Genomic DNA, 72089 nt, shown 5'->3' on the forward strand with positions numbered 1-72089 from the left:
TCTTTCTTTTCCTCTATGCTCTTCCACAAACACCCCCCCCCCAACCTTCTGTGGTGATGCCAATCTTTGAGCCAACATCCCTTTTAGGTCCTGCTTTGATCCTTCTTTGAGCCCCCCAATTCAAATCACCTAAGGGGTCTGGTATTCCCAAGTAGCCCTGAACTTCCAGTCTTGGCAGCCTTCCCCTCTAAGGCAACCCCTCTCTGGTTTCTGTGATGTCATTTTCATAAAGCAAGTTAGATGCACCTTAAATTCAAAGTGCATTTCTTGCGTTTGAAACTTTCTCCAGGGTCCCAAGCAACTGAATAATAATAATAATAATTTTGATATTTGTTGAGCACTTAAAATGTGCCAGACATTGTTCTAAACATTAGGGTAGACACAAGATAATGGGGCCTCACAGTCCCAGATGGAGCTCTCAGTCGTAGATCTCACAGTTTTAATCAATAGATCTTGATAGGCTCTATTTTCTTTTATGGTATTTGCTAAATCCTCACTCTTGCCAGGTACTGTACTAAGCCCTGGGGTAAATACAAGATATTTAAGATGGACACAATACCTGTTCCACACAGAGCTTGCAGTCTTAGTCCCCATTTTACAGATGAGGTTACTGAGACGCAGAGAAGTTAAGTGATTTTCCAAGGTCACACACAACAGACAAGTGGCGGAGCTGGAATTAGAACTCAGGTCCCTTTGAAGCAGTCCCATGCTCTATGCACTAGGACACACTGCTTCGATTCCCCAGCTATGCTTCCCCCAGCCTTTGGAGTCCAAGCTTGGAAGAGTCTCTGATGTGAGAGCTTACAGCCATCCAAACAGGGGCAAGGAGCAGAAGGATCCCTTTCATAGGTGACAGTCCCACTGAGAAAGAACCACGATGGACAGTATTCAGCTCTTCTTTTGCTTCACCCAATCCTCTAGCCAGCGGCCAAGGGACAGCTTACAACAGACCTCTGCTCATACTGGCTTCCATTTTGAAACCCCCAAATAGCCCTGGGAAAACCAAACAATGGTCTTAATGGAGTCGGGGAGTGAATTTGAGAGGTATATTTCAGCATTAATTTCCTCCAACACTTAGTACAGTGTGTTAGTAAGTGCTTAACCAATACCATCGTTATTTAGGCATAATGAAAAGCAACATGGCCTAGTGGATAAAGCAAGGGTCTGAGACTCACAAGAACCTGGGTTCTAATCCCAGCTCTACCACTTGTATGCTCTGTGACCTTGGGCAAGCCACTTAACTTCTCTGGGCCTCAGTTCCCTCATCTGTAAATGGGGATTAAGACTGCAAGCTCTATGTGGGACAGGAACTGCGTCCAACCCAACTACCGTGTATCTATCCCAGAGCTTAGGACACTGCCTGGCACATAGTGAGCACCTAACAAATTCCACAGTTATTATTATTATAATCCAAAATTAGGGAGTCCAAAACTGCCTTTCACGCAACTTTGGCAAAGAGCGGAGGACAGGACACTCAGAAAATTTTCCAATAGATGTTTTCATTTCACTGCTGAGCTAGAGTTTGGCTGTTGGTGGTTTGATCACCCTGAAACCGTAGTATAACATGTACCCATTTGAGATAATGCTCTTCCGGGCATTGCCTAATGACGTGATATTTATATCCATCGATATCCCCTTAACTCCAGCTAGTTTTTTCCTGTGAACAGAGTTCATGGAAGATAAGATCCTTAGCAAAACCTTAGGTTCTACCCTTCAGCTATTGTGTACCCATAATTCACACTCCAGTGATTAGGAGCTTCAGAGACAGGAGTGCTGCGTGAATATAAATTTGCAGGTAATATCACAAAAATGAAAAATATAATGCACTGCTACATTCATCATGGAACTCATAAGAGTGGTGCCTGCAATTTGAACATCCTTTTTCAGGACAAATGATATATTTCATTTATTTCGTATGATTTCCCTGTATTATTTCAATATTATTAATACTTCACAAATATATTAAAAAAGCAATAAACTGGCAATTATGATAACACACAGGACGTTCCCCCCTACCCCCAATGTGCAATTATTCATTACATTTCAATTATTCATTTCACTTCAAATGTCTTTCCCGAAACCTTTTCCCCCAAACTTTCTGGAAGATCCGACTTAGCTCTCTGCTCTGAAGGTCCTTGAGTTCTGCTCACGATACACTACAGAAACGGGAACAGGTAATCCCAGCTCCACCACTTGTCATTGAGTGACCTTGGGCAAGTATTTAACTTCTCTGTGACTCAGTTTCCTCATCTGTAAAAATAGGGATTAAATCCCGTGGCTCATTGGAAAGAGCACGGGCTTAGGAGTCAGCTCTGCTGCTGGTCAACTGTGTGACTTTGAGCAAATCAATTAACTTCTCTGTGCCTCAGTTACCTCATCTGTAAAATTGGGATTAAGACTGAGAGTCCATGTGGGACAACCTGATCACCTTGTATCCCCACCAGCACTTAGCACATAGTAAGTGCTTCATAAATACCATTATTATTATTATTATTGTTATTATCATTATTCTACTTAGACTGTGAATCTCATGTGGGTCAGGGACCGTATCCAAGCATGGAACAGAGGCTACAGCACAGGCCTGGGAGTTAGGTTCTAATCCCGGCTCTGCCATTTGTCTTCTGGGTGGCCTTGGGCAAGTCACTTCACTTCTCTGTGCCTCAGTTATCTCATCTGTACAATGGGGGTCAAGACTGTGAGCCCCATGCAGGGCAGGGACTATGTCCAACCTGATTTCCTTGTCTCCACCTCAGTGCTTAGTACAGTAACGGGCACATAGTAAGCATATAACAAATACCAGAATTGTTACTATTATTATAACCTTCTATCTACTCCAGTGTTTACAGTAGTGGTTGGCACATAGTGAGTACTTAGCAAATACCATCATCATTTTTACTATTGTTGTTATTATTACAAATGAGGTAACTGAGGCACAGAGAAGTAAAGTGTAAGCTTGTTTTGGACAGGGAACTTGTCTACTAATTGTTATTTTGAACTCTCCCAAGGTCTTAGTACAATTCTCTGCACACAAGTGCACAATAAATATGATTTATTGATTGATTAGGTGACTTGCCCAAGGTTACACAGCAGACAAATGATGTAGCCAGGGTTAGAACCCAGGTCTTCGGATTGCCAGGCCTGTGCTCTTTCCACTAGGCCGCATTGGTTCAGCAAGCAACCCTATATGATTTGCATGAGAGTTGAATAAGGGACGATAGAAGGGAGAAGCAGAATTATTGCATTTCTTTAGGGCCCACTGTCTGATTTTATTTAGGCCCAGGGCTGCTGATAGTGTGCAAAGTAACTTTAAAGGAAATCCACCCTTACCTGTGGCATTCCCTGAATGCTTCTAGAGTTTAGTACAGTCCTTTGCACACAATTACGCTCATTAAATACTACTGAATGAATGAATGCTTCATGCAGAGTTCACAAGCCACAGTTCAGGAGATCAGAGAGAAGGCAGGTTGCACCTGGAGAGAACTTTCCAATATCCCATGAGCTTTCCAGAAATGGAATCCTCCACTCACGGTCCAGTGAGAAGTGAATAAGGTGTGAGAGTCAGAACACCTCAAAAATGACTCTCTCCTCTCCCAGAGGTTGAGATGACAGTAGAAAGTGGTAAGGATTACATTGCTTTTCAGAATCACATTTATGAAACTTTTATAGTGGTCATTATGGGGCCAGTTTATATTTAGTACTTGGGCATTTTCTCTTCAAAGACTGCCATTTGCATAGATTAATTGTCTGAAATTTTGTGCTCTCATCATAATTAGAGGCAATGAAACTGGGATATCTCTTTTCAATCAGCAAAAAGCAATGTGATGTAGCACTTTGCCCTTTAAAATATGCAAAGTAAATATTTTACATTTGCTGACTAATGACTAGCCCTCTCTGGGAGGCTATTGAGTTTGTAATAAAAGTTGAAGAAATCAAAATTGCTGCATATCGGGACCTTCAGATGAGTTGAGATTGTTTCCTTGGGTGGAACTGTTCAGATTAGTCACACCTGAAGGAGACAGAGGCCAGAGAGTAATAATAATGATAAGAAGAATAATAATGATGATGGCATTTGTTAAGCACCTACTATGTGCCAAGCACTGTTCTAAGTGCTGGGAGAGATGTGAGGTTATCAGATCGTCCCAGCTGGGGCTCAAAGTCTTAATCTCCATTTTAGGGATGAGGTGACTGAGGCACAGAGAAAAAAAGTAGCTTGTCCAAAGTCACACAGCCGACAAGTGGCAGATCCGCAATTAGATCCCTCGACCTCTAACTCCCAAGCCCGTGCTCTTTCCACTAAGTCACATAGCTTCTCACTAGGAATAGGAGAAACCCTGAACCGATTAAGGTTGCCTTGGCCCAGGAAGTTTTAGGGAAAAGTCAGACACTGACAGTACTATGAGTTGAATCCATATGCATTGCCTGTGAGGACCTGAAAGACCATTTAAGCTTCAGGGGTCACCAGTTGAATTCTCTTCTCTCTGTAACCACAGAGAGGTGATTCAGTCACATTAACACTCAACACTGACCATGGCAAGAATCGAGAATTGGGAAAGGTGACAGACCAGTGTGGCCTTCCCAGCCCAGGGGTGGTCCTGGGGCCAATCAATCAGTCAAACAATCAATCATATTTATTGCGTGCTTACTTTGGGCAGAGTACTGTACTAAGGTTGTGGGAGAGCGTTTAGTACAGCAGAGTTGTTCCCTGCCCACAAGGAGGTTGCAATCTGGAGGGCTGCAGGGAAAGGATTTTCTCCGTGTAGTTGATCAACTTTGTGTTTTGAGTCCTGGTCCAAAGATGCTGTTGATGCCCCTGCCTCTCCCTGACCCCTTAAAGTCTAAGGCAGTGACTCCTCTAGGACTGCTAGGTCCTGAATGCTTTCCTGGGTCCAAATGAATAATAATTATTAACACCTGTAGCAATTGTTAAGCTCTCTATGTTGTGGGCAAGGGACCCCTCTACCAACTCTATTATATTGTACTCTCAGTGTGAGCAGGGAATGTGTCTGTTGTATTGTTATACTGTACTCTCCCATATGCTTAGTACAGTGCCCTGCACTCAGTAAGGACTCAATAAATACCACTGAAATATCGACTGACTGATTACCGAACACTATGCTAAGTAGGTACAAAACAGTTCTCATCCGTCATGGGGCTCCGAGTCCAAGTTGGAATAAACTGCTGGAATGTGCTTCTTAAAGACAGAACTGTAATTTTCCTCTGCATAGGGATTCTGAGGATCGTCAAAACTTTGCCACAAGCTGAAACTCTTTATTTCCCCAGATATGTCTCTTATTTTTACCAATATCCAACGGACTGCAGTTAGAAAGGGGTAAGTTATGTGTTGTGGGTTTAGGCATTAATGAATATGAGAAACTAAATTATTGAATTTTGCAATGCAAATTATATTTTGAGCACAAATTCTTCATTTCTGAATGTTAAGGACTCATAAAGAATGTCAATGGTTTATGAATTAGGCCATTAGCATGCAATTTGCGATTCAAACAGCACAACAGCCCCGTGTAATAAGTGACTATATAAAAAAGAGGGCTGATGTCTACATTTCCACAATATTTTGCTTGATGCATCAGGAATTTCTGAAGAAGGCTGAAACAGGGACTCATTTGTCTTCCTGCCCTTTTTAAAAACAGAGGTTCGGCTTTGAATTTTCAAGTTCTCCCGTGGGCCAAGCATGTTCTCAGCCTCAAAGCTGGCCATCTTGCTAGCCCCAACTTCTCATCTCCTCTTCGCTAACATCCTTCCTTCTCCCTGAAATGCCCTCCCTTCTTCATTAGTAGTATAATTCTCATAATAATTATGGTATTTATTTGTGCCAGGCACAGTACCTACTTTGTGCCAGGCACAGTACTAAGCTCTGGGGTGATACAAGATAATCAGGTTGGACATAGTCCCTGCCCCACATAGGGTTCACAGTCTCAATCCCTATTTTACAGATGAAATAACAGAGGCACAGAGAAGTGAAGTGACTTGCCCAAAGCCAAACAGTGGTCAAGTGGCAGAATTGGAATTAAAACCCACGACCTTCTGACTCCCAGGCCGGTGCTCTGTCCACTCTGCCATGCTGCTTCCAGTCGTAATAAGGATGGTAATGATAATAATAAAACTAATTATGGCATTTAAGTGCTTACTATATGCCAAGGAGTGTTCTAAGTGCTGGGGTAGATACAAGGTAATCAGGTTGTCCCACATGGGGCTCACAGTCTTAATCACCATTTTATAGATGTGGTAACTGAGGCACAAGTTGCCCAAAGTCACAAAGGATACAAGTGGCAGAGAGGTTACCACTGATGGTGAAATTTACCACTGCATGTACACATGACGGAAAATGTCAACGTGGTCTGCAATTCTAGCTGCACTGGTCACACAAAAAGGCTGTCCCTCGCTGAGTTGTCATGTTTGCTTTTTCGAAGAACCTACTGCTATTTTTTCTTTCACCTCTTGATCCTCAAAAAGAGCCACTCTTTTCTTGTTTTTTTCTTGGTCGCAGATCACCATGTTGGTCTACCCTCAGCAACCAACACTCAGTCTTCAGATGGAATGCAATGTTGTCAGAGACTTTTATTTTTCCATGTCCTTAAAATATGCTTCTGCTTTCTGTTTCCCAATTTCTGCTTTCCATACAGCAACTGTTTGTGTACCTTCCGGTTATCCTATCCAGAGTAGCTGCATGGAATACGTAACTTTGATGTTAGAAGTCTAACTTCATTCTGTACTGCATCCCGCAATCTTTGCTCTGCCACTTGTCTGCTTTGTGACCTTGAGTAAGTCACTTAACTTCCCTGGGTCTCGGTTACCTCATCTGTCCTATGGAATTTGAGTCTGTGAGCCCCATGTGGGCCACGGACTGTGTCCAACCCAATTTGCTTGTATCCACCCTCGAGTTTAGTACTATGCCTGGCACACTGTAAGTGCTTAACAAATACCTTAATTATTATTATTATTCCAGAACATCATTGTTTGGGTCCCTAGCTTGCCGGAAGCAATACTGATGATCCTCCTTAAGGAAACAGAGAGGTTCCAAGAAGCTAATCCTTCTTTATGAACAGCGATCCCCATGTTTGGCTAATTCCCCATGACTGATCACTTTAGAGATGGCTATACAAAGCAATTATTCCCTTTTCCAACTCTATTAAGGTTTGATTTCAGCATTGCTAGGGAAGATGGAGTGGAGCAAGGGGAGGAGACAACGTGGGGTAGGGTCCTATCCCACTGTTCCATATTGAAGACATATTTCCTCCAAGAGGCCTTCCCTGACTAAGCCCTCTTTTCCTTTTCTTCAACCTCCTTCTGCAACGCATTGACTCCATCCCCTTATTCATCCCCTCTCCTAGCCCCACAGCAATTATGTACATATCCCAGCTCTGCCACTTGTCAGCTGTGTGACTGTGGGCAAGTCACTTAACTTCTCTGTGCCTCAGTTCCCTCATCTGTAAAATGGGGATGAAGACTGTGAGCCTCATAAGGGACAACCTGATCACCCTGTATCTCCCCCAGTGCTTAGAACAGTGCTCTGCACATAGTAACTGTTTAACAAATACAAATACCAACATTATTATATCTGTAATGTATTTATATTAATGCCTGTCTCCCGCCCTTGCATGCAAGCTCCTGGTGAGCGCGGAACGGGTCTGTTATATTGTTATACTGTACTCTCCCATGCACTTCGTACAGTTCTCTACACACAGTAAGCACTCAATTAATATGATTGCAATATAATAAATGTGATTCTCAATAAATATGAGAAGCAGTGTGGCTCAGTGGAAAGAGTATGGGCTTGGGAGTCAGAGGTCATGGGTTTGAATCTTGCCTCTGCCACTTAGCTGTGTGACTATGGGCAAGTCACTTAACCTCTCTGTGCCTCAGTTACCTCATCTGTAAAATGGGGATTAAGACTGTGAGCCTCACGAGGGACAATCTGATTACCCTGTATCTACCCCAGCGCTTAGAACAGTGCTGTGCACATAGTAAGCGCTTAACAAATACCAACATTATTATGATTGACTGACTGACTGACTGTACTTCAGGGCCACCCTCACCTTAACTTCCTGGAGACCATCCATTTACCCCCAGTTTTTCAGGAGCTGGGAGCCTGGGTCCTGAGGGAAGGTGACACAACTCAAACACCCTGCCTAATCAAAAGGCTCTGATCCTTGTGCAGATTTTACAGATGAGCAAACTGAGGCCCAGAGAGGTTAAGTGACTTGCTTAAGGTGGCCCAATGGACAAATGGTGGAACACTGATTAGAACTCAGGTCTTCTGACTCCCAGGCCTCTGCTCTTTCAATTAGGCCACAACGGCTCCCTCTGCATAGAGAGATGTTTCTGAGTTTGTGTTGTAGGGATGGCAGCCCAGTGGTGACAGCATATGTCAGGGCTGTCCCTATCTTTCAATCAGTGGTATTCATTGAGCACTCAATGTGTCTCTCCACCTCGTAGTAGACAGATAATTGCTCTCCCCCATTTCAAAACCTTATTGAAGGCACACCTCCTCCAAGAAGCCTTCCCTAAGCACTCCTCTCCTGTTTTCCTTCTCCCTTCTGCGCTGCTCTGACTTGCTCCTTCATTTGTCCTCCCTCCCATCCTCACAGCACGTACGTATCTGAACATATCTATAATTTACTTATGTATTTATTTTATTAATCTATTTATGTTAATGTCTGTCTTCCCCCTGCCCCCTACAAGATTCTGAGCTCATTGTGAGCAGAAATGTATCTGTTGGTTGTTATATTGTACTCTCCCAAGCACTTAGTACAGTGCTTTGCACTACAGTAAGTGCTCAATAAATATGATTGATTGAATGAATGAATGAAAGCAGAACACTATACTAAGTGCTTGGGAAAGTACAATACAGTAGAGTTGGTAGACACTTATTCTGCCCCCAGTGACCTTACCATTTAATCAGAGAATCAGATATAAAATTACAAATAGGGGAAACATTCAAGAGCTGGACTCTCACCCTCACTCAGTCCAGCTCTTCGACAACACCCGAGAGTTTCCAGTCAGGTTGGAAAAGACTCCCAAAATGGTGGTTTTCTGGCATGTTCTCTCTTTGAAGGTTATCCTCTCCCTGTCTCCTTCATCCTTAAAGTCCTTGCTCTTCTTTGGGCCTCAACTCTGAATGAAAGTGGCCCTCGGCTGAGTGAAATTTTCAGTCCCAACAGGAGCTGTGATTTCATGTGATTGCCCATTCTTCCAACTGTTTTGGAATCCATAACAGTGGCCCTGCAAGACTGTACATAAACGGTTACATGTGTGTTTGTGTGTTTTATGGTTCTTGCTAAGCGCTTACTATGTTCCAGGCATTGTACTAAGCACTAGGGCAGATACAACTTAATCAAGTTGGAAACAGTCCATGAACCACATGGGACTCACAGTCTTAATCCCCATTTTCCAGGTGAGGGAATTGAGGCACAGAGAATTGAAATGATTTTTCCCAAGGCCACAGAACAGACGTGGTAGAGCCTGGATTAGAAATCACATCCTTCTGGTTTCCAGGCCTGTGCTCTATCACTATTCATTCATTCATTCATTCAATAGTATTTATTGAGCGCTTACTATGTGCAGAGCACTGTACTAAGCGCTTGGGATGAACAAGTCGGCAACAGATAGAGACAGTCCCTGCCGTTTGACGGGCTTACAGTCTAATCGGGGGAGACGGACAGACAAGAACAATGGCACTAAACAGCGTCAAGGGGAAGAACATCTCGTAAAAACAATGGCAACTAAATAGAATCAAGGCGATGTACAATTCATTAACAAAATAAATAGGGTAACGAAAATATATACAGTTGAGCGGACGAGTACAGTGCTGTGGGGATGGGAAGGGAGAGGTGGAGGAGCAGAGGGAAAAGGGGAAAATGAGGCTTTAGCTGAGGAGAGGTAAAGGGGGGATGGCAGAGGGAGTAGAGGGGGAAGAGGAGCTCAGTCTGGGAAGGCCTCTTGGAGGAGGTGATTTTTAAGTAAGGTTTTGAAGAGGGAAAGAGAATCAGTTTGGCGGAGGTGAGGAGGGAGGGCGTTCCAGGACCGCGGGAGGACGTGACCCAGGGGTCGACGGCGGGATAGGCGAGACCGAGGGACGGCGAGGAGGTGGGCGGCAGAGGAGCGGAGCGTGCGGGGTGGGCGGTAGAAAGAGAGAAGGGAGGAGAGGTAGGAAGGGGCAAGGTGATGGAGAGCCTTGAAGCCTAGAGTGAGGAGTTTTTGTTTGGAGCGGAGGTCGATAGGCAACCACTGGAGTTGTTTAAGAAGGGGAGTGACATGCCCAGATCGTTTCTGCGGGAAGATGAGCCGGGCAGCGGAGTGAAGAATAGACCGGAGCGGGGCGAGAGAGGAGGAAGGGAGGTCAGAGAGAAGGCTGACACAGTAGTCTAGCCGGGATATAACGAGAGCCCGTAATAGTAAGGTAGCCGTTTGGGTGGAGAGGAAAGGGCGGATCTTGGCGATATTGTAGAGGTGAAACCGGCAGGTCTTGGTAACGGATAGGATGTGTGGGGTGAACGAGAGGGACGAGTCAAGGATGACACCGAGATTGCGGGCCTGCGGGACGGGAAGGATGGTCGTGCCATCCACGGTAATAGAGAAGTCTGGGAGAGGACCGGGTTTGGGAGGGAAGATGAGGAGCTCAGTCTTGCTCATGTTGAGTTTTAGGTGGCGGGCCGACATCCAGGTGGAGACGTCCCGGAGGCAGGAGGAGATGCGAGCCTGAAGGGAGGGGGAGAGGACAGGGGCGGAGATGTAGATCTGCGTGTCATCTGCGTAGAGATGGTAGTCAAAGCCGTGAGAGCGGATGAGTTCACCGAGGGAGTGAGTGTAAATGGAGAACAGAAGAGGGCCAAGAACTGGCCATACTGCTTCTCATGAGTTGCTTCTTCACCTCTTAGATCTAGGACTGGAGGCAGCCAAACTTTCCTCTCCTTATTCAGTCCCTTTGTTTTAATGAGGACTTTATATTTCCCATTAGCCTTGTGAAAGAATGAACCATGATCTGTGTGTGTAGGGATGTGAACAACTCTCACTGAAGTTGGGCATAGCAAAGACTCTCCCTTCCCTCGAATATTCTGAGATGAGCAAACCCGACCTGTTATTTCTCTTTCTGGCACCGGTAAAGGGGAATGCCAGAGTTTTCCCTCTTGTGTTTATTCTCATCAGAAGTCAGCTGTCTCGCCTCCAAGTTTTACAGAGCTTTTAGAAAGGCACCCTGCCTGACTGTTTTTCTAACTCTGCAGTTGGATTTCCACTTGATCCCCATCATCGCCTTGCTCTCTCTCCTGACCCTCCTGGCTCTGCGGCTCTGTAAGGGACAGGGATTTCACTTTCAAGCCTATTTCACATACCCATCTTGCTCTCAGTAGAGGAGGCTCTAGGTGAGGCAGTGTCTCACCCTGTCAGTGTGCTTCCCAGAGAATCCACGGACAGGCGAAAACAATCAGATTCAGGGAGAAAGTAAACTTTCCGTTTGTTCTCATATCTTCTACTCACAACGACGTGTTTGGTGAAAGTGTCGGCGGGGATTTTTCTCCCGGAGAAGTTTGTACCGATACATCAAAAGTGAACAATGCTGGAGGCTGGCTTTTCAACTACTGACTCTTCCCAATAGGTAGTTGCTTAGAAGACTTCGATCTCTGGCAATGTCAGCCCCTGCCTTCTGGAGAGCTTTATTTCTGAGAAAGAAGCCCTGAAAACCAACTGTCTCACCCTTGGAGCCTGTGGACTAGAGAGAATCTAGACGCAGCTCAGAGAAGCCAGAATCAATCACTTCCTACAAAGTCTGTGAACAAAAGCATTATTTAAATGACTGGAGGCTGAGGAACATGCAAAGGAAAAGGAAGGAGGGGCCCAGCATGTAAAATTAGTGAAGGTCTTTAGAAGTAAACACACAGATAGTCTTCCTGAAAAATGTATAATGCTTTATAACAAAAACAGCTCACTTCATGTGATAAACTATTTAAAAGGTAACAACACGATCATGCTTTATAGAGAAGAACATTCATGCATTTTTAAATTATTTTGTAGATCATATTGAAGGCTGACAATGGAGATTTAACACCTTTGCTGAGATATAAATGCCAAGTTATCCCCTTATTATGTTAACAAAGGGGATTGTGTGAAAATCTTTCCTTCTGATCTGTCAAAAAATTGCAATCCTCCTCCTGATGAAAGCATCTCCCACTTATCTCCTTAGCCTTCCTCTCACTGGCTGTGGGAGAACTGCTGTCCATGCTGGATTCACAGAGTTGACTCACTGACCTCCCTGCTGCGTGTTTGTTACTGTGACATTGTGCTCTCCCAGTCGCTTAGTACAATGCTCTGCACACAGTAAGAGCTCAAGATTGAATGACTGAATAAATCCCATCTGGGGAGAGAGTTCCTAAAGTAAAAGGATAGGAAGGCTATTCAGTGGACCCACATGGATCAAGAGAAACATGTTTTCTGTGGAGCGGTACAACGGAGCCACTGAAATGGGATGCATTTTCATCTAGAATGTATGGATTCTTCAGTGAGGATACTGGTTTGGAAAAAAGATTTTATACCAGAAACTGGGGTGAATGATTCTTTTATTAGAGAGGAAACTGGATTAGCAGACTTTGCCAATGTGAACTGAACCGAGCAGAAACAAAGCTGCCAATTAGACAGCTTTGTCCTTCAGATTTGATGGCCGTGGGTGGATACGTGCGGAATGCTCGCCCGGCTGGCCTTTACATCGCCATGCGGTCAAAAGTGATTAGAGCATTTGTGAAGTCAAAAATCAAATCAGAAAAGCAGGAGGCAGGAGAGGTGGGGAGGGCAAGGAGTTCAATAAAGCAGCAGGGAAATGGGAAGATATCCAGATTCCTTCCCCTGTTCACCGAAGGAATGCAAATAAAGGGGTTTAGTGTTCTTAAATCCCCAGGCTCAGGCTCGAATATCACTTTCTAGACAAAGACTAGAAAAGAGATATACTAGAGAGGTCAAGTGTACACACACTCTACAGTCCAAATCAGATCTCTTTTCCTGACTACTCTCCCCTCACTTTGCTTCATCTGTCTCCATTTCCAATAATGATAATAACTGCAGCAATAATAGTATTTCTTAAGAGCTTCCTATGTGCCAAGTATTGTAACAAGCACTGAGGTACATACGAGATAATTGGGGTGGACAAAGTCCCTTTTCCACATGGGGCTCCCCGTCTTAATCACCATTTTGCTGATGAGGAAACTGAGGTAAGAGAATTTAAAAGACTAGCCCAAGGTCACCCAGCAGATGAGTGGAAGAGTCTACCATACACTGGGCAGAAGAACTTCTCTCCTTCTGAACCAAACCAACAAACAGCTCAAGAAATTTGTCACCCCAATTGGTCAACTACGGCCAACCAGACAAGCTTGCCCTGGACTTAAGTAATGATCAGAACACAGCCAGCCTCACTTCCCTGTGTTCTCTGCAATTATTCATAATGCTAGCAAAACAGGTGAATCCCAAGCCTCTGATTCTCTTTGAATCATTGGAACAAATCACCTTAAATATGCCATGTCTTCTAGGAAAATACAGAAGAACTCCAGAAAGGGAGGGGGATTTATAAAATGGGAAGATTTAAATTTGAGTTGTCTGAAATCTCATTTCCATGGAGAAAAACCGAGTTAAGCCAAAATGGAAAACTACTCAACTTTTAAACAGCCTCGATTGTGACAAGAAATAGAAATTAAATTCTTCTGAATCAGTGAAGTCTCCTGTTTCTCCTAGTCATCACATGATAAACCTCAACCCACACATCAATTTGTTAGAAGGCAAGTCAGAACAATAACAAAGGCAAACAGCCATTAGCGGACAAGACAATTTCATCAAACAAAATCTCACAAATAATATATTGTTGTTTGTCATCAGGACACTTTTAATACACTAGAGTCCCTTCCAAAAGCTCCTATAATCAATTTCTTCTAATTTACCAACTCCGAAGAACCATGAGAGTGATAGTAATTTCATATTTTACACACCCACAGAGGTTACGACAATTGATTCCGTTCTGCGAAATATTGTAATGACTTTGAATGAACTTGAAAGATTTTGCATTTGTTTCCAGAAGCTGTTAGAGAAAGTAATTCAAACTCTGCCACACGGGCACAATTTGTAAAGGTTGTACATGAAAACTATGGATTAGCTTTTCACAGAGACAGCTATCTTCTTGTTATAACCTATCTCCTCACACGGTGAGCCCAACTCTGTGCTGAAACACTTGACTTCCTTTTTATCTGAATCTCTGTGGTAGCAGAAATCATTTCTAAACATCTGAAGGAAAAAAAGGCAATTATTGAAAATCCTACCAGAGTCTGTTGGCTTTCTACATTCCATTTTTTTTAAGAAACAAATGCCCCAAAGTAACTTGGCAGCAACCGAAGTTCCGGAAGCTCGATTCTTAAACTGAAACCCAACGAGAGCCCACCTTTCCATCTACTCTAGTTGCTCCTGCATTAACCCAGAAAAGTATATGGAGGTGATCTTGACTCCAGCACCTCTGGCCTCAGGAGAGAGGTGATTCATTAGGAGAGGACTGCAAATAGGGCAGGGTGGAAGGAGGTCTTTACAAATGCTTCAAAATCCCCACCTCCCCAGGGGAGGTTGTGAAGACGACTGAGAATACTGGAGTGGCACTTTGAGAAACATAAGCAATTGCTCTCACTACTGCTCAAAAACTCCTTTGCATTTGATTCCCCCTTTTTTCTTTCTTCTTCTCAGGTGGGAACAGTCTCTTCATCTGACACAGATATGGAAACTTCATCCTATGACTGCAGTCAGTCTTGCTATCATTCAGGATTCCTTTCTAATTATACCGGAGTTCTCGGGTGTGGGCAGGGAAAGCAGAAGAAGGGGAGGCAACTGATTAAAACGATCTGATTTGCTTTGGCTACTGTGACTCTGCTGTCTGACTTGGCTGCACTAAACCTAGGAGCCTCTTCAGTAGTGTCTCTAAAACAAGGATTAGGGGAATGTTCTCAATTTAGGCTAATTGAACATGGGGGAGGTTGCCGAGGGGAGAGCTCGGTATAAGGAGAGTCCTCTCTGGACCTCATCACTAACTCATAGAACTTAATTTCCCTTTGTGAGTCCAGGATACTACTGTGCTCCAAAGGAGGTGCTCTATCTATTGCCAAGGACACAGAAGCAATTATGTCTAATTGTGGTGGTTGTGTGGAAAGGCTTTAAGGTGCATTATAGTCTGTTCATGCCAACCACACAGCCTCTTAGATGAGAATGTTCCAAGGAAAAGGGAAAAACTTTTGCTAGTTTTCTGATCTTGTCTAAGAGCTACCGGGTGCGGAGAAGAGCATTTTTTTCTCCTCTCGAGTTTTTGTAGGGGGAGAATCGGGTCTGTCGTCTGTGACCTCTGCCTGTAGAAAGGGAGAACACTTTAATAATATTGGTGATGCCCAACTGGATTTTGCTGTGGCACTTGGGAGCAACCAAAGTGCCCCTGTTCTCTTTACGAGGCCTTCTAATCACTAAACTCTAACAGCCTTCTTGCTAACCTCCCTGCCTCCTGACTCTCCCCATTCCAGCCAGGATCAGTTTTCTAAAACAAGTTCAGTCCACCTCTCTCTACTCCTCAAGAAGCTCCAGTAGTTGCCCATCAAATGGAAACTCCTTATGTTGGCTTTAATGCCCCCACTGAGTTCATCCCCTCCACTTCTCTCGCTAATTTCCTACTACAGCCCAGCCCACACATATTGCTCCCATGCCAACCCTTCACTGTAATTCGATCTCATCTATCTTATCAGTGGCCCACGTCCTCCATCTGGTCTGAAACTCCTTCCCCTTTCAGATCCGGCAGACCACTATTCTGCCCAGCTTCCAAAGCCTTACAAAAATCACATCTCCTTAAAGAGGCCCTCCCTGACTGTCCTCTCATTTCTCCTATTCCCCCTCCCCCCTGCATTCTTTATGACCTTGAAGCAGCATGGCTCAGTGGAAAGAGCCCGGGCTTAGGTCATGGGTCTTAATCCCGGCTCCACCTGTCAGCTGTGTGACTTTGGGAAAGTCACTTCACTTCTCGGTGCCTCAGTTCCCTCATCTGTAAAATGGGGATTAAGACTGTGAACCTCACATGGGACAACCTGATTACCTTGAATCTACCCCAGTGCTTAGAACAGTGCTTGGCACCTACCAACATTATTAAACCCTTTATATCTACTCCACCCTCAGCTCCAAAACACTTTGTGTATTTCAGTGTTTTTCTCCCCTTCTTAACTGTAAGCTTCTTGTAGGCAGGGAAAGTGTCTATCAACTCTGTTATAATAAATAATAATAATTGTGGTATTTAAGCACTTACTACATGCCAAGCACTGTCATATGCACTGGGGTAGATACAAGGTAATCAGGTCAGACCTCCAGGGCCATATTCTTTCCACTAGTCCACACTGTGTTTAGTATAATGCTGTGCACAAAAGAAGAGCTCAATAAATACCATTAATTGATTGATAACCTAAATCCTTCCAGTTTTAACCAAAACCCATTTTCTCTTGATTAATCAGTCAGTGGTATTTATTGAGCACTTTATATGTTGAGAGTTTGGTCTGTCTCCAGGGCACAGGGAGAGTGTCTGGTCCTGTTCCCATTGGCAATAATTCAATAACCTCCCCTTCTCAGTCTCCTTTAGATTTTCCTCATTTCCCTTTTCTGAGTCTTTATCCTTTTATGGCTCTCTCTTCAAGGCTTAGGCCCAGCCCAAGTATACTATGGAAACAGATTCACATAACCGAAGGGAGAGATTATCCATGTTTGTCAATAAAATGCTAATTTGACTCATTTTGTTCAAACTAAATGAGTTTTTTGGTCAAGAAACCTACAGAGCTGCCTTGTTGTCAGTATTTTCCATCTGGGAAAATCCCTGCAGAATGCTACTGCCTATCTTTAGAAGGTCCTGGGATCCTGAGGAATCTGACTTTTATTCTGGTCACACATAGCTGAGGTATATGACATTTCATCTGTCATCAACAATAACCTGATTTGGGTCTCCCCACCTGTCAATGTGAATAAAGCTGTGCCATGCTAGGCTAATGGCTCAGCCATTCCATGTCCTTACTGCACATTTCCTGCTTCTGCCTTGGCTTTAAATTGAGCTGGTCAGAATCACCAGATGGTGGGAAAGGTTGAATGAGAAAGGATGTCGAGGGCGTTTTTGGATTTTTTAAAAATAGTACTTGTTAAGCACTCACTATGTGTTAGACACTTTACTAATGCTGGGGTGGACACAAACGAATCGAATCGGATTGGAAACGGTCCTTGTTCCACATGGGACTCACAGTCTTTATCCCCATTTTACAGATGCAGTAACTGAGGAATAGAAAATTAAGTGACTTGCCCAAGATCAAACAGCCTCTAAGTGGTGGAGCTGGAACTCGAACTCAGGTCCTTCTGACTCCCGGGCCAGGGCTCTTTCCACTAGGCCATGTGGCTTCTATTACCTTTTTTTAACCAAAGAAATGATAACATTTTTAAAAAGATTACTTCTGCATAGAGGTTTCTTTTGTGGGGTCTCACAGTTGGGACTGAACTATGCCCCATGGGTGTCTAAGAAGCTTTCATAAGCCCAGAGGAATAATGATAATAATAATAATGATTATAGTATTTATTAAGCACTTACTATATGGCAAGCACTGTACTAAGTCCTGGGGTCAATATGAATCAATTAGGTCAGACATAGTCCCCATCCCACATGTGGGTCACTGTCTAAGTAGGAGACAGAACAGATATTGGATCCCCATTTTATAGGTGATGGAACTGAGCCCCAGAGAAGGGAAAGGACTTGTTCAGGCAAGTGGCAGGGCTGGGATTAGAACCCGGGTCCTCTGACTCTCCAGGACCATGCTCTTTCCACTAGACCATGCTGATTAGTAAAGTTAATTTTAGAGAAAAAGTGCCAATTTTTGAAGAACCATCTATAATCGGCATGTGGCAAACTGGCTTTTACATAGAGAACGGCCAATTCAGCCTGGCTCGATCCCTACCAAATTGAAAAAGCCAGGGTGCATCCTTCCCAGGACCTAAATGCTAAATGTGATCCACATTTAAGGAAAGAGAACTGGGGAGGAATGAAGACGGTAAGATGGAGAGTAGTAAATGAAGAGGGATGATATGGAAGATGGAAGGAGTTGATGGAGAGCTTTGGAGCGGGTTTGTTTTTAATGGCATTTGTTATGTGCTTACTATGTGCCAGGCACTGTACTAAGCACTTAGAACAGTGCCTAGCACATAGCATGTGCTTACCAAATACCATTAAAACTCCCAGCATTGGGGTAGATACAAGATAATCAGGTTGGACACAGTCCATGTCCCACGTGGGGCTCACAATCTTAATCCCCATTTGGTAGATGAAGTAACTGAGGCACAGAGAAGCAAAGTGACGTGTCCAAGGTCACCCAGCAGTCACAGACATGCATGAACGTTGGTAGAACACGTCTACCAATGCTGATATGATGTACTCTCCCAGAAGCTTAGTACAGTGCTCTGCACACAGTACGCACGCCAGAAATACAATTGATCATGTTTAGAAGGCTTAGAAGGTGGTAAGAGATGTGATCTGACAGGTTAAGGGTGGAGAGGGAATTTCAGGCAGAGGGAAAAATTGGAGTGAGAAGACGGGTGGAAGAGCAGGCAAAAAGTCCTCGTAATTAGTGAAGCAGCATGGCCTGTGGGAAGAGCAAACAGGTCTGGGAGTCAGAGGACTCCACTTGTCTGCTGGGTGACCTTAGGCACGTTGCTTAACTTCTCTGGGCCTCAAATACCTCATCTGTAAAATGGGGATTAAGATTATGGGGCCTATGTGGGACAGGCACTGCGTCCACCTCGACTTGCTTGTATCCACCCCAACACTTAGTAGAGTATCTGGCACATAGTAGGGGCCTAGTAGCCACAGTTATCATTAATCATTATTTAGCAGAGACAGGATTAGAACCCAGGTCCTCTAACTCCCAGACTTGTGCTCTTTCCACTAGGCCATGCAGCTTCTCCATTTGTGAGGACTTTTTCTTGCTCTCCCTCTCCTGTCTTCTCACTCAGGCTTTTCCCCCTGCCTGAAACTCCCTCTCTACCTTAACCTGACAGACCACTCTTTCACCAACCACTCTCACACTTTCTGTTGTTGTCTTATGTCATCAAGTTGTGTCTGACCCTTAGCGACTCCAAGGAAACATCTCTCCCAGAATGCCCCACCTCAATCTGCAATCGCTCTGGTAGTGGATCCATAGAGTTTTCTTGGGAAAAATACGGAAGTGGCTTACCATTGCCTCCTTCCAGGCACTAATCTTTGTCTCTGTTCTTGACTCTCTACCAGTCCACTGCCCTGCATAGAAGAGTTTTGACTTGTACCACATTGCCTTCCACTCTCTAGCCACTGTCCAAACTAGGAATGGAATGAACAGGCCTCTGCTTGACTCTCCCTCCTATAGTAGAGACTGGTAGAGTACTGGAAACTCTGCAGGAGTGACCTGAGAGGAGGACCCCTTTCTAAGCTCTCATAAAACTCAACAAGTCTTCTTTGATTTGATTCTCAATTTGTCAATCAATCAATGATATCTATTGAGTGCTTATTATGGGGCAGAACACTTAGTACTAAGTGCTTCGGAGACTACTATACAACAAAGTTTGTAGACACATTCCCAGCCCACAACAAGGTTGCAGTCTGGATGATGAGACACATCAGCACATTAGATGTCAAGAATTGTATTAAATGTTAAGCTAGATATAAGTTAATAAGGTCAGATATACTCCCAGTCCCACATAGGGCTTACGGTACAAGTGGGTCTGAGAACGGGTACTGAAGCCTCATTTTCTAGATGAGGAAACTGAGGAACAGAGAAGTTAAGTGACTTCCCAAGGTAACACAGGAGGCAAATGGCAGAGATGGGATTAGAACCCAGAACCTCTGACTCCCAGGCCCTTACTTTCTCTGCTAGACCACGGTGCTGTATGTACTTTTTTTATTGAAACCCTTCTGCAGCTCATAAACATGGATCGATGAGACTGTAAGCCCGTCAGTGGCAGGGATTGTCTCTATCTGTTGCCGAATTGTACATTCCAAGCACTTAGTACAGTGTTTTGCACATAGTAAGTGCTCAATAAATACTATTGAATGAATGTGGAATGGACTGTTATACAAATTTATTTATTGGGGCTACCCTATTTACAAATATTTTTACATCAGTCTCCCCCTTTTGGCTGTAAGCTCCTTGTGGACAGGGAAATACCCCGCTTCTGTTGTGTTCTCCTGAGAGCTTGGAACAGAAGATCGCACCAAATGGTGTTCGAAAGATACCGTTAGTACCTTTACTGCTACTTAATCTTTTATGGAAATCTGCAGAACCCAGAGAGTATCCCCAGAGCTCCCTTGACTTCCTTTTTCTCCAGAGTAATTGCTTTCCTCTCCCTTGCAAGGACAGGCTCTCATTTCCTGAGTTGTGGAACTCAGTAGCAGCAGCTGAGGTGGTGGTAGATTCTGTATTTAAAATGAAAAGACTCTTCTAGGTACCAAACAGGGATTAGACCAGCCAAATCATAGACAGCCCAATATTCATTCATTCAACCATATTTCATTCAGTTCAATAGTATTTATTGAGTGCTTACTGTTGGCAGAACACTGTACTAAGCGCTTGGGAGAATGCAACAATAAACAGACCCATTCCATGCCCACAACAAGCTAACAGTCTGGGAGGAAAGACATTAGTATGAATAAATAATTTACAGATCTGTACATAAGTGCTGTGGGGCTGGAAGCAGGCAAGAACAAAGGGAGCAAGTCAGGGTGATGCAGAAGGGAGTGGGAGAAGAGGAAAGAGGGGGTTAGTCTGGGAAGGTCTCTTGGAGAAGATGTGCCTTCAATAAGCCTTTGAAGGGGGCAGGGGAGAGTAAATCTGACATATTTGGAGAGGGAGGGCATTCCGGGCCAGAGGCAGGATGTGGGCAAGGGGTCAGCGGTGAGATAGACGAGTTTGAGGCACAACGAAAAGGTTAACATTAATGGAGCAAAGTGTATGGACTGGGTAATAGTAGGAGAGTAATGAGGTGAGGTAGGAGGGAGCAAGGTGATTGAGCGCTTTAAAGTCAATGGTGAGGGGTTTTTATTTGAGGCTTATTTATTTATTTATTTGAGGCTTAATATTTATTTGTGGATGGGTAACCACTGGAGTTTTTTGAAAAGTGGGGAAACATGTCCTGAACATTTTTGTAGAAAAGCGATCCGTGTAGCAGAGTGAAGTATGGACTTTAAATATCTGTAAGTTTGTTATATATCTGTAATGTACTTCTTTATATTAATGTCTGTCTCTCCCTCCAGACTGTAAACTCGTTGTGGGCAGGGAATGTGTCTATTGTTATAGTGCACTCTCCCAAGCGCTTAGTACAGTGCTTTGCACATAGTAACCGCTCAATAAATATGATTGACTGACTGACAGAAACCCAGTCCTGCAGCCAAATTCTCTAGTTACTTACTGTATCAAAATCAAAGATGCTCCTCCTATGGAAAATGTGATGGTTGTCCATGAAAAGGCTTTTTTTTTCTTGATTCTGGGGTGGTTCAACACCCCCCTTCTCTCACACCCACACCTCTGACCCACAAACCTTTTTTAATGGTATTTAAGCTCTTACCATGTGCCAGGCACTGTACTAAGCAGCCTTTCCTGACTAAATTCTCCTACCTCTTCTCCCACTCCCTTCTTTGTCACTCTGACTTGCTCCCTTTATTCATCCCTCCACTCAGCCCTACAACACTTATGTACATATCTGTAATTGTATTTACTTATTTAATGTCCATCTCCCCTTTTAGACTGTAAGCTCACTGTGGGCAGGGAATATGTCTGGTGTTATGTTGCATTCTCCCAAATGCTTAGTACAGTGCTCTACACAAAGTAAGTACTCCATAAATTTAATCCTGGCTCTGCCACTTGTCTGCTGTGTGATCTTAGGCAAGTCACTTCACCTCCCTGTATCTCATTTCCCTCATCTGTAAAATAATAACAATAGTCTCGATTTTTGTTAAGCGCTTAATATTTGCCAAGCAGTGTTCTAAGTACTGGGGTAGATACAAGGAAATCAGGTTGTCCCAAGTGGGGCTCACAGTCTTCACCCCTTTTTATTAATAATAATAATATTTGTTAAGTGCTTACCATGTGCAAAGCACTTTTCTAAGTGCTGGGGGGGAGGTACAAGGTAATCAGGTTGTCCCACGTGGGGCTCACAGTCTTCATCTACATTTCACAGATGAGGTAACTGAGGCACAGAGAAGTTAAGTGACTTGCCCAAAGTCACACAGCTGACAAATGGCAGAGCCAGGATTAGAACCTATGACCTCTAACTCCCAAGCCTATGCTCTTTCCACTGATCCATGCTGCTTCTCTATGGGATTGAGAATGTGAGCCCCACATGGGACAGGGATTGTGCCCAGCCCAATTCGCTTGAATCCATCCCAGGGCTTAGTTCAGTGACTGGCACGTAATAAGAACTTAAATGCCATAATTATCATTATTATGCATAAATACAATTAGCTTACCAAATGACTGACTCTGGGGTAGATTATGTATCCAACATAATCAGGTTGGATACAGTCCTTCTTTCATATGGAACTCACAGTTTTAATTCCTATTTTGAAGTTGAGGTGAATGAGGCACAGAGAAGTTAACTGACCTCTCTCATGAGAACCCATGCTCTCTCCACTAGACTACACTGCTTCTGCGTGTTGCTGCTTCTTCCCCTTCATACCTGAATGGAGCTGAGAAGTGATCCAGGCTACTAGAAGGGCCTAAATGCACCCCTCTGGCTCTGCTTCCAGGCTTCTTTGACTTCCAATAATATTGTGTCCCCAGCCGGGGCCAGGGCCGGCAACCTGACCCGATCCTCTGCTCAGATTCAAATCCCGGCCTTGAAAAATGAACAAAGCTCTGGTTTTGCTTCCGGGAAGATTCCGATGGGCCTTGCGCCTTCTTACCTGCTCATTTCCTTCTCTGTTCCCATCCTTTTCCAGCAGGCCCTGGGGGGCCAAGGCTAATGTTCTCGAACAGCCCATTACCGGCGAACTTGTACAGGTTTTCAATTACCCACTGTGGATGGGCACACCTCTCCCCGCCTGGCGCCCTCATGCAGATAAGATCCCTCTCCGTCAGAGAAATCTGACAGGGCTCTAAACACCAGTTCATTAGGGAAGGTTTGCAATGGAAATATACACCCTCCTACTTCCCTACTCCACCCCTCCCTAGAGCAGGGGATTGCAAACCTTATTCTTGCCATCGTTTGTGGCTGTTTGGAACTGTTTCCCAAACACCCACGCTTTGCATCTTAGGAAGTGAGGTGTTTAAGGAACCTGAATCAGCGACCATTGTGGGAGTCAATGAGAGGGTGATGTGCTGACCTGTCAGCTTGACTCTTTTCTGCCTGGTATAGAACAATGCAGAGAGGGGATCGTGGGCAAGTGGGTCACCAGAAAGTTCCAGAGTCTCCCTGTCCTCCGGCAGACTGCCCGGAGAGGTTGGTTTTGCTTTAGACGGGCTCTTCACACTGGAATTTCCAGGTGGCAATAAGGGGAGAAAACGGGAGTCACTTGTCCCCTGGTTGCTGCTCACATCCAACACTTTCACGGCAAGCGGTGCCCTCTATGCGCCAGGCTCAAAGACCGGACTGATGGTGTAGAGCTGCCTTATGCTCTTTGATTACCATTTGCCAGGCTTGCTGGCAATGGGGATGGCTCGCATCATCTGCACTCTCTCAGCCATGGCCGTGACCCCCAGGGATGGCCATCAGAGCCAGCCACTCAGTTTTGGAACAGATGAAGCTAATGCTGAGAGAAAGTGAAAGTCCACCCTCTGGGGACCTTTCCGGGGTCCCTCAGTTCTCTTTTTTATGTCTTTCTTTTAACGTTCTTACTATGTGCTTACTGTACTAAGTGCTGGGGTAGCTTGCAAGGTTGTCAGGTTGGACACAGTACATATCCCACATGGAGCGCACAGTCTTAATCTCCATTTAATAGATGAGGTAACTGAGGCACAGAGAAGCTAAGTAACTTACCCTGGATCACACGGTAGACAAGTGGCAGAGCCAGGATTAGAACCCCGATCCTTCCGGCTCACAGTTGTGTGCCCTATCCACTGGGTCATGTTGCCTCTACCTACATCTACCATACTGATGATGATGTTGATAGTATTTGTTAAGTGTTTACTATGTGACAAGCACTCTTCTAAGTGCAGGGGTAGGTAGAAGGTAGTCAGGTTGGACATAGTCTCTGTCCCACATAGGACTCACAGTCTTAATCCCCATTTTCCAGATGAGGGAACTGAGGCATGGAGAAGTTAAGTGACTTGCCCAAGGTCACACAACAGACAAGCGGTGGGGTCAGAATTAGAACCCAGGTTCTTCTGACTCCCAGGCCCATGCTGTCTGGGTCCTTAAGAACCAAAGATTAACATCAAGCAGCATGACAGTGGCAAGAGCACATGTTTAGGAAGCCAAGGATGTGGGTTCTAATTCTGCTCCACCACTTGTCTGCTGTGTAACCTTGGGCGAGTCACTTAACTTCTCTGGGCCTCAGTTACCTCATCTGTAAAATGGGGATTAAGATTGAGCACCACGTGGAACAACCTGATTATCTTGTATCTACCCTAGCACTTAGAACAGAGCTTGGCACACAGTAAGCACTTAACAAATACCATTATTATTATTATTTTTATTGTTATTTCAGGGAACATTGGGGCAAGGACCTGCATGGAAGAGAGGAAGGGGCGGGGTTCACCAGAGCGGTTGAAGGCCTAGCAGCGTAGACAAGGATCAGAATGGCCCCAAAGCGTGTCCTGTGATTGTGCTGTACAACACCCATATTTCAGTAGAGCACAACAACTCTCTTCGCATATCCGACAAAATCAGTGTGAGAAATGACAGTCACCAATCATTTTCCCTTGGACTGTTATTTATCTGGAGCTAAGTGGTACCGAGGAGATATTCATGGGAAAAAGCAATTAGCATTGTCATCTATCTCAATGAGAGACAATAATAATATTAATTACCAGCCAGACTGGAGAACAATGGAGATTTAAAACAATTTGTGATAGAGAGATATGCAGGGGCCACGTTTCCTCCACGTGGCTCTCTGACAGGTCCCCATTCATTACTGTAACAACTGGAGATTGTCTGCCTCTTCAGCTACTGGAGGTCAATCCTTCATTGCCGACATCCCTGTGATAAGGAAAGCCTCTGTGATAATTGCCGAAGTTGGAGCAGAGGCTCTGAGAACCACCTGGAAATTCACCTGCCTCAGACTGTACTTGCCCAGCCTTCAAAGCCTTACTGAAAGCTTTCCCTGACTAAGCCCTCCTTTCCTCTTCTCCCACTCTCTTCTGTGTTTCCTTGACTTGCTCCCCTTAATCAACCTCCCGCCCTTGCCACAGCACTTACATACACATCCATAATTTATTTATATTGTTTCCCCCCTCTAGATTGTAAGCTTTTTGTGGGTGGGTTTCTGTCATGTTGTTATATTGTACTCTCCCAAGCACTCAGTACAGTCCTCTGCACACAGTTAACGCTCAATAAATATGGTTGACTGACTGACTGCCAGCCATGTGATGGCAGAGTGATCCAGTCGTGGTATTCCATTGTGCTGCTTGGAAACAGTGAAATAATGCAAATCAATTCATGGTATTTATTAAAAGGGAAAGCTTTTCTCTTGCTCCTTATTAAGGACACCTCATGCTCTCACCTGTGCTTTCTCATCTCATTCCCCCATAGAACACTTGAAATGCTCTCATATATAGGCAAACCAGCACCATCGCAGAGTATTTAGGACATGGGCATTTCATAGAGGACCAGGTGCCCAGTGGCAAGAGCATGGGCTTGGCAGGCAGAGGTTGTGGATTCTAATCCTGCTGCTTCTCTATGTGATGTTGGGCAAGTCACTTCACTTCTCTGTGTTTCAGTTCCCTCATCTGTAAACTGGGGATTAAGGATCTGAGGCTCATGTGGGGCAGGGACTGTGTCCAACGTGATTACCTTTCATCTACCCCAGTGCTTAGAACAGAGCTTGGAACAGAGTAAGCATTGAACAAATACAGTAATTATTATTAATTATCATTACTTCATTCATTCTACAGTATTTATTGAGCACTTACTATGTGCACAGCACTGTACTAAGCACTTGGAATGTACAGTTCAGCAACAGGTAGAGACGATCCCTGCCCAACAACAGGCTCACAGTCTAATATTCAGGAGGGGTTAAGTACAAACGGCCCCTGTTTTCCAGGAAACTTGCGGGCAGACCATCCTGCAGAGAGGACTGTAGTGATGATGATGGCATTTGTTAAGCACTTACTGTGTGTCAAGCACTGTTCTAAGCCCTGGGGTAGATACAAGATCATCTGGTACAAGCTCTCATAATATCCCGATTGGATTATTATGTCCACCTTCTCTCTGATCTCCCTTCCTCCTCACTCTCCCTGCTCCAGTCTTCTTCATTCCGCTGCCCGGATCATCTTCCTGCAGAAAGGCTCTGGGCATGTCACTCCCCTCCTTAAAAACCTCCAGTGATTGCCTATCAACCTCGGCACAAAACAAAAACTTCTCACTCTTGGCTTCAAGGCTCTCCATCACCATGCTCCCTCCTACCTCTCCTCCCTTCTCTCTTTCTACTGCCCACCCCGCACACTCCTCTCCTCTGCTGCTCACCTCTTCCCTGTCCCCCGTTCACGCCTATCCTGTCGTCGATCTCTGGCCCACATCCTACTGCTGTCTTGGAATGCCCTCCCTCCTCACCTAACTCTCTTCCTCTCTTCAAAGCCCTACTGAGAGCTCACCTCCTCCAAGAGGCCTTCCCACACTGAGCTTCCCCTTTTCCCTCTGCTCCCTCTTCACCTCCCCTCAGCTAAGCCCCCTTTCCCTCTGCTCCTCCCCCTCTCCCTTCTCCTCAACACCGTGCTCATTTGCATACATTTTTATTACTCTATTTATTTTGTTAATGAGGTGTACATCCCCTTGATTCTATTCATTGTGATTAAGATGTCTTGTTTTTGTCCGTCTGTCTCCCCCGATTAGACTGTAAGCTTGTCAATGGGCAGGGATTGTCTCTATCTGTTGCCGAATTGTACATTCCAAGCACTTAGTACAGTCCTCTGCACATAGTAAGCACTCAATAAATACTATTGAATGAATCTGGTTGGACACAGTCCCTACCCCACATAGAGCTCACCATCTTAATCCCCATTTTACAAATGAGGTAACTGAGGCACAGAGAATGAAGTGATTTGCCCAAGGTCACACAGCAGACAAGTGACAGAGCCAGAATTAGAACTCAGGTCCTTTGGACTCCTAGGCCCATGTTCTACCCACTAGGCCATACTGCTTCCCAGGCTCTAGCACTGTCACGGTCTGAAGAAGCATCAGGCAGGGCTAAGGCAAAGATGGGCAGGGAGGACTGGGCGAAATGATATCCTGATTTCTAGTTAGATTTACACGTGTCCAGAACCTGATTTGTTTTCGACTGGGCTTGTGCAGCTACTCTTGCCTGCCTGATCCTTGTGATAACTGCTGAAGCACCCATCCAGGTTGGCTGTGCACAGCAATACAATCCCTCCATTGAGTCCGGGTGCTGAAGGCATAAATCTCTGACGGTTTCATCAGAAGAAACACTCAGAGGTGGAGGCAGTCTAAGAGAGCTTGCAGCCTCGCCCTGGGGGGTGGGGGCAGGGAGGGCAATTAGGGGTGAGAGAGTCATTCATTCATTCATTCATTCAATAGTATTTATTGAGCGCTTACTATGTGCAGAGCACTGTACTAAGCGCTTGGGATGAACAAGTCGGCAACAGATAGAGACAGTCCCTGCTGTTTGACGGGCTTACAGTCTAATCGGGGGAGATGGACAGACGAGAACAATGGCAATAAATAGAGTCAAGGGGAAGAACATCTTGTAAAAACAATGGCAACTAAATAGAATCGAGGCGATGTACAATTCATTAACAAAATAAATAGGGTAATGTAAATATATACAGTTGAGTGGACGAGTACAGTGCCGAGGGGATGGGAAGGGAGAGGTGGAGGAGCAGAGGGAAAAGGGGAAAAAGAGGGTTTAGCTGCGGAGAGGTAAAGGGGGGGTGGCAGAGGGAGTAGAGGGAGAAGAGGAGCTCAGTCTGGGAAGGCCTCTTGGAGGAGGTGAGTTTTAAGTAGGGTTTTGAAGAGGGAAAGAGAATCAGTTTGGTGGAGGTGAGGAGGGAGGGCGTTCCGGGACAGCGGGAGGACGCGGCCCGGAGGTCGACGGCGGGATAGGCGAGACCGAGGGACGGTGAGGAGGTGGGCGGCAGAGGAGCGGAGCGTGCGGGGTGGGCGGTGGAAAGAGAGAAGGGAGGAGAGGTAGGAAGGGGCGAGGTGATGGAGAGCCTTGAAGCCTAGAGTGAGGAGTTTTTGTTTGGAGCGGAGGTTGATAGGCAACCACTGGAGTTGTTTAAGAATGGGAGTGACATGCCCAGATTGTTTCTGCGGGAAGATGAGCCGGGCAGCGGAGTGAAGAATAGACCGGAGCGGGGCGAGAGAGGAGGAAGGGAGGTCAGAGAGAAGGCTGACACAGTAGTCTAGCCGGGAGTCTCACCAACTGGTCCATTGGCCCCCTTTCTCATGGCCCGAATTCTCCAGTGGCTGCCCCTTTGCATCTGCTGAAATGAAACAGGCTGGATTTCCAACCAGAGAGGCATCTTTTCCATCATCATCAAGTAGTTTAAACAGTTTAATGGGAGGGTGAGCAGGCATTGAAACCCCATTTAATGGATGAGGATGTTGAGGCTCAGTGCAGTTAAGTGACTTGCCCAAGGTCATACAGCTGACAGTTGGCAGCACTGAGATTAGAATCCAGGTCCTCTAACTTCCCCCTCTCAGGATCACAACTGGAGAGTTTCCAATACTCTACCAATCTTGGCTATGGGAGGGAGAGTCAAGCAGAGGCCTACCCATTCCATTCCTAGCTTGGCCAGTGGGTAGTGAGTGGAAGGCCATCTGCCACAAGCCAAAACTCCCCTCTGCTGGGCAGCTGTGGCATGAGAGGGAGTCGAGGGCAGAGGCTCAAGTTTAGTTTGGAAGGCAATGGTAAACAACTTGTGTATTTTTTAATTAAGAAAACTAAATGGATACACTACCAGAATGATTACAGATAGAGTGTGTCATTCTGGGAGAGATGTGTCCATGAAGTTGCTATAGGTTGGAGATGACTTGGCGGCATAAGAAAAAAAAAAGACCTCTGACTGCCAGGCCTGTGCTCTTTAGACTAGGCCATTCTCCTTCTCCTCCTCCTCTTCCTCCTTCTTTGCATCCTCCTCCTTCTTCTCCTCTTCCTCCTTCCCCTCTTCTTCTTCATTCTCTTCCTCCTTCTCCTCTTCTTCCTCTTCCTATTCCTCATTTTCCTCCTCCTCCTCTTTCTCCTTCTCTTTCTACACTTCCTCTTCCAGAGAAGTTGTGCACCTTAGTGGGAAAGATTATGGGCCAGGGAGTTAGAAGGACCTGGGTTCTAATCCTGACTCTACCACATGTCTGCTGTGTGAACTTGGGCAAGTGACAACTTCTCTGGGCCAGTTACCTCATCTGTAAAATGGGGATAAGAGCATGAGCCCCATGTGGGACAGGGACTGGGTTCCACTGATTAACTTGTATCTACTCCAACACTTAGAAAAGTGCTTGGCACATAGTAAGTGCTTAACAAGTACTAAAATTATCCTCTTCCTCTTCCTTCTCCTCCTACTCCTCTTTCTTCTCTTCCTCCTCTTCCTCCCCCTCACCCACCACTGCGACTGTCTCTGTGGACACCCCCACCATTACTGCTGCCTAGGATGGACACCATAGTGGGGAGATTGCAAGCAGCACCTGACTCTTACCTATCATTCAATCATATTTATTGCATGCTTACTGGGTGCAGAGCACTGTTCTAAGCACTTGGAAAGTACAATTCAGACATTACTCTGTGGTTCAAAACCACAGTGAATCCCCAGGGTTCTCACTGATGCCGATGACCACACCCATCATGTACCAAAACAGAACCTTGGTGTTTCTCTCTGGCAAAATGTCTTCCTCGAGGTCCCCCTGTGACACAGAGTCACAGCCTGCCTTAACATGTCATAGAGACCCTGAATCAAAGTTGGCTCTCCTTGGCACAAGATAAATTGGAAGGTTCTGCAATTAACTGGAAAAAACATACATGCAGTGTAGCTTCCTTCTCTCTCCCCAGAACTGTAGAACTAAGAGGCAAGGCTGTAGATCGAGATCAGGTAACTTCGAGAACCGAAGGCAACTGCATAATATCTTCCTAGTCTATCTTGTTGGAAGAGCAGTTACATACAAATAGCTCCTGCTCTTCTCCTATCCAGGGGATAGGCTAAGAAGAAAGGGAGTCCAAATGGAGGACAAAAGATACAGGTTGGAAAAAAAGGAAGGGCTTCTTGTCTGTGAAGGGTGTTCGATGCGTACGCATTTTAAATATCACCTCCTCAACTCTCTCTAACCCTTATGAGGCTTGTCCAATGCAGTTTGGCTGGCTGAGTGGTTTAAAAGACTGGGGCATCCCAGCAATCAGAAGAATGAGCAATTGTCCCTTGGCTCTAACTCTGCCCGAAAATACCTATGGCAGAGCCTTTCAACTCTGAGACCAGACAGCTCCGGGAAATGTACTTCAGTTTCTGAGTTTCCCAATTACCCTACTTTTTTCTGTCCCCGCTTCCCGTACCCAGTCCTCTTTAGATCATTAGGTACTTGGAGAAAGGGAAATTGTGTCATAAGTCTTTGCAGTTGCTCTTCCTTTGTTTATGCATCAGCCCCTGTACCCTCACAGAGCAGAAACCTGCCCGGCAAGGATTTGCCTGGGTGAATGAGGGCCTCATATCTCTGTTTCTGAAAATCTTTTATTTCCTTCATTTATTTTTCACGTTTTGCTTCCCTCTCAAGAGGACGATACTCTCAGTGATTTCTCATCAGGTCGATGAGCCCCGGTTTCTCCTAGCTATTCTCTGCCCATTTTCTTTGCCGGGGTGCACACGGGTACGTCCGTTACTAAGGGCAACGTGGAACATCGAGTTTTGGCCTGTGACAGCCAAGTTGCTAATGAAGAAGAAATTGTTGAAGTGCAGATTGGTAGAAAAGTAACAGCGTCAAAGCAGCTTCTTCTGACTCTCCACTTCCCCCCTTGAGGGCTCCTCGAAGCATCCTCCAAGCCTCCAACTAAGCCTCACATTTCTTTCTTCTCTCTCTGATGAGCCAAAGAGGTGGTGGCAGATAGAATAGTGTGAATGCAACCGCAAAAATTAGCAGGGCCCCACAGGCCTATAGACCCAAAGTTGAGCAAAACCATGGAAAAAACGTAGTTTTGGGAGAGGGATGGATAAGATGGCCTCTTGAAGACCTCTCTAGCCTGAGGAATCTGTTTCACTGATTGAAGTGGGATTGGGCAGGGGAACGTGTACAGGCTAGTAGCATAATGCTATGAGAAGCAGCGTGGCTCACTGGAAAGAGCACGGGCTTTGGAGTCAGAGGTCATGGGTTCGAACCCCAGCTCTGCCACTTGCCAGCTGTGTGACTTTGGGCAAGTCACTTAACTTCTCGGTGCCTCAGTTCCCTCATCTGTAAAATGGGGATTAAGACTGTGAGCCCCACGTGGGACAACCTGATTCCCCTGTGTCTACCCCAGCGCTTAGAACAGTGCTCGGCACATAGTAAGCGCTTAACAAATACCAACATTATTATAATGATTGCTGAGTGTTTCTGAAAGAGGTGTATAAGGCATAGTTTGAGGGCCAGACAAGGATCCTGTCTACCAGTTCTACTGTACTCTCCCCTCCAATAAATACCACCAATTGACTGATTGATTCTTTCCACCATCACAGTGAGAAGCAAATGGTGGATAGGACTGGATTATCGGGTCCCAGGCTAACTTTACTATGCTGTCTTGTGAAGGAAACATGTCACACCCTGAGGAGAGAAGAACATGATGTGGATGTTGCCCAGAGATAATTGAAGAGGAGCCACGGGTGACAGCTAGTAATGTTTTTAAATGGAAGAAGTTTCCTACTCTGACTCAGGAGAATTGGAACCCAATCGTTTGGGGGTTCCTATTTCAAAATAGGTTGACTCACACTTAAGGCTTGGTTAAGCATCTTGTTATGGCCTAATTACTAACACCATACCCAGCAGCTCAAACAACAACCAGAACAAAGACTGGGCTCGGGCCCATCATCTTGACCTGATGGGCAGATATTCAATAATAATGGTGGCATTTATCAAGCGCTTACTATGCAGCGTTCTAAGCTTTAGGGTACATACAAGGTAATCAAGTTGACCCACGCGGGGCTCAGAGTCTCAACTCCCATTTTCTAGATGAGCTAAATGAGGCCCAGAGAAGTGAAGTGACTTGCCCAAGGTCACACAGCAGACAAGTGGTGGAGCCGGGATTAGAACCCACCACGTCTGACTCCCCAGCCTGTGCTCTTTCCACTAAGCCACGCCGCTTCAGTGAATACAGTGAGCTATAGGGTTGGGCCTTCATTCTTTTTCTTTTGAATTTGGAATAGAGTACAGACATGTGGAGAAAAATCCTAGTGTAGGATATTCTGTGGGAGATTCTCTCATATTCTCTTCAGGATTTAGCACTTAATCAGCACTTAACATGAAGTTATTTTTGTTACTGCTATTATTATGGTTGAAGGACATTCTAGAGGTCATGATGCCACAGAAAGGGGAAGAGTTCAGGGGGCCACTAAAGTGATCAGAGAATATTCCAGAGTTCTGGGGCAAGAGACCCTAGAGAAGTCCACTTGTCTACTGTGTGACCTTGGGCAAGTCACTTCATTTCCCTGTGCCTCAGTTACCCTATCGGTAAAATAGGGATTGAGACTATGAGCCCATGCAGGACATGTACTATGTCCAGCTTGTATCTACTCCAGGGCTTAGAACACAAGAAAAGCTTAACAAATACCATTAAAAACAAACCAATGAGAAATAGGTTACTAATCCAGCTCAGAACTTATCTTGCTCTTGTTGTATGGTGTCCTGCTCTCTGGAGGCAGATGGTCCCACTGAGCCTTTCCTCAGTCCCGGCAGGAAGTCACGGAAGGAATCAATATGATTGTTTTGTTCTTCAGGCCCTCTATGATCCATGCCTGCTGAGAAGGATCTTGGCTGAAAATAATTCTGTTTCCTTGGAACAAAAAGGATGATTTTGGGCATCCTTAGCCAGGTAGCTACTTTGGGAAACACACACACACACACACACACACACACACACAAAACCAAAAAAACCCACAAAAACCCACAACAGCAACAAAGGCAGAACCAATAACTCGGGCCCTTGTTTACTCTCTTTTTGCATGTGAGAAAGAAATTTAGCCCTGTTAGCTAGGAATGCAGGTTCCAGCTTCTTTTTCAAGTCAATTGCTGGTTCTGTATTAGAAAAACTCTCCCTGCAAAATGGAAGTGCTATCGGTGCAGTGGTGCTTAAATTTTATGTGCGTTAGATTATGACTAGATACATAAAATGGGAAGAAAAAGTTCGCAGCTGACAAGAGCTCAGTACTTAATTATTTCTCTCCTCTCCATCTCTCCTTTCAACTCCCACCTTCTTCCCTGCTCTCCTCTAAGCCTTCCCTCTGGATGACTGCTGGGATGGAAAACTTTACTTATGAAGGAAGTGAACAATAAAGCCACTGACAGAGCTCAGGACCTGGTATTAAAGTGGCCAAATGGGAAAGTGGGAAATACAAAGTTGTGAGGACTTTTGGGGAGATGAATTAAATCTGTCTTAAACACTGAAACTATTTAAAATAGTGACTTCTCCGAATGACCAAATTAAGTGTCATTTCAGGTGCTGCAGAATGACTTCTTCTCTCACTAGGAGCTGCTTTGGCAGAGGAATCCACTGCAGGATTATGTAGGTTGAGTATCTGTAAACTAAGTAAGCTACAGGGACTCAGAGAGACAGAGAGACAGCCTTAGATTGAAGATACCTATAGTGAGAAGAAAATGACAACAGTTACTGGAGACTCTTTTTATATTCTGGTTTTCTTCTTTGTGGAGGAAAAAAAGAAAGCCAATATTAATCTCCACTTTGGGTGTTTTGACTTCTAAGGACCCTCATTACCCATGAGTCATGCATGTTGGTGGCCAGATCTGTGGTCAGGCATTGAACTGGCTCTCCATCAATCAATAATATTTATTAAGTGTCTACTGTTTGCAGGGAACTGCACTATGCACTTTAGAGAAACCCTGCTCTCAAGGTGGCTACAATCTAGACACCAAAATAAATTACCGGTGTGAGAAGAAGAAAAAGGGATATGTAAATTAATTAGTGCTTAAATAGTAGCATGTCAATTGTATTTATTAGTACTTACTGTGTGCAAAACACTATTAGACACTTGGGAAAGCACAGTATAACAGACACATTCCCTGCCCAAAATGAATTTACAGGCTAGAGGAGGTTCTTACAGTCCAGAGAGGGCTTACAGTCTGGCGTACATAAATACTATCAGAGGTTATAAGAACTCAGGTTCTTAGGTGGTACAGAGAAGTTATAGTGGCAGTGTGAGATTTTAGCTGGGAGGACTAGAAATGAATCGGAGAACACCTGCTGGAGTAGACGAGATTTCAAAAAGATGTTGAAGATGGAGAGAGGAGTCAATGGAGGGATTTGAAGTGGGAGGGAATTCCAGTTTGGGAGAAGACAATGAGCAAGCGGTCTGGTAGCAGGAGAGTTAAGATGGAGGCACAGTAAATAGGTTAGCTTGAGAAGAATTGAAGAGGGTGCTCTGGGGTGTAGTGGGAGAAAAGAGTGGAAGTAGGAAGTAGAGTATTAATTGATTGCCTTAAAAAGTACCAGTGTTAAGGAGATTCTACCTGACAAGGAGAGGAATGGTTGAGCTTTTGACATTTTTGAAGAGTGGGGAGACATGCAAAACAACAACTTAGAACACCAATTTGGGAAGCAGAGTGATGTGTGGACTGGAGAAGGAAGAATCTGGAGGCAGGGAGGTCAAAGAGGAAGCTAATGTGGTAGTCAAGCCCCAGAGAACAGATCTAGTTAGAGAGCAGCCCCTTTCCTGAAAGGATGAAAAACAGAATCCTGTCTGTTGGGTTACTTCCATTTGTCTAAGTCTTCTGGCTGATTTGGACTTCCATGTCTAAGTTTAAGTGGATGCATTAAATGATTTTACAAAAGGGCTTTGTGGGGAAAAAGAGGTGAAGGGGTGGCAGCTTTTAGAGTTGTGGCAGTCATGTTGGTGTGCAGGAACAAGGGAAGAAAAAACAGAAGAAAACAAGTCCAGAGAACCTCAAGGAGGAGAGACAGAAGGGATCAAAAGAACCCCTGCCCTAAATGCTGGCTTCACTCAGTCTCCATCTTCCTGCCCAGGTTCCCCAGTAACTTGGGGCCACCCTCAACCCATCATGCTCATTCAACCCTCATGTTTCATGTTTCACCAAATCACATCAGTTCAACCTTCACAACATCACTAAAATCCAGCCTTTCCTCTCCATTCAAATTGCTGAACCATTAATTCAAGCACTTATTGTATCCTGAGTTGATTACTGCGTTAACCTTCTTGCTGACCTCCCTGCCTCCTGTCTCTCCCCACTTTAGTCCTCTGGGTCATTTTTCTACAAAAATCATTCAGTTTCCATTTCCCATCCACCTCAGCATCAAAGAAAAACTCCTTACCACTGGCTTTAAGGCACTCAATCCCCTTCTCTCCTCCTACTTTACCTCACTGATTTTCTACTACAACCCAACCCAAACTTTACTCCTCTAACACAGACATACACACTCTACCTCCAATCTTATCTATTTCACTGCCAACCCCACTGCCAGTGGCAAGTGTGAAATTCACCTTCTTCCCTCTTCTCCCCCCCACCCCCCACTTCATCTATCCACCCAGTAAGCACTCAATATATATCTTTGATAATGATGGTAATATCCAACAGATGACAACTCTCCTTTATCTTCAAAGCCTTATTAAAAGCACATCTCCAAAAAGCCTTCCCTGATGAAGCCTTCATTCTTCTTCTCCCACTCCCTTCTGTTTATTCATCCCCTGCCCCGGCCCCAGCCCCACAGCACTTATATACATATCCATAATGTATTTATTTATATCAGTGTCTGTCTAACCCCCTGGATGGCAGATTCCTTGTCGATAGGGAACATGTGGCCCAACTCTGTTAAATTTTACTCTCCCAAGGGCTTAGTACAGTGCTCTGCAGCCATTAAGTGGTTAATAAATACAAATGATCAATAGATCGCTTGAAGACTCTCCCAGCCTACATGTTGCCCCTGCCCCATCTCCCCATGGGAGATCTATTCCTGTCATCAGAAGGTGGAATGATTGATCCCATAGTACTGATCAGTGAGTAGGAGGGTCTGATAACCAAAAACCTCCTTGCTCCTGTTGTGATGAAGTAGATTTCCCCTCTCCGAGTCTAATGGAAACAGGAGCCCTTACTCCCCAAATAGGTTTATTGGTCCTCCGTGGATGAAGTCTTCCACCTGCAGTCCAGTGGCATCAGCTGTCAGTGTATGAGGGACTTAGTTACAGGTGTGAGCTGCATTGGCCTTTGAGCCCAAGCAGTATTGATTCTTTGTCAGGATCTTCACTGGACAAAAGGGAGATCTGATGCTTTTCCCCGGCTCTGGGTTACAGTGAATGTTAATTTATGTTGAAACTCTCCGTGATGCTCTTTGAAGGATCCCATGTACAGACACAGCATAAATGGGTTGTACATTTCCACAGCTCACTCACTTAAAATGCCTCTGACTCAAAACTCAAGGAGCTAAAGTCAGAGTTAATACTTTGCAATTCCTAATCAAGGGAAGACTTAATGCTCAGCAGTGTCTTCAATGTCCTTGTGTGCTCAGCTCCCTGGCTCTGACATCGGCTTTCTCTATTAATGTCAGGTGTCTGGACTATTGGTGATTCGGAAGGCTGAATTGCCGGGAATATTAACCTATTATTTTTAACTCTAGCTTTCTGTAATCACTGTTCTCTCACTTTCTCTTTTTTTCTCTATTTTCTTTTTTCTTCTCTTCCTCCCCTTCTCTCTTTCCCTCTCTTTTTCCATTTCTCTCTCTCTCTCTCTCTCTCTCTCTCTCTCTCCAATTACAACCTAGAAGCAAATAGGGGTAAAAGCAACCCCCAAGAAACATATTGCACAAAACTATTACAATATATGATGATAAATCAATTAATCATATTAATTGAGGTCTTGTGTGCAGAGCACTGTACTATTCACTTGGGAAAGTACAAAAGAGTTCATAGACACCCTTCCCACAAGGAACTTGCAATCTAGCAGGAGAGGCAGATGTTAAAATAAATTATGGATACATTCATAAATGCTATGGGGCTGAGGGTGGGGTGAATAAAGGATACAAATTCAAATACAAAGGTGACACAGAAGGGAGAAGGAGTAGGGGAAATGAGGATTTAGTCAGGTAAGGCCTATAAAGAAAGGTAGGAAGAATAATAATGAATTTGCTTGAAGAAGAGAAATTTGAGAGGTGATTTAGGCAGCTTTCAATTATCCTTTGCAAAGACCTGATCAACTATTCTCCATTGTCACTGAGGGGTTATCCTAAAGAAGAAGGATTTGGATTTAGATATGAACAACTTCCTGATAGATGGTTTGGAAAAAGAATAATTGGAATGGGTAACCAAAGGAGAGTGCAGATTCTTTTCTTCTGGAATCCTTGAGACAGGGAAAGTGTCTTCTACTTTTATCACATTCTCTCAAGTCCCTAGCAAAGTGCCTTGCACACAGTAGGTATTCAAAAAGTACTAATGAGAATGATAATGGTGATGATGAAGATGGTGATAATGAAGCTGATGATGGGTTGGATTAGGGATAGATGTTCCCAGGTGACTTACAAAACCCACATGGTCTGAATAGTAGATAATTCAATAAGAAGAAAAAGGCAAGTCCTTTCTCCCTCTAGTCTTCCCTTTTCCTTCTTCCTTTCCCACATTTCCCTACGCTCCTCTAAGGACCTAGTCTTTAGTATGGCCATTTCTAAGGTTAAGGGTGTAATCTCTAATCTCTAGCATCTCCTGGGACTTGGCTGAAACCAGACTTGGACCATGGGCTGAAGTGAAGTTGGGGATGTGAAACATGTTTTGCCTGTTTTTTTTTTACCATCCCCAACTGTAGCGCTTGGTCCCAAGCTAGACCAGACTCAGGAGGATAAGGGGACACCCACACTCCTAAATCCTCAACCGACTGAGTCAATCAATAATGTTGACCGAACCCATAGCAGCAAGGAGCCTGCATCTAACCTAACATCTTTTATCTACCCCAGGCCTTAGTGCAGAGTAAGTGTTTAATAAATACTATAAGCATCATTACTGAGTGCAAAACATCATGCTGAGGACATACACAACAGAAGCAAAATGGATGAACTCTGCCCACAAGGAGTTGTCAATCTATTCAGGGGAGGCAGACAGAAAGTTCTTTATATGAAGTTGGGGGCAGTTGGAAAAACTAGGTAGTAAAGCAGTTATGCCAGGAAGAAACTTCAGAATAACTGAAAGTATAACAAAATTTACTTGTACACATAAATGCTGAGAATGGGTTTATATCTATAAATTTCAAGGGTGGCCATTGATTTGATGAGACTTGAGGGTGATGGAAATTAATAGAAGGCTTCAATTAATTAATTGATTGTATGTACTGAGCACTTACTATGTGCAGAGCACTGTACTAAGCACTCGGGAGAGTACAATATAATGAAGTTGAGAGGCACGTTCTCTACCCACAATGAGCTTACAATCTATGTGGGAAGCAATGTGGCTCAGTGGAAAGAGCTCGGACTTGGGAGTCAGAGGTCATGGGTTCTAATCCCGGCTCTGCCGCTTGCCAGCTGTGTGACTTTGGGCAAATCACTTAACTTGTCTGTGCCTCTGTTACTTCATCTGTAAAATGGGGATTAAAACTGTGAGCCCCACATGGGACAACCTGATCACCTTGTATCCCCCAGAACAGTGCTTTGCACATAGTAAGCGCTTAACAAATACCACCATTCATTTACTTAGAGGAAGAGACAGATATTGATATAAAAAATGAATAAATTAGTACCTAAATGCTATGGGGCTGAGGGGAGAGTGAATAAAGGGCGAAAATCCAAGAGCAAGGGGTCACAGAAGGGCGTGTGAGAAAAGGAAACGAGGGCTTAGTTGGGGAAGGTATCCTGGAGAAGATGTGGTTTCAAAAAGGCTTTGATGGAGGGGAGAGTGATCATCTGTTGGATATGAAGAGGGAGGGAGGGCGGGCATTCCAGATCATAGGGAGGACGTAGGAGAGAGATCGGCAAGGAGATTGATGAGTTTGAGGTACAGTGAGGTTGTAGAGGTTGCCAGTAGAGGAGACGCGTGTTCAGGCTGGGTTGTAGAGGGAAATCAGGGTAGGAGGGGTCAAGGTGATTAAGTACTTTAAAGTCAATACTCTATGCAGTGGGAACCTCTGAAAAACATTTTCCTGGAAACAAATAGAGAAATCCAATCCAGAAGTAGCACAAACATGAATAAGCCTGTATTCTGAGAGGGCTAAGCATCCCGTTAAGTCAGAAAGAGTAATAATAATGATAATAATAATAATAATACTGGAAGTTAAGCTCTTACTATGTGCCAAGCACTTTTCTAAGTGCTGAGCACTGTTCTAAATGCTGAGCGCTGCTCTAAATGCTGAAGACAGCCGGGGTCTATCTGGTGCCCCATCTTACTTTACCATTTCTAGCTGGTGAGAAGCAGCATGGCTCAGTGGAAAGAGCCCGCGCTTGGGAGTCAAAGGTCATGGGTTCAAATTCCACATCTGCCACTTGTCAGATGTGTGACTGTGGGCAAGTCACTTAACTTCTCTGTGTCTCAGTTCCCTCATCTGTAAAATGGGGACTAAGACTGTGCACCCCACGTGGGACAAGCTGATTACCCTGTATCTACCCCAGCGCTTAGAACAGTGCTCTGCACTTAGTAAGCACTTAACAAATACCAACATTATTATTATTATTGGCAATCTCCTGGGACAATCTCGTCTCCAGATTTGATCCCGTGTTTGAACCACCTCTGAGCTCCTTATCCTATGTAGATACCACTAAAGGAAAGGTGATTTCACTATTTTAACTGTTCTTTGAGACCAAGATTTGGGGAGGGGTGGTGACCACTGGAGATATCACATCATTTTGATCTCCCCTGTTAGAGTTCAAGCTCCTTGAGGGCAGGGAACAAGTCTACTGACTCTATTGTTCTCTCCCAAGCATTCAGTAGAGAGTCCTGCACAGGACAAGTACTCTAAACATATAATTTATTGATTTTTTTTGGGTCATTTAAATCTGTCCAGGGATCAAATCATGTTTTTCTCCTAGTCTCAGGGTCTGCGTAGGTCACTGGGTTTACCTCTCCTACCAGGACTCCCGTATTCATGTCCGGAATTAATTTTGGGTTCACAGGCTTTGACAAGACAGGGAAATATCATCAGAGTCCTGAACATTCGCCACTTCCGAAGCTGTTCATAATGGCCGGAAAACTTTCTGAAAATACTGGAATCTCTGCTCGTGGGGAATAGAGGTTGGTGAGGAGTGATTTCAAGCTCCAGCTCAGTTTAGGAAGTATCTTAAAGGACAGATGTGCCCACAGACCTCATTCAAATCAGGAGGGTGGCGGGACCCGCTGGGCTTCCTGTCACCCAGCCGGTTAGAATGCCCTGCACAAAGATCGGCTTACACTTCCACCCGTAGACGGAATCCAGTTTCCAATTAAATGGGAGAATTAATGAACCACTTTTTGGGAGCTCCTGGGGGTCTGAAAGTCAGCTCCATTGGGGGGTGACAGCTCAGACCCAGCTGGGGAAGTTTCCTGAGGTTTCTGAGCAGACCACAATGACTTTAAAGAAAATGCAACTTGAGAAAGTGGTGTTCCTACTTAGTAATTAGGCCTTGATTGTTGTTTATATGTGTGCTCTACTGTAACTCAGATGCCTTAGGCTGGTGCTAGTGCTGGGGAAAACACGATTTTCTCGAAACTAATTTAGTTTTAAGAGGAAAATGAAAGTTTAAAGTAGTTTAATGTTTCGGTAAAACTATAATGGCTGAGGAAGATTGGACTATGTGAGTCAATAAAACACACTAATTCTGATAATAACTCAAGCCTTAACTCTCCTTACATCTAACCCAAATCCCCTCTTTGACACACAATGCAGGGTCTCCGTATGAAACGAGATGATGGGAAACAATAAAAAAAAACAAACCTTCAATTCTGACTTTAGTAGAGAAGCAACAATTTGACCCTAAAAGCTGAATATCTGTGGTATTTCTGTTTTTGTGCACTTTAACGACAGGAAGCAATTCGGAGATTCTCTCATTACCATAATCTGCTCTTTGTCAATGACTGAGTGAGTTCTGGGATCCAGTTTAGCAAAGATAAAGTCCATAGCCTTCCCAGGTCCGTAACTGCCCCCATGGTACCTGGATTTCTGCTGTCTTGGGAATTCTCTCCTGCCAATCAGAAATCCAGAGAGGAAGGGACATTAGAAGCAACTGTCAAATGTATCTGTTGCCAAACTGTACATTTCAAGCACTTAGTACAGTGCTGTGCACATAGTAAGCGCTCAATAAATACTACTGAATGAATGAATGAATGATCCTGACCAGTCCTTTTCCAAGTGCTCAGTACAAACTTATCCTCTGGGCTCCTGCAACCTCCAAAGTGCCTGAAGGAAAGTGGGAGAGGGAGGTCATTTTTGTACCTTGTGACAGGGAAATGAGGAATCTTAGTTATGGCATTTATCAAGCACAAACTACAAGTCATCCTTTATGCATTTATCAAGCACAAACTCCAGGTTAAGCTTTATTCTAAGTTCTGGGGCAACCCTGAGCATTACAGGCCAGGCACAGTGCCTGTCCCACAGGGGGCTTACAAAGTAAGTGAGAAGCAGTGTGACTTACTGGTTAGAACATGGGCCTGAGAGTCAGAAGGACCTGAGTTCTAATCCTGCCTCTGCCACATGTCCGCTGTGTGACCTTGGGCAAGTCACTGAACTTCTCTGTGCCTCGGTTACCTCATCTGTAAAATGGGGAGAGTGAGAAGAGTGAGAGCCACATGTGGGACAGGGACTGTGTCCAAACCTGATTGACTTGTATCTACTCCAGTGCTTAGAACAGTGCTTAGCACATAGTAAGTGCTTAACAAGTACCATATTGGGGATAGATAGAAAAAGACAATTGTTATTGGTCGGAATAGCAATAACAATAGATGGAGGCAAGAATAATAATAATTGTGGAATGTATGTGCATATGAGGTACCAAGTGCTGTGCTAAACACTGAGGTACATTCAATGGCATCAAGTTTGACACCAGTCCCTGTCCCACATGGGGCTTGCAGTCTAAGTGGGATGGGGGAAAGAGAAAACAGACGAGTAAACAGTAGACTGGGACTGCCATGGGGACAGGGACCATGTCCCACCGGATTATCTTTTATCTATGCCAGCACTTAGTACAGTGCTTAGCATCCATAAGTGCTTAAAAAATATCATCTGCCATATTATTATTATTATTCTTGAACTGACTTCCTTCAAAGCCTCTGTAATAATGGTACTGACTCTATTGGCAGTCTGTTCCCTGACAACCAAATTCTCCAAACCCTTTGAATCATCTGTTCCTTTCCAAAGAATGGGCCCAGAGAGTTTTTCCTAAGTCCTGTCAGTTTTTCCTCCACCACATATTTGCTAAATCCATCTTTTCCATTTAAACACTTCCTCTCCATCCAAAGGGCAACCATCCTGGTGTAGGCACTTGTCTTATCCCAGGCTTGACTACTCACTGGTCTCCTGCTTTCTAGTCTGTTCACTCCCAAGTCCAGATTTTACCCTGATTCCTGGATCATTTTGAAGACTGTTTTTCTCTTCATGACTCCCCAGCCCTCAAAAACATTAATGGTGACCAATTCTTTCACACATCAAACAATAGCTCCTGACCATTAGCTTGGAAGCTCTCCACCAACTCTCTCCCTCTTACTTATTCACTCATTATGCCCCATCTTACACACTCCATTTCTGTCAAGCTAACCTAACCACTCTCGCTGTGTTTGTTCTCTCCTCCCTGGCTTCAATCCCTTTGCTCATGCCCTTATCTTACCTGGAACTCCCTTCCTTTTTAAATCCATCTGACCCTCTCCATCTTCAAAACCATCCCCCTACTCTAGACTGTAAGCTGGTGGTGGGCAGGGAATGTGTCTGTTTATTGTTGTAGAGTACTCTCCCAAGCACTTAGTACAGTGCTCTTTACCCAGGAAGTGCTCCATAAATACGATTGAATTGAATTGAATTGAAATTGCATGTCCACCAGGAGGTTTTCTCCAATTAATTTTTCTTCTTTCCAAGCTACTTGCCCTAATTGTCTTCTGTCCCAATTCATAGTTATATACTCACCCCTAACAGTTCTCTACATGTCAATTTAGCCCACTGTTTAAGCACTTATGTGTATAATACATAAGTATAAGTATAATACACATAAGTATAAGTATACATATATATATATAAGTATATATATGTGTGTGTGTTTATATGGCAGTCACTAAGTAGGAGGGAGTAGGATTGAATACCCATTTTACAGATGTGAAGACTGAGGCACAGAGAAGTTAAGGGACTTGCCAATGGTCTCACAGCAGACGTGATTGGACTGGCATTAGAACCCAGGTCTTCTGACTCCCAAGCTGGAATCTACCCCCTAAGCTACACTGCTTCTCTGCTTCTAATGTTGCTTCTTGCTTCTTCATGATGAAGATAATGATTTTGACTGTTATTTTGCTTCATGTCCCCTTTCAGGTCTTCCTTCTAAGCCTATCTTGCTTTCTTGATTAGGAAGTCATTTTCTCTCCCTTTTTCTTATTCTGTTAAGACTGTCAGAACTGGAACAACCATATTTTCCACCAGAGAGACGCAGCATAAAGGAAGACAGGGAATGCAGGGAAGAATTGGCTCTTTTTCTTCCTCCAATTACGAAATTCCTTCAATAGTAAAAATCCATTTATAGATACATTTCTCGTCTATCTGGTAATTATCTACATCTGTTTCCTTTTCTAGACTGAAAGCTCTATGAGGGCAGGAATTGGATCTTGTAACTCTGAAGCCCCCTCCCAGGTGCTTAGAAAGTACTCTGTGCCTAATGGCTTGCCTAATGGGGGCTCAATGAATACCTTTACTAGGACAATTATAAATACTAGTGATAGAGCAAGTGACTGAAATGAAAGGCGACAAATAATCAAGCCAGTTAGATTTGTTTCTCGGGAGCCGCTCTGAGAGAAAAGTTGTGTGAGATGGCTAGAAATGCAATCTAAACCTCCAAAGCTGTGGCCCTGCAGTGGACACTGAGCATGGAGCAGCAGAAGACAGGGTAGTCTTGTGTGTAGCCTTGAGAAATGGGCCGTCTTGGAGAAAGGCATTTGGGAAGACCCTGACAGCAAGAGGGAGGAAGGAAAACAGAGTTAGTCCCTTTGGGCAGTAGAGACATTTTTACATGCACACAGTGTGGAAGGAATTCTCAGACATGCACTGGTCTTGTGAGTCACAATTGCACACACGAATGAAATCTTGCACTACATAACCATCTACATACCCAAAGAAGAGATACATACAAAATTGGCTAAAATGAGGATCATGTGGGTTTTCTCTAGGTGGAATCTTGTCCATCAGAGAAGCAGCAGGGCTTAGTGGATAGGGCACAGGCCTGGATGTTAGAAGCACCTGCGTTCTAACCCGGCTCCAGCACAGGTCTTCTCCGTGACCTTGGGCAAGTCCCTTCACTTCTCTGGTCTCAGTTACCTCATCTGTAAGATGGAGATACAGAGTGGGAGCCCTGTGTGGGTCAGGGACTTTATCCAACCTGATGAACTGTTTTTTAAGGGTATTTGTTAAGTGCTTACTATGTGCCAAGGACTGGTATCTATCCCAATGCTTAGAACGGTGCTTGGCACATAGTAAGCACTTTACAAGTATGATTATTATTATTGATTGTTATTATCATTTTTCTTGACCAGGGAGATTCCATTCCTCTCATCTGGCCAAGGTTGCAGGATGAGCTGGAGTTTCACACTGCCTCTGCACAGCTTGGTATGTCTTGCTCTCTCTGCCCACTCCACAACACATACTGTGCCGGGTCCTATCAAAATAATAATAATCACAATAATTTTTAAGTGCTTACGATGTTTTAACCATACACTAAATGCTGGGGTAGATACAAAATAATGATGTCAGACATAATACCTGTCCCATATGGGGCTCGCAGTCTAAATAGGAAGGAGAATAGTCATTTAATGTCCATTTTATCGATGAGGAAACTGAGGCGTAGAGAGGTTAAGTGACTTGCCCAAGGCCATGTAGCTTGCAAGTGGCAGAGGTGGGATTAGAATCCAGGTCTTCTGACAGGTCTATAGTCTATCAGTGAGGAGCCTTTAAATGCTTTGACTCCACCCCCTGTTCTGGTATTGATCAATTTTTATAATCAGTCCTGCTCCCCAGTGTACATCTCTCAAGTCAGAAACTGGGAGATGGAGCTGAGGCTCTTATTGCAATCAATCAACCAATCAGTCATTCAAGCACTTGGGAGAGTACAGTAGAGTCGGTAAACACACTCACGGCCCACAAACATCTTACAATATATAAGGGGAAAGACACATTAAAATAAATGAGAGATATGGGAAGAAATAGGGCAGAAGGATATGTGCCTAAGTACTCTGGGTTTGGGATGGGGCTGAGTATCAAATATTTGGGTTGGAAGGGGTGGACTGAGTAGTAAATGCTCAGGTGTTCAGATCTGGGTGTATGGGTGGCACAGGAAGGAGGGAGAATAGGGTGAGGAGATGAGAGGTCAGGCAGGGAAGACTTCCTGGAGGAGATATGATTTGAGTAGGGTTTTGAAGATGGGGAGAATGGTGATACATTTCTGACCTGCTGCAGTTGTGGGATAAATGAGATAGGAAATTAGAGAGATAGAGGCCCACTGGACTGTGAAACATTCATTTCAGGTATGGAGGAGGAGTGTGTGTGTCAAGTTCTAATGCTGAGGGAAAGCGAGAGTGAATCTTGTGACTTCATTTCCTGATTTTGGTGCATTTAAATACCCATTCCTGGATTCTAGGGGTCACTGAGTGGCTTCCTCCTTATTTTTTTTTAAGGAAGAAAAAAATGATAAGTCCGAGGAAAGAGCCTCATTTGTAGAATTTGGAGTTTTCTGGTGCAGGCAGTGCAAGACCCCCAGCCTAATCCCTAAATGACTCTCCTCTGTAGGTGTTAAGATCTGCCATTGTGGACTCTGGGACCACATTCGAATCTTCAATCCCTAAATTAATTCTGAAGCAGGTTTCTCCTGGTTTGTAAGGAACATGAGCCCCCTCTGAGGACTGATGCCTCTGGTCTCCATCTGATCGCTCTAAATTCATCCCATTTTGAGTCAACACACAATTGCAGCAATTTCTTCCCACAATAGAAAACATATCATCTTTCCAGGTTAACATGAATCAAGTCATATTGAAGATATTTCTCTGTTTATCCAGGAAAATTCACCTTTGGATTGAAACCAAACATAAAGCATTCGTGGTAAAGAATTTTTCTTTTGCTTCTTATGCCAGAAAAGGGATTAGACCAGAAAACATTCTTGCCACCTTCTCCTTTGATACCTTGCTTCCTTTCAAGCTTCTTGTACTAGATCAGCACTTCTTTGTATAAAGAGCCAATTCAGTCTTAGGAGTAGGAAGAGGGAAATAATATATATAAATATATATATACACACACTCGTATCATATATATATATATAAAAATCAAAATTAATATAAGACTTGGGGTAACTTTTCAAAGCAATGCTCTGAGTTTGAGCTCTGCTTTGCCCATTAAAATCAATGGGATTTGCCCAGCTTAATTCTTGGACATCCTGCCCTGTTCTCGAAGTGTCGACCTGCTTTTATAAATGCAGGCAGTACAAGTCTAATGAACAGCATGAAATATTGAGAAGGCCAGACCGGTTCAGATTAAGATCCTCCAAACTTTGAGAAAAACTTCAGGCAAACCCAAAGCAAATCCTTTCTCTTTTTGGTAGGCAGGGGAAGAAGGGAAGAGACATGGCAGAGGGCAGGGTGAGTGGGCAGTGGTGTAGGGAACAGCGGTTCAAAACAAGTTAAAATGGAAACTGTCCTGACACCTAAACCTGAATCTTCTGGGACTTGGGAAGCAGTGTGGCCTAGTGGAAAGAGCATGGGCTTGGAAGTCAGAGGACCTGGGTTCTAATCCCGGCTCTTCCACATGTCTGCTGAGGGACATTGGGCAAGTTCCTTTAACTTCTCTATGCCTCAGTTTTCTCATCTGTTAAATGGGAATTATATCCTACTCCTTTCTACTCAGACTGTGAACCCCATGTGGGACAGGAACTTGAATCCACCCTATTGCTTAGTACAGAGCTTGGCACAGTGTAAGTGCTAAACAAATACCAGTTATTCTTACTAAGAACTAGCTCAGATCAATGTTCAACTTCAATTCTCCATTTTGGCTAAAACTCGCATGGTGATAAAACTGAAAAAGACATAGCACCATATTGTAGCTCTATCACTCTAACTACACCTTCCTTTCCACCCAAACTCCTAACAGTGTTGTGTAAATTCTGAAATACATCAGGTCACTGCCTCTCAATGCCTTCCTTCTGTGCTAATTAGGGCAGGGGACTTTTCGGGGGCTGCTGAAAATGTCGGCAGGTCGATTGGTTGGTCTAATGGGCAAGGCCCAAAATGACCATTGAAAAGCCACTAAAACGGTAACGGTTTTATATTTAATGCCCCCCAAAGGGTCGTGGATATACCTAGAGAGCTACAGAAAGCAGGGATTGTCGTGTGAGGCCAGGGTGCATCAAGAGCTTTCATGGCTGATTGAACGCAGAGGTTGGTGTTAACTCTGGCAGATTCTCTGTCCAGATGCTAACATTCGGACGTGTGGGTCCCTCTAGCTGCTAACACTGTGGTACAAGCTCTGGTCTTATCTCAGCTAGGCTATTAACCTCTTGGCTGATGTCCTAGGCTTCAACCTCACCCCTCTTCAATCAATATTACCTACTGCTGCAAGGATCGTCATCCCGAAGCATCACTAGGATCACATCTCTCTCCTCGTATCAAAATTCTGTGCTGTATTTCTAAAGAGAGGATGAACGTTTGGTGGGGAAGAGACATGGATGATCCCCTGTCAGAGATTCAGACCCTACTTTAAAGCCAACAGACAAGAAAGAAGGAAATGATCAATCTGACAAGGCTTCAGAGTTAGTCACTAAGCAGTGTGGCCTAGTGGATAGAGTATGGGCCTGGGAATCAAAAGGACTTGGGTTCTAATCCCAGCTCCACCACTTGTTGGCTGTGTGACCTTGGGCAAGTCACATCACTTCTCTGTGCCTTGGTTATCTTATCTGTATAATGGGGATAAAGACTGTGGGAGCCCCATTTGGGCCAGGGACTGTGTCCAATTCAATTTGTTTGTAACCACCCCAGTGCTTAGTACAGTGCCTGGCACATAGTAAGAGCTTAACAAATATCATCATCATTATTATTTATTATGTGTTATTAGACATTTTGAATGAGGAGGACAATGTGGGACAAGGTATTGGGGTGAAGAGTGGGAAGAGATAGTCTATCTGCATGGGAAAGCAGGGGAGACACCCTGAGAAGGATCTCCTGTTTGGACTTTTTGAACAGGGTGGCTCGAGATGAAGACATCCCTTAAGAATTGGACTGTATTGGGTAGAGTCTCTTTATCTTAGGTTACCTCTTTTAATGATATTTCTTAAGTGCTCGCTACATGACAGGCACTAAACTAAGTGCTGGGGTAGATGCAAGATAATCATGTTGGACACAGTCAGTGTCCCACAGGGGCTCACCGTCTATATCCCCATTTTATAGATGTGATAAGTGAGGCCCAGTCAGGTTAAATGACTTTACCAAAGTCACAGAGCAGATAAGTAGCAGAGCCGGGATTGGAACCCAGGTCCTCTGACTTTAAAGTTTAATGCTTTTTGCCCTAGTCTGTAATGCTTCTCATAGGCAATTTAAGGCTTCAAGCCAGGACAGAGTCCAGGGAGAGAGATTTAGAATTAGTGGGAACAATTCGTTAGGTGCTGTTATCAAAGCAAGGTTGGAGAGTAGGGACATCTCTTAAGAGTGACCCGAGAAGGACAGTTGATCCAAGAAGGTCCACCCGACCCACCCAGTTGGAAATGCCTTCGACACCTCTGTGGCAAAATCGTATTTTCTCCAGCAAGGGCATGGCTTAGTGGATAGAGCACAAGCCTGGGAGTCAGAAGGACCTGGGTTCTAATCCTGCCTCTGTCACGTGTGTGCTGTGTGACCTTGGGCAAGTCACTTAACTTCTCTGTGCCTCAGTTACCTCATCTGTAAAATGGGGATTAAGAGTCTGATCTCCATGTGGGACAGGAACTCTGTCCAACCTGATTAACTTGCATCTACCCCAGTGGTTAGCTGAAGACCCTCGGGAAAACTTGCAGACAAAGACCTCATGAGTGTCTTCAGATGAGATTTCCGATGGATTTTCTAACAGATTCCTAGGATCCATCATCATCAATGGTATTTTCAAAGTGCTCATTATGTGCATAGCACTGTGCTAAGCAATGTGAAGCATCTGAAAAGCAGCATTGCCTAATGGATAGAATTCAGGCCTGGGAGTCAGAAAGACCAGGGTTCTAACCCTGCCTCTGTTACTTGTATGCTGTGTGACCTTGGGCAAGTCATTTAACTTCTCTGTGCCTCAGTGAATTCATTTGAAAAAAATGGGGATTAAGACCATGAGCCCCTTGGGAGATATGGATTGTGTCCAATCTGATTAGTTTGTATCTATTCCAGGGCTTAGTACAGTGCCTAGCACATAGTAAGCACTTAGCAAGTACCATAAAAAAAAAAAACTGAGAATTTGGGAGAGTGCAATTCAAGAGAGTGGTGTTGTAAGCAACAAGCTTAGAGTCTACAGGGATCCATCTGGATGAATGTTGGCGAATGAAGAGAATATCTGCCAGAGTTAACACCATCCTCTGGGTTCAGTCGGCCATGAAAATTCTTGATGCAACCCAGCCTGCTTTCAGTAGCATCCTAACAACATCCATGAACCTTTGCGGATTATTTAATATAAAGCCGGAACTATCTCAGTGGCGACTCAATGATCATTCTGGGCCTTACTGATTGGACTAATCAATCAGCCTGCGGACATTTTCTGCAGCCCCCCAAAAGCCTCCTGCCCTTCTTTCATTCATTCAATTGTATTTATTGAGCGCTTACTGTGTGCAGAGCACTGTACTAAACCCTTGGAGAGTACAATTCGGCAACAAATAGAGACAATCCCTACCCAACAATGTGCTCACAGTCTAGAAGACGGGCTGTTCTTAGTAGTAGGGCCACAAGGCATCAAGTGGCAGTGACCGGTTACATTTTGAATATCTGAATATCCTTTCCAATGCTCAGGTTGGTGTTTTCCTATTTCATTATGTGTATATTTCCTGGCTCACAGCCTGGCCTCTTTCAGACCTTGAAACAGGGGTCTCTCCCTCTCCTTTCTGTGTCATCTTGGCACTTGGATCTCTACTCTTCGGGTATTTAATATTCACCTCACCCTCAGCCCCACAGCACTTATGAACATATCTGTAAATTATTTATATTATTGTCTCTGTCTCCTCTAGACTGTTAGCTCACTGTGTGCAGAGAACATGTCTACCAACTCTGTTGTACTGTACATTATGTACATTGTTTTTTTCAAAGCTCTTACTTTGTGCCAAGCACTGTTCTGAGGGCTAGGGTAATCAGGTTGGACACAGTCCATGTCTCACATGGGGCTCCCAGTCTTAATCTCCATTTTACGGACGAGGTTACTGACTTTCAGAGAAGTGATGTGACTTGCCCAGGGTCACAGAGCAGACAAGTAGTGAAGTTGGGATTAGGACCCACGTCCTCTGACTCCCAAGTCCTTGCTCTTGCCACTAATCCATGCTGCCTCTCTGGTACTCTTCCAAGTGCTTAGCCTAGTGCTTCACACACAGTAAGCACTCAGTGAGTGCCATCGATTGATCGATTGGCGCATACTCATATGGGCCAATTAAAACTGAGTCCCATGTGGGACAAGGACTGTGTCAAACCAGATTAGCTCGTATCTACCCCAGTGCTTAGAACTGTACCTGACACAAAGTAAGCTCTTAATAAATATCATCATTATTATTATCATTATTATTAACTGGACCAAGAGTGGGAAGGAGGATGGTTAGAAAAGTCAGTAAGTCATGGATAATCAACAAACCCCTAATATCCCCAAATCTCAGAGGTGCTTTCAGTGAGGTGTGATCGAAGGAGTATGACAGTCCATGTAAGACTTGCAGTGTTGAACATTTTTTCTTTCCGATGGGTTAGTTGTTGAGGACAGGCACAACCCTGCTCATTTTAGTACAGTGAGGGGATGGATGAGATGAATTTTGAAGTAAGGAGGAGATGGAAAGTCCAATTCTTGAAAAGGGAAAAGTGTGTCTCGGATTACCTGAGCTCCCAAGTTGCTTGATTTAACAGTTTTATGAACAGGATAAATACTGAGTACATCTGATGCCTCACTTATGTGGGATTGCTGATGAGAGCGGGGAATCCATAGCACTTACTGAGACTTTCCTTATCAAAATCAAAACCAATAATGAGCCTTGGTAAATGCTACTCCAAAACCCAATTAAATGGAGGAAACTTTGAAGATTAAAGTGATGAGACAGGGAATGAGGTAGGTGAAATATCTCAAGAGTTTGAAGGATGTACAGAACAGGAGTTAACCAGGGACATCGACTGAGCAGCCCATGTGAGGTTTCATCAGGTGGGGGGTTATCGTGACCTTTAGTTTTTAACCCATGCATCAATCCAGTGAAACAACTTCAGTAAATCAGAAAGAATGACCTCGAAATAATAGTTAATGGTATTGGATCTTATCGATTCAACAATACCTATTGTTTTTCAAATCTCTAGTCCTGGGGCGATAGTTCCATGAATAAGACCTAGGGGGCATTGTGTACCTTAGAACCAAACTAGATATTTTTGTAGCCATTCTCAATTTTCAAAGAAAACTCATGTTCATTGATGAGGGAAGGAACGTGACCCACTCTGTTCAAAGAGATAAAATGAAGGCAAACCTCCACGGACAAGAAAGGAAAATTCAGGGCCTGGAACTCGTCTTAATGTTTCTCTTGTTTGCTCGTTTATAAAACTTCCGTAATCCACCTGGAGAGCGGCGGTTGGATTGGAAAATTTAGGCTGATTGTTCTTCAAGGGATGAGAAACTTGGAGGCAGGTCAGGGCTTCCTGGGTGACAGTCCAGGGCAAGAGGGATGGGCAACTCAGAAGCAATAAAGGGCAAGGTGGAGAAGAGGGGAAGCATCGGAAATTATGGGGATAATAACCGAGCTTTGTTATCCTCAGCCTTGAGGGATGGGGAGCAGAATCCACCAGGGAAGAAATGCATATCTCTGTGTACGAGCCTGGACCTGCATTACATTTTGGCCATTGTGAAGACAAGAGGTTCCCCAAACCAACAAAAGAAGCTGACACTACTTGATATGCGATATTTGCACTGGGCCCATCCATGTTCCCTAATGCCATTTCCCTCCTATCCCCATCCCTTGGTCTCCCTTGGCCAGGTAAATAGAGGCTTAAGAGAACAGCAAATATATGACCAGGGTGTTCAGAACGGTTACCTGTAGTTTCTTCATTCCTGTCTTCATTCGGGGGAGGCTTCCAGAAGAAGAGTCTCAGCTTTAGGCTGAAAGAAATGAGGATCTTCTGTCTCATAAATTGTTTAAAAATGTATCTAAGAGTACATGCTATCTATCTTTCCATACATGCCTCCCGCCCCCCACACACATCCAGATCCTTCAGGCTTGAAAATAAAACTGCACTTGTGAGGTCCTGAAGCAATGTGGCCAAGTGAAAATAGGACATAACTGGGAGTCAGGAGATCTGGGTTCTAATCTCAGTTCTGCTACTTGCCTGTTGTGAGATTTTGGACCTGTGACTGACCTTCTCTGTGCCTCAGTCGCCTTACCTGTAAAATGAGATTAAATACCTGCATCCTTCTCCTTAGACTGGGAGCCCTATGTGTGACATGTCTGGCCCAGTTGCAGCTACCCCAATGTTTAGTACAGTGCTTGGTACAAAGTCAGTGGTTAACAGTGCTCTGCACATTGTAAGTGCTCAATAAATACGATAGAATGAATGAATGAACAAATGCCAGTCAGTCAATTGTATTTACCGAGCACTTACTCTGTGCAGAGCAATATATTACACACTTAGGAGAGTACGATATAACAAACACATTCCCTGCCCACAATTAGCTTAGAATTTGGAAGGGTAGATGAGTATTAATATAAGTAAATAAATTCAATGCCGCAATTATTGTACATCACAGTGTGTGTGCATGAGGCTGCTTGGACTAATGTAAGACTAACAACGTTTTCTGCACCACGTACATATGAAAGTTGACCCCTGTTGAACGGTTAGAGAAACGGCATGGCTCAGTGGAAAGAGCACAGGTTTGGGAGTCAGAGGTCATGGGTTCGGATCCCAGCTCTGCCAATTGTCATCTATGTGACTGTGGGCAAGTTACTTAACTTCTCTGTACCTCAGTGACCTCATCTGTCAAATGGGGACTAAGACTGTGAGCCTTATGTGGGACAACCTGATTGCCCTGTATCTACCCCAGCACTTAGAACAGTGCTCTGCACATAGTAAGCACTTAACAAATACCACATTATTAATATTATTACCCATAGAGCCCTGGGCCATTTTCCCTTCTCCTCCTTGACAGTGGGATTTTTCTGAAACCTTTCTTCTCAGAGGGCCCTGGGCAGCTCCTGAAAGTTACAAAGTGCAGCTCTCTGGAGCGGAAGGTGGGGTCATATCCACCTGGGAAGGGAGCAGGGGGTCCTTAGGGCTTGGACTCCCAGAGAAAGTGCTCTGCAGACACCTGCCTTCAGGCTTCTGCACTGTGGTAGCTTTCTCAATGAACTGATTAGACTGTAAGTTCGTCACTGGACAGGGATTTTCTCTATCTGTTGCCGAATTGCCTATTCCAAGTGCTTAGTACAGTGCCCTGCACATAGTAAGCACTCAATAAATACTATTGAATGAATGAATGAATGAATGAATGAATGAACCGATAGAAGCCGCATGGGCTGTTGGACAGAACCCCGGCCTGGGAGTCAGAGGACCTTAGTTCTAATCCCAGATCTGCCACTTGTCTGTTGTGTGACCTTGGGCAAGTCACTTCACTTCTCTGGTCCTCAGTTTCTTCACCTGTAAAATGGGGGTTCAATATCTATTCTCCTTCCTACTTAATCATAATAATGTTGGTATTTGTTAAGCACTTACTATGTGCCAAGCACTGTTCTAAGCGCTGGGGTCGATTTGAGGTAATCAGGTTGTCCCAGGTGGGACTCTCAGTCTTCATCCCCATTTTACAGATGAGGTAACTGAGGCACTGAGAAATTAAGTGACTTGCCCAAGGTCACACAGCCGACAAGTGGCAGAGACAGGAGTGGAGCCCACAACCTCTGACTCCCAAGCCCGTGCTCTTTCCACTGAGCCACGCTGCTTCAATTAAATTGCGAAGCCGTCTGTGGGACAGATTTTGTCCTACCTGATTACCATGTATCATGTACCTTGTTCCACGATTACCATGTATTACCATAGAAGCAGTGTGGCTTAATGGAAAGAGCACGAGTTTGGGATGAGAGGTCATGGGTTCTAATCCCCATTCTGCCACTTATCAGCTGTGTGACTTTTGGCAAGTCACTTATCTTCTCTCTGCCACAGTTACCTCATCTGTAAAATGGGGATAAAGATTGTGAACATCATGTGGGTCAATCTGATTACCTTGTATCTACCTTAGTGTTTAGAACAGTGCTTGACACATAGTAAGCGCTTAACAAATGCCACTATTATTATCTACCCCAGCAATTAGTACAGTGCTAGGCACAAAGTAAGTGCTTAATATGTACCACACAGATAATAATAATATTAATAACCGCAAGGAGTTGAGAAGAGATAAACACCTCAGTGTTTCACACACGGTTCATAGTAGCAAAAAAGCAGTTTCACAAAATGGGAGAAGATAAGACTGGGGATCATCGTCAGAGCAAATCCTGACTGCTCTACGTACCTTCAAGTGCGCTGAGCAAAAGGCCTCATGTCCCCTGTCGTAGATCTTATAGAACTCTGATTGTCACCAAGCCAGCACCTGGGAAGCGGTATGGCCTGGTGGTAACAGCACGGGCTTGGGAGTCAGAGGACTTGAGTTTTAATTCTGGCTATGTGACTCTTCTGCTGTGTGACCTTGGTCAAGTCACTTGACCTCTCCGTGCCTCAGTTACCTCATCTTTAAAATGGGGACTGAGACTGGGAGCCCCATGCGGGACAGGAATTGTGCCCAATCTGATTACCTTGTATCTACCCCACTGCTTAGAACGGTGCTTGGCACATAGTAAGCACTTAACAAATACCACTTTTATTATTATTATTATTTTTATCAGAACCACTGGATTGTCAGCAGGACTGTCCGGGCCAGAGCTGGCATCGGGGAGGCGGACTGACGAGTGGCACGTTTCTGTTTTGCCCTAAGGGGACCACAGCCTCAGATCCCTAGTCATGAAAGCAAGTGCTGAAATCTGTATGCAGCCCCTCTCCAGAAATCCCACATCGTGCTGCAAAACCACAACTCTCCAGAGCTCCTTCAGGCTCTGGATGAAAGCTGCAATCAGAGCTCCGTTTTTAGTTTCTCGTTTCCGTTCACAAAGACCCATGCAATTCCTCTGGCTATTAGACTATTAGGTCTCAATGCCCCATCTTCCACCATCGGCCATATTACTGGCTGCATTAAGTGAGGAGAGTATTGTGATAACCTCTCTGTCCCTCCCAGATGGAGGCTATTGGGCTACCATTTACAGCTCACATTGTGAAAACATCCTCGAGGCCTAATGGTAGTGGGACCTCTTCTCTGGCATGGCCTTAACTGCTCTGGAGAAATCAACTGGTACTAACCTCAAATGGGATCTTGCAAAGACTGTGTTGGAGAGCCCTTTTACCAAACTCAACTCTCTGATCTTCTCAGTTTCTTTGCAGCCTTTCCTGTTGGGGATATTGGGTTAGAGTCACATAATAATTATAATATAAATGATAAATAATAATTGTGGTATTGGTTAATCGCTTACTCTATGCTAAGCACTGTTCTGAGCACTGGAGTAGATACGAGGTAATCAGGTCAGACACAGTCCCTGTCCCTCGTGGGGCTCACAGTCTCAATCCCCATTTTATAGATGAGACAACTGAGGCACAAAGAAGTGAAGTGACTTGCCTAGGTCACACAGCAGACAAGCGGTGGAGCCAGAATTAGACCGCGGGTCCTTTTGACTCGCCTTCCGGCCAGAGAATTTCTCAATGGATTTCATTTATGTGGACAATCACACCTTACCTGTGACACCTGGGGCAGGCCAAAAGGTCTTGTAATGATAATGATAATGATGCTAATGAATAATAATCATAATAATAATGCAATTATTAAGCATCTAATGTGTACCAAAGACTTGACTAAGCGTTAAGAAATCTGACTGGACACAGTCCTTATCCCCAGAGGGGTTCAGATTCTAAGAATGAGGGAGAAGAGATAGTTTACAAATGAGTTAATGGAAGCACAGAGAGGTTAAGGGACTTATCCAAGATTAGCAAGTGAGAGGCAGAGCCAGGATTGGAACCTGGATCTCCTGACTTCCCAGCCCGTGTGTACATGTGGGATTGCCCGAGGCAGAGGTGGACAATAACGTCAGGATGGGCAGTGCTGGCACCAGCTGACATGTTGAGAGGACACAGGAGCTGTTGGAAGGCCAGAAAGGAGGATGCCAGGACTGAAGGAGCAACTCTGAAATAGGGATTTAACTTTCCTAGAATTAAAAAGAAAAATTTGAGGAGCTCTATAAGGAGGAAATGAGAAAAAGCCTAACCCTGGGCTTGGGGAAACTTTCTCAGATTGCCCAGTCTCCAGGATCTAAGTAGTCATGATGATGATGATAATAATGATGCTTGAGTCTGAGAAGTACTTACCATGTGCCAAGCCCCGTACTAAGTGATGGAGTAGATAAAATCGTAACCGATTCAGCCCTTTATTCAAATGGTGTTCACAGTTTCAGAAGGGCAAGAGGGAGGGAGAAGAGGCAATTAAGCCCCATTTTACAGATGAGGAAATTGAGGCACAGAGAAGTGAAATGACATAGTGAGCAAGAGACAGCCAGGATTAGAACCCAGGACTTCTGCCTCACAGTTCTGTGTGCTTTCCACTAGGATGCACAGCTCTTCTAGGATCTTTTTCAGTTTTTCTTTGGCCGAGTCTAATCCTACTCCACTGTCAGGGTAATAGGATGCCTCCAATTCAGCCAGCTTTGGACCTCGTACATCTACATTCATTCATTCAATTGTATTTATTGAGTGCTTACTGTGTGCAGAGCACTGTACTAAGCACTTGGGAAGTACAATTCGGCAACAGAAAGAGATAATCTCTACCCAACAATGGGCTCCCAGTCTAGAAGGGGGAGATAGACAACAAAACAAAACAAGTAGACAGGCATCACTACCATCAAAATAGATAAATAGAACCATAGATAAATGCACATCATTAATAAATAGAACCATAAATATGTACAAATATATACAAGTGCTGTGGGGAGGGGAAGGAGGTAGAGCAGAGGGAGGGAGTAGGGGCAATGGGGAGGGGAGGAGGAGCAGAGGGAAAGGGAGGGCTGTGTCTGGGAAGGCCTCCTGGAGGAGGTGAGCTCTCAGTAGGGCTTTGAAGAGGGGAAGAGAGTTAGTTTGGTGGAGGTGAGGAGGGAGGGCATTCCAGGACAGGGGGAGGACGTGGGCCAGGGGTCGACGGTGGGATAGGTGAGAATGGGGGACGATGAGGAGGTGAGAGGCAGAGGAACAGAGTGTACGGAGTGGGCAGTAGAAAGAGAGAAGGGAGGTGAGGTAGGAGGGGGCAAGGTGATGGAGAGCTTTGAAGCCAAGAATGAGGAGTTTTTGCTTTGTGTGAAGGTTGATAGGCAACCACTGGAGGTTTTTAATGAGGGGAGTGACTTGCCCAGTGCCTTTCTGTAGAAAGATAACACGGCCAGCAGAGTGAAGAATAGACTGAAGCAGGGAAAGACAGGAGAATGGGAGATCAGAAAGGAGGCTGATGCAGTAGTGCAGTTGGGATATTGTGAGAGATTGTACCAGCAATGTAGCAGCAATTTGGGCGAAGGGGAAGGGGAGGATCTTGGCGATGTTGTGAAGGTGAGACTGGCAGGTTTAGGTGATGGATTGGATGTGCGGGGTAAATGAGAGAGCAGAGTCAAGGATGACACAGAGGCTGCGGGTTTGGGAAACAGGAAGGATGGTAGTGCCATCTACAGTGATGGGAAAGTCAGGGAAAGGACAGGGTTTGGGAGGGAAGATAAGGAGCTCAGTTTTGGACATGTTGACCTTTAGGTGGCGGGCGGACATCCAGGTGTAAATGTCCTAAAGGCAGAAGGAGATACGAGCCTGGAAGGAGGGAGAGAGAACAGAGGAGATGTAGATTTGGTGTCATTCACATAGAGAAGATAGTTGAAACCATGGGAGCCAATGATCTTAGGCATCCTTGTACTTGGATTTGTACCCTTCACAAACCTCACCTTGAGCCTCACAACGCTTAGGTACGTATCCGTAATTCATTTTAATATCTGTCTCCCTCACTAGACTGTTTGCTCCCTGTGGGCAGGGAACGTGTCTACCAATTCTCCCAAATGCTTACTACAGTGCTCTGCACACAGTAAGTGCTCAATAAATACAATTGATTGATTGATTGATTCCTTGTTTCAGGAAAATGGCAGCTTTGAGTTTTTGATTTTACACTAAATCTGAACTTTCAGGCTCATTAAAAGCCAAAGGCAGAGAAACTGCTCTGAATTCTAGCACTAATGACTGATTCTCTCAACTTTGGAAAAGAAGTGAGTATTCATGGGACACGTCAGAACTTCTGAAGAATCAAACTGCTGTTTGGAATTCACTGACAGCTTTGGAAACCCAGCAGCATTCAATAATTGCCAGGAAAACCATTTGATATTTATTTACTTTCCAACTATAATGCACAGGATCCCAATAATTCATTAGCGCTTAAAAGACAAAACTTCAAAAGGGATCCACCTGTAAATGTTTTTTATTTGATTAATTGGATTTATTATTAGATGCCACTAAATATTTCAGCTGAAGTTGTTCTATTTGCTGGGGGACAAATTTGGGGGGTCATGGCAGGGAGGGCTCAGGGCCCAGTTCTGATGGAAAGCAAGGGAAGCTACCCTAACAAAGCAATCCACAGGCAGCAATGTGGTAAGCAATGTGGCTTAGTGAAAAGAGCATAGGTCTAGAAACCAGAGGACCTGGGTTCTAGTCCTGGTTCCACCATTTGCCTGCTTCGTGACCTTGAGCAAGTCGGTTAACTTCTCCATTTCTCAGTTTCCTCAAAGGTAAAATGGGTATTCACTACCTGTTCTCCCTCCTGCTTAGGCTGGGAGCCCCATGTTGGGCAGGGACTGTATCCAAGCTAATTAACTTGTATCTACCCAATGCTTTGAGCAGTGGTTGACAAATTGTAAGTGCTTAACAAGTAACTGTAAAAAAAAACCCCAAAATCTCCCACCCACAAAAAACAGTTGATCCTGCCCCATCCCTCAGCATTCCCCCTATAGCCCCAATTCTGGGGACGGGACATGGATTTTGTTAAACAGAAGATTGTGAATACAGCAAAATGTTTCGGTCTGTTCGTGGCAGTGATGAAGTCAGCATTAGCTTCATTCCGGTAACACAACTAGCCAGTCTGAAAGGAGCCTGGGTCATCTGCTTTCTCCATTGGCAACCACAGGCCACAAATCCTCATCCCACCTACAGTTAGGCCCTCAAAGGTGATGAATACAGAGCCCAAAATGCTAGCAATCCATCATTCCAACCTTCATCTTCCCAATCCTTTTCAGAGAGTCAGTTAGTCAGTCAGCCAATGGTATTTTTTGAGCACTTACTGTTGGCAGAGCACTATGATAAGCACTTGGGAGAGTACAATATGACAATATAACAGACACATTCCCTGCCCACAGTGAGCTTGCAGTCTAGTGGGGAAGACAGACATTAACATAAATGAATAAAATTACAGTCATGTACCTAAGAGCTGTGGGGCTGGGTGGGGGATGAATTATAGGAGCAAGTCAAGATGCGCAGAAGGGAATGGGAGAAGCGGAAAGGAGGGCTTAGTCAGGGAAGGCCTCTTGGAAGAGATGTGCCTTCGATAAGGCTTTGAGGGAGGGAAGAGTAATTATCTGTTGGATGTGAAGAGGGAGGGCTTTCCAGGCCAGAGGCAGGACATGAGCGAGAGGTCGGAGGCAAAATAGATGGTACCGAGGAGCAGTGAGAAGGTTGGCACTAGAGGAGTGAAGTGTGTGGGCTGGGTTATAGAGAGAGACTGGCGAGATGAGGTAGGACTGGGTGAAGGTGACTGTTTAAAGACAATTAGATGGAAACAGTACTGATGGCCTCAGGATAATCGGGACTATCCTAGTGGTAATCACTGACCCACATGCCTGGGGGGGAAGGAAATCAGGCAGCTGATACCCTTGAATGATTCAGTTTTCATTTCACACCCCTCTATGTTTAGGTACATGGGCTGTGGTGGGGGCTGGTTGCACAGAGGGGACTCAGTCATATAGTGTTCGAGCTCCAACCCTGGGGATCCAGCCTGAGGAGAAGAATCTGTCTTCTGTGTGCTGTCCCATCCACCAGCCGTACTGTGAATTGCATGAAAACAGATCTGTCTCTTTTCTCATCCATTTTTTGTGGTATTTGATAAGGCCTTACTATGTGTCAGGCACTGTATTAAGCACTGGGGTAGACACAAGCTAATTAGGTAGGACACTGTCCGTTTCCCACATGGGGCTCACGGTAGTAATCTCCATTTTGCAGATGAGTTGACTGAGGCTCAGAGAAGCTAAGTAACTTGCCCAAGGTCACACAGCAGACAAATGGCAAGAGCTGGCATAAGAACAGAGGTCCTCATGACTCCCACGTCCATGCACTATCCCCTAAATCATGCAGCTTTTGACTTTCAATCTTAAATGTTTGCTTTCTCCATGCTAATCAATCAATCAGAGGTATTTATTGAACGCTGTGCAGAACACTGTACTAAGCACCTGGGAAAGTACAATACAAAAAACTCTGTAGACACAGTCCCTGCCCGCAAGGAGTTTACACTCTACGGGGGAGACAGACATTAAAAATAATTTACAGATTGGAAAATAGCAAGATATGTACATAGCAAGACTGCCACAAGCCAAACTCTTGCTCTCCCTGGCCAATTTCTTTTTTCAGCACCTTTTTGGCACCATTAATCCCTGACCTGAGCCTCTAACAAGTTTGATTCTGAATGTTTGCATTTCTCCTGTTATCAGGTCCCATCAGAACCTGGAATAATGTATCTTCAGTTGTCCCTGAATCTTCCGGCACCAGGCTAGATCTCTATGACTTTCTCATTAATCTGGGGATCTCTGCATTGCTGGGAATTGTTGCTTCCCCTCCCCAACAATTGCTCTCTTCCTCCTCTCTTTATAGAGGGGTTCTGCCATCTCCACTGACATGTAAGTGGCTTCCTACAGCATTTATCATGGTAAATGGATGGTGGGATGGATGGAGAGATCACTGGGTCAAGAAATCTGCTTCCCCAGGGGTGGAAGGCAATTCAAGATATAGAATCCTTCAGCAAAGAGTCAGATCTAGATGGGGAGTACGTTGCTGTCAAAGTAAGCATTGTCCCACTGGGTTGGTCAGGATGGTGTGAGTTAAATCTTTTAGGCCACTAAGTGAGGCAGGTCTTTGTTAATGGTTCCCCTGCAGCCTGAACTAGCTGACAAGCTCAACAATCCTCTTTCTACGTCTACTCTCCCTACCCACCTTCTCTCTTTCTCTGTGTCTCTCTGCCATATTCTAAAATGCCATTATTTGGGATGAGATTTCATCAGTGTGTGGGTGCGTGAGTATGTATATGTTCATTTTTGTGTGCGTGGCATCTCTCCAACATCACTCCACTGTGTCCCTTAAAGAGGGTAGAACAGCTTTTCCAGAGATTTATGTAACTAGGGTGAGCAGGGAATGGTATAGTGTACAGAACATGGGCCTGGAAGTCAGAGGGTCAGGGGTTCTAATCCTGCCTCTGCCACTTGTCTGCTGTGTGACCTTAGGCAAGTCACCTCACTTCTCTGTACCTCAGTTACCTCATCTGTAAAATGGCGATTGAGACTGTGAGCCCCACATGGGACAGGGACTGTGTCTAATCCAATTTGCTTATATCCACCCCAGTGCTTAGTACAGTGCTTGGCACATAATACGTACTTCATAAATAACATTATTATTATTATTATTGTTATTATTATTATTCTTAAGCAGGAATGCTCAGATAGGTGAAGTGATTTACCCAAGGTCCACACAGCAGGCTAGTGGCAGAGTCGACTTAGAACCCAGGTCTTTCTGATTCCCAGGCCCATTCCCTAAACCCTAATCCATGCTTCTTCTCTTAGGCCATGCTACTTCTCTTCACTAATATCGGATTAGTTAATCATTTAGGCTATCACTTTAGGGTGGAAGAAGGTGGGCAATGGGTAAACTTCTCTCAGATTTAGTGTTGTCCCTGAATAAGAGAGGACCAGAGCTCAAAGAAAGTGTGTGACCTTATTACAAAAATGAATGAGTTAATGCATTTTGAAAAGTCCAGTGGGAAGGCTGTATGGAAATTCTAATTAGCCTCAGGGATTACTTTTTTTTTTCCCCATATCCTAGTTTCACATATTCCCCTCTTAGGGGAATATGTGGAGAGTTTCCAGTATTCTACCAGCCTCGACTAGGGGAGGGAGAGTTAAACAGAGGCCTACCCATTCTATGCCTAGCTTGGCCAGTGGTTAGTGAGTGGAAGGCAATCTGCTATAAGTCAAAACTCACCGTGCTGGGCTGCAGCGGCCTGGGAGAGAGTCGAGGGCTGAGACTGGAGTTTAGCAGCATGGAAGGCGGCAATGTGAAACCACTTCCTTATTTTTACAAAGAAAACTCTATGGATACACTACCAGAATGACTGCATATGGAGAGTGGGACATTCTGGGAGAGATGCATCCATGGCTTAGCTATGGGTTGGAGATGACTCGACAGCATAAGACAAAAAAATCTACAAAAGCACAACTATTCCAAGGCTAATAAGCATCAATTACACTGAACAGCATGGTCCTCAACTTCTAACAGCTGGCGGAACCAGGAGAAGACACCATTTATCTCCAGGGACTACTTTTCAAATCACCCCGGTATGGCCTAACTTTTAAATCAACTAGGAGCTACCTTTCAAATCACCTGGCAGTCAAGTTTCAAAGGATACCTGTCAAATCACTCAGGGGCTACCTTTCAAATCACCCCAGCGATTGAACTCCCTCCGCTAGGGCATACTCACTTCTCCATGCTCCAAAGAGGAGGTCACTGAGCGCTCTTCAGGATCTGACAGAATGGGCATTCTCATTTCTGGGTAGAGGCTATTTACCATGTGGTGTGTCAGTGTTCCTATCTCCTACCAAGAGTATTCCCCATCCCCCTACCCCCTGTGGTCATATTTGAGAGGATTGTGTGGCAAGACCCATCAGAAGTTTACTAATCGCTCATCTCCAGCCCTTCCAGCTTCAGTGACCTTGTGGGTTTATAGACTCGAGAGGCCCACAGATCTTTTATAACTCACTACTAGCCCTCTGGCATTAGTGATCTTATGGATTTTCAGAATCAAAGGGAATCCCAGGTGATGGATTGGCACCGAGGGATAAATGGTGTGTTTGTTCAGAGCAAAATGGAGGCTTGTTACAAAATGGAGTTGGTGTGGCCAAGGCCTGACCAGGCAGACCTGCCCCCAACTTCTAACCACCAGGGCCAAGTGAACACTGTGTGCCAGCCATGCTGCATCCCAGGGAGCCAGCAGTGGCTCCTTTCCACACCATCGAGGAGATCCCATTCCGTCCTGCTTCCCCTGAGATCTCATATAACCTCCGTAAAATTTGGTGGCCACAGTAACTTTGGCTATGTGTGTGCCATGAACTCTGAATCTCTAGAAGCCTGAAATTCTCCTCCTTGGACCACAACACCCTACTGACTTTTTAAAATTTTACATATTGTATTGTCCTTGTCTCTTATGTTGTTTTAATGTTTTAAGTGTTGTTTCCTTGCTCCCACTGTTTCTGTTTCCAGTCCTCTCTCTTACCTATATTCATAGACTATAAGCCCCTCGAGGGAGAGCATCCATGTCTAATTCCCACCTCTGTGCTATTTCCTAGCACTTAGTACAGAGTTCTGCACACAGTAACCTCTTAATGAAAAATATCACTCTTAATGAATAATAATATGCGAGGAGGCTCGCATCTCCTCCTGCCTCCAGGATGTCTCCACCTGGATGTCGGCCCGCCACCTAAAACTCAACATGAGCAAGACTGAGCTCCTCATCTTCCCTCCCAAACCCGGTCCTCTCCCAGACTTCCCTATCACCGTGGATGGCACGACCGTCCTTCCCGTCTCTCAGGCCTGCAATCTCGGTGTCATCCTTGACTCGTCTCTCTCGTTCACCCCACGCATCCTATCCGTTACCGAGACCTGCCGATTTCACCTTTACAATATCGCCAAGATCCGCCCTTTCCTCTCCACCCAAACGGCTCTCTTACTGCTACAGGCTCTCATTATATCCCGGCTGGACTACTGTGTCAGCCTTCTCTCTGATCTCCCTTCCTCCTCTCTCGCCCCGCTCCAGTCTATTCTTCACTCCGCTGCCCGGCTCATCTTCCCGCAGAAACGATCTGGGCATGTCACTCCCCTTCTTAAACAACTCCAGTGGTTGCCTATCAACCTCCGCTCCAAACAAAAACTCCTCACTCTAGGCTTCGAGGCTCTCCATCACCTTGCCCCTTCCTACCTCTCCTCCCTTCTCTCTTTCTACCGCCCACCCCGCACGCTCCGCTCCTCCGCCGCCCACCTCCTCACCATCCCTCGGTCTCGCCCATTCCACCGTTGACCCTCGGGCCACGTCCTCCCGCGGTCCTGGAACGCCCTCCCTCCTCACCTGTGCCAAACTGATTCTCTTCCCCTCTTCAAAACCCTACTTAAAATTCACCTCCTCCAAGAGGCCTTCCCAGACTGAGCTCCTTTTCTCCCTCTACTCCCTCTACCACCCCCCTTCACCTCTCCGCAGCTTAACCCTCTTTTCCCCCTATTTCCCTCTGCTCCTCCTCCTCTCCCTTCCCATCCCCACAGCACTGTACTCGTCCGCTCAACTGTATATATTTATTACCCTATTTATTTTGTTAATGAAATGTACATCGCCTTGATTCTATTTAGTTGCCATTGTTTTTACGAGATGTTCTTCCTCTTGACTCTATTTATTGCCATTGTTCTTGTCTGTCCGTCTCCCCCGACTAGACTGTAAGCCCGTCAAACGGCAGGGACTGTCTCTATCTGTTGCCGACTTGTTCATTCCAAGCGCTTAGTACAGTGCTCTGCACATAGTAAGCATTCAATAAATACTATTGAATGAATGAATGAATTACAACAAATACGACCTCGACTTACTACTACTACTATTTCTTATGATCTGGAGCTCATGGACCAGCAAATACTACCCAACTTTAACAGAAATCAGTCTTATTGATCCAACTGGTGACATAAACACATCTCCTGTAGGGAAGGCACCCAGTCAGACTCACCTCCTCCTGGTGCGACTTCCCAGCCTCTCCTGCAGAATCTACTCTCCTGATAAACTCATTTGACATTCCCTCACCCCGCTCCTCTTCAGATCCAGAAGAGCGAAGAGCAAGCATTGTTTAAGTGCATGGGCCTGGGAGTCAGAAGTACCTGGGTTTTAATCTGTCTGCTGTATGACCTTGGGCAAATCACTTCACTTCTCTGTGCCTCAATTACCTCATCTGTAGGGCGGGGATTGAGACTGTGAACCCCACGTGTACTCACCCCAGCTCTTAGTACAGTAACCAGCACAAAGTAAGCTTTTGACAAACACCGTAATCATTATTATTATTATTATTGTTCTCCCTCTGAATAAGACTGTGAGCTCTACATAGGATAGGGATTGTGTCCAACTTGATTACCTTGCATTTACCTCAATATGGTGCTTGACACCTACTAAGTACTTAAGAAATTACAAAAGAAACTATGGTCCTTATACCCTACGGTATGAGTGCATCTTCTAGTGTGTTAACCCCATTTCCAAAGCTGGTTATTGGCTAAACTAGTTGCTGAAAGTAATTGAGGTGGCTTTGGGTGCTTGAACTTTTATCGGTCATTCAGATGTGAGGGTTACAAGGCTAACGGCTAAGTCACATGTTTCTTGCTTCTGCTGAACTTTCCCCAACACCAGCTTAGTACATGCCATTGACTGATTGATCCCATCTACTACAATTAAAATTAAAAAGATTGTGGAGATCAAAGAGGTAATACTAAAAACATATTGAGCTGAGATTCAAAGTTGAAGATGACTCTGCCAAAAGTGAGATCCCATATGGGCATGAAGTTATGCCTGAAAAGAACAATGTGCCAACACTACACATATAAGGATAGATATTGAGTTCCTTATGGACAGGGATCACTTAGTTCAGGCTCATTAAAATACCACTGATTGTCTTTTGTTGCATCCTTGCTTAAATTATTTGTAGTACCTGGTTTGGTGTTTTTGATATTTCTTGCTTTAACAATCTTCTCAAAATCTCTTTTCTAACCTAGTCAGCTCATTCCTCATAGCTATGAGTCATTCTGGCCCATATACTGCTCTGCTGCCTGGCAAGGGAACTTATATTCTCTTTGCTAGAGTTATGAAAAGGGAGAAAAATTAAATTCAATGAAAGCATTCAACTACTTCTGCTTTACTCTCAAATTCATACCCATGGCAATCAATGTCTAGTTTCAGGAATTGAACTGTGGGTAAGAAAAGGTAACATACAGAGGTGTCTTTTTCTGGGCTTCCAATCCACTGATAATCACCCTTGAGGAATGCCACTGTGGTGACCCATGCCATGTTGAGGTTAGGAAGACTGAACAGAAATGGAGAAAATTTACTGGGCAGGATTCATCACTGACAGTGAGAAGACAACTCTATGGCTGTACTGTCTACCTGAATTAACTCCAGTGCAAAAGTCACATCCCATGCCTACAAAAGATTCCCCCCTTTCCAACCACTAAATCCCATTGCTTCCACAGTGAGGTGAGGTAGAGAGAAATGCCAAAAGGCAAAATCTTCCTCTGTTTCTGGACTCAGGCTCGAATAAAAACAACAGCAGTGACAAAACAAAAACCACAGAAAGGAAAGAAAAACCCACAAAAGGGGCAGGCATCTCCCTACTCCTGTCCAACAACCCATCAGTTTCCAGAGGGCAGCACTGAGGTTTTGAGTCTATTCTGTAAAGTGCCAACATCTATTGAGTGCTGAGTTTGTGCAAAGCATGGTACTAAGATCTTTGGAGAGTAAGATAAAACAGAGTTGGTAGACAACTGCCCGGACAACAAAGAACTTGCAGTTTGGGGTGGAGGCAGACATTAACATAAGTAAATAATTTATAATATATGAATTATCACTATGGGCCACCAGAACTTCATTGTCAAACAGAAAGGTTAGGTCCTCTTAGTTTCTAGCACACTGGGAGCCCTCATCCATACCTATCAGTGAATGAATCAGTCCCTTTGATTTGGATTGAGAGCCCCTAGATCCCTTTTGAGACCCAACATGCAAATCTTGTTGGAACTCAGCTCTCGCAGGCAACCTAACAATTTGTACAGTGCCAGAATCAGCCTTTGAAGAGGAGAGGGGCAGAAAGGAGTCACTTGAGGTGGCGGGATTCCTCAAGTTACCAGGAAATCACAGCTGGATAATGATGCTCTTGAGTCTGAATCTCTTAACTCCAGTTCTCAGGGTGCTGTGTCCTTCTTTTGGGTGCCATGAAGCACCGTTTCCTCCTTGTTTCTCCACTTCACATAGAGGGTTTCTCATTGGAGATGGAGGGTGGAGAAAAGGAGAGGGAAAAGGGCAGGCAGGATTCCAAGCTCTCTGTCTATTCTGCAGTTCCGCAAACTGACTGTTAAAGGACCTGAAGAGATTTGGAGTGGACACAGCTGTATGTGCCAGGCTGCCAGCAGAAGTGCCATAATTCCATGCCACTGCCCAGTTCCTGGGAACTGCACTGCCCTAAATACCCTAGGCACAGATGCTTTGTAGCATCTGGATGCAAGGATGCATCCCGATCATAGAAGCAGTATTGCAGAGTGGATAGAGCATGGACCTAGGACTCAGAAGGTCATGGGTTCTAATCCCGGCTCTGCCACCTGTCTGCTTTGTGACCTTGAGCAAGTCACTTTATTTCCCTTTGCCTCAGTTACTGCATCTGTAAAATGGGGATTGAGATTGTGAACCCCAAAAAGGACAGGGGCTGTATCGAGCCCTATTTACTTGTACATACCCCAGTGCTTAGTACAGTACCTGGCACAGAGTAAGAGATTAACAGATACCATAATTATTAAGGTAGATGTAATTAAGCCATGTTTCCTAGTGGAAAGAGCACAGGCCTGGGAATAAGAAGATCTGGGTTCTAATCCCAGCTCTTCCACTTGCCTGCTGTGTGCCCTTGGGTAAGTCATTTAACATCTCTGTGCCTCAGTTCCTCAAGTGTGAAATGGGGATTTAGTATCTCTTCTCCCTGCTACGTAGCCTGTGAGCCCCATGTGGGACAGAGACTTCATCTGATCTGATTAATTTGTATCTACCTCAGTGCTTACAACAGTGCTTGACACATAGTAAGTGCTTAACAATTATCGCTTAAAAAATATGTGGGGAGAAGAAGCATCCTCTCCACGCCGTCTGACCAATCCATCAATGATATTCATTCAATACTTACAGTGTGCAGAACTTTGTGCTGAGCACTTGGGAGAGCACACTGCTCCTCCTATAAATCTTATGAAATATCCCTCTTCAGACTAAAATAACCTGTTGGCCACCTTTGCAGAGAGATGTAAGAGAGAAAAGTTTGACTTCATCACAAGTGAGGAAAACATTAAACATCTCTCAACAGTCCTGATCCCCAGAGCCTGCAACGATGGATCCAGCTTTAGATCAGCTCATCCAATCAATCAGTCAATCAATATTATTCATTGAGTACTTACTGTGTGCAGAGCTCTGTACTAAGTGCTTAGGAGATACAATATAATATACACGTCTTTAAGTCTGTCATTTTTACCAGTGGCATACAGCATACCCAGGATTCCTGATGCTTCTCACCCCTTATAGCTCTTTTTTGGACCCCCTTGTCATCTTCCCTACTGTCCAAGCCTTTTCTGATTTGCCCTGATATCATCTATCTCACCGTTGACCCCTTTTCCACATCCTTCCTCTGGCCAGGAACTCCCTCCCTCTCCATATACTTCAGACCATCACTCACTCTGACAGGAGAAGCAGTGTGGTTAGTGGAAAGATCATGGGCTTGGGAGTCAGAGGTCATGGGTTCTAATCCTTACTCTGCCACTTGTCAGCTGTGTGATTTTGGGTAAGTCACTGAACTTCTCTATGCCTCAGTTACCTCATCTGTAAAATGGGGAATGAGACTGTGAGCCCCACATGGGACAACCTGATTACCTTGTATCTTCCCTAGAGCTTAGAACAGTGCAAGGCACATAGTGAGCACTTAACAAATATCATCATTATTATTATTCTACCTTCAGAGCTTGATTAAAGTCACATCTCCAAGAGGGCTTCCCCGATAAAGCCCTCCTTCCCCACCTCCTTCCCCTCTTCTGCATCATCTATGTACTTTCACCTGTGGCACTTGGTATCCACCCCACCCTCAATCCCACAGTACTTATGTACATATTCATAATTCATTCATTTATATTAATGGCCATCTCCTCCTCTAAACTGCATACTTATTGCGGGCAGGGATCGTGACTACCAACACTGCTGTATTGTACTCTACCAAGTGCTTAGTACAATGCTCTGCACACAATAAGCACTCATTAAATACCCTTCACTGATTAGCTGATTGATTGTTTTGCAAAAAATGAGTGGTCGGGAATATACACTTCCAGGTTTACACTTGGGCACATAAGCAACTCCATAGCCAGATCGGGGTGACCTGAGGTCCACAGCAACAGCACTTCACATCTTATACTTTTGGACCACATACCAGATATTTAGATTTATGATGGTGCTAAATGTGAAGCCATTTGGTTCCTCCATTTTATTTCCTACTCATCGAGGTGGGGAGGTTTAGCATCTTAGGGACATTGTTAAGATGAGCTGTGTTTCTCCAAGAGTAGTGCTGGTCTCTTATACTGGCCTCCCTTAGTATCTATCAATCAATCAATCAATCAATCGTATTTATTGAGCACTTGTTACATGCAGAGCATTTTATTAAGTGTTTGTGAGAGCACAGTATAATAAAGCAGATATGTTCCTTGCCCATGATGAGCTTACAGTCTAGAGGGGGAGAAGGATGTTAATATGAATAAATAAGTGATTTATAATACATAATTTAAAGGTATATACATAAGTGCTGCAGGGTTGTGGGTGGGGAGAATATCAAGTCTCCAAAAGTTACAGATTGAGATGTATAGAGACACAGAAAGGAGAGTGAGATGGGGACAAGAGGGCTTCATTGGGGAAGGCCTTTTGGAGGAGATGTGACCTTAGTAATGCTTTGAAGGTGGAGAGAGAGAGAGTGGTGGTCTTGTGTATATGAGAGGGGAGGGAGTTCCAGGCTAAGGGGATAATGCTGGTGAGATCCAGACACAGTAAGTCATTTGGCGCCACAGGAGTGGAGTGTGCCACTGGGCTGTAGAAAGAGATTAGTGAGGAGAGGTAAGGTGGGGCAGGCTGACTGAATACTCTAAAGCCAATGGTAAGGAATTTCTGTTTGATGCAGAGTTGGTTGGGAGGCTCTTGAGGAGTGGGTAGACATGAACTGAACGTTTCTATTGAGAAATGATTCTTGCAGCAAAATGAAGTACAGATCAGAGTGGGGAGAGATAGGAGGCTGGGAGATGAGCGAGGAGGCAGATGCAGTAGTTAAGGTAGGATAGGATAAGTGCCCGGATCAGTTTAGATGGAGAGGAAAGGGCGGATTTTAGCAATGTTGTGAAGGTAGAACTGATGTGATTTGGTTACAGGGTGAATATGTGGGTGTGAGCAATGAGTCGGGGAGAACCCCAAGGTTATGGGCTTGTGAGACAGGGAGGATAGTGGTGTTGCCTACAGTGATCAGAAACAGAAGATAGGCTAAGGAAAGCAGCATGTGCACATTGAGGGCTGGGCCTAGAGACCCCAGGATAAGAAGACCAATATGCCATGGGGAACCTGGTTGTTTTTTCTCAAATCTCACCCCCTCACTGTCCTCTTCTAGAACCCAGCAAATCTGGGGCACCCATTACTCTTCAAAAGCTCTCCAAATTTTTATTTTCTTTGAGTTTCAGACAACTTGAATATTCATTCTATTCTCCGAGCCGCTTGATGCTGAAGGCAGAGGCCCCGCTGACTGGCATGACGGTGATAACATTAAACTGGAGACATGATCGTTTTGATCTTTGTCAACTTTGTTCTTTCCTTTGTAGAAGTCAGCTTGGATTTGCGTCTCATCATAGTTTTCCACACTCAGTACCTTGTCTCTCCTGATTACAATTTTTTTTTTCCTCTCCATCTTCCTCAATTTCTAACTTTTCATTACAGGGGCAGGGATCATCTTCATTCTAATCACTCATTCAGCGAATGCCAGTTCTGTTTTCCTATTCCCTCAATTTTCTTCTTTTTTTCTTTTTAAACTCATTGCTCTCCCAAAAAGTTTGTAAACAGTAAGCACTCAAATTCCATTGTTTGATTGGTTAACTTATTGATAACATTTCACATTTTTTCATTTTGAATGGATAACTTTTCAGCAACATGCGGAT

At 44.6% G+C, this 72089-nt stretch overlaps 1 non-coding gene across 1 annotated transcript; it reads left to right on the forward strand.

Moving 5' to 3' along the window:
• Positions 1-28865: 28865 nt before the first annotated feature.
• On the forward strand, positions 28866-29003 carry LOC114809621. Its single transcript, XR_003757397.1, has one exon. It is a non-coding gene; the product is annotated as a small nucleolar RNA SNORA7 (small nucleolar RNA).
• Positions 29004-72089: the final 43086 nt, after the last annotated feature.

This window comes from Ornithorhynchus anatinus, chromosome 2 (assembly GCF_004115215.2).
Source record: "Ornithorhynchus anatinus isolate Pmale09 chromosome 2, mOrnAna1.pri.v4, whole genome shotgun sequence".
NCBI lineage: Eukaryota > Metazoa > Chordata > Mammalia > Monotremata > Ornithorhynchidae > Ornithorhynchus > Ornithorhynchus anatinus.